Raw genomic sequence first — 72,089 nt, 5'->3', positions numbered from 1 at the left:
CCATGCTAGCTAAAGATAATATATTTCTAAACTTGGATTAATTCGAGATGCCCGTAATGGACTCTGTAATGTATTATACTCCCTCCGTCCCATTTTAGTTGTCATGTTGACTAACTTTGACCGTAAATAACTTTGGTTGTACTATATAGTAGTTGATGAAACTTATATGAACGAAAAATACATTAAAAACCCAATTCATTCATATATTTTATATCATGTGACATACATAACACAAACAAAGTTATTTACGGTCAAAGTTAGTCAACATGACAACTAAAGTGGGATGGATGGAGTACTTCTTATTCCGATTTTACGGACAATCGTTTCTTTATTTGTTTTGCTCTATCTTTAAACTTGTATTGTATCTTTTTGCTTCTCGATTTTGGTACCTGCTAACTCTGTCAGTGCATGCCTTCTTTCTAATATTAGGTAAGTCGGTGAGAATCCTCTGGATCCATAAATCGTCATAGCGAAGACCATATAGATATCGTGCCCGATGAAGCAAAAACAAACATCACACATGGATCACAAAAAATAATTTCTCCATATGTCTTTAACAAGTTTCGAACTGTAGGCCAATGTAGTCATTACGTGGGGTTACCACTAGTGTTTTACCCATTTGGTTGGCTCCGTTTTAATATATATAGACTTCCTTATTACGAGAACTTTTCTTTTTCAAAAATTGTGATAACTCCTGAACTATGTATTAAATCATATGTATTTAATGTGAATTCCTATGTGAAGTGTAATAAAAATGTATGTCATAGATGGATTTTTTTTTTTCAAAACTTTCAAAATAGCATTTTTTGATATTATCATGAATTTGTTCACATTTCCGTTTACGTGCGAACAAACGATTATATATTTAGCGAAATGTTGATAGAAAAACATACATCTTTTAACTATTTTTTTTTTTTTTATCAATTATGTATGTTATTGGTAAGTATGATGTATATCAGTACATCAACGTTTCAGAATAGATCCACTCTTTTTTTAAAACTGCCTATACGACTATGCCCAAAGATGGAAAAAATATAAATAAATGCAAAAGGTAGCAAAATTCCAAGCATTTTAAAGGCGATAGAAACGTCATTATACCGTGGAAGTGATGTAATTATAAGCCCCACGAATTTTAGTGGTGCTACCGTAGCTATCATCAAATCCTTGGTTAAGGAATTATATAGAAAAAAAGAACATAATAAATAAATTTAGAAAAAAAAGTTCCAAAAAGGTCAAATAAAGTGTCATTGGGACCAAAGTTGCCATGCGTGCGACCACCGTATGCATCCAAAACTTGATATACTGAAAAAGAAAACTCTATTAGTTCATGGTTCTTCCTTGCCTTCGTGGCCAGTTTTGGGAGAATGTGGTAGCCATAGACGGGACTTCACAAAGAGATAAAACGTGAAATGTTTCTACCCAGATTTATAATCATTTAACTATTTATTTATTTTGAGCATTAAGTCGGAATACGATATCAAGATGTTGAGTCTTAGATTTGCTGACCAGACTTGGTCGTTGACATGTGTCGTCACGAGTCTTCAGTGAGTTCAGTGACGCTCTTCAGCGGGTTGTATGCTGCCCAAATGGTTTTCATGGCGGGTAGAATTCAAACCAGATGAAGACAAAAGTCATATGGTGGTTCTTTCAACTGTAATTTGCCTTGTATGGCTAAGGTACAGTTGAGACCAATTCAAAGGTTCTCTCTTTCATACCCGATTTGGTAAAGAAGACAAAGGCTCTTGCATGCAAGTACTTCGAGCTAATGGAACGTCGACAACCACCATTGAGTCACTATCATTGTAAGGTTGTGTTGCCCTAATTCTCCTCTATAAAAGGCAACACAACCGCAACATAAAAAGTGTGTTAGTCACCTTTAAAAAGTGTGTGTCACTTTTCTTGTAATTGTATAAGTTTGTAGTGTGTCTAGACTTAGCAATTACTTTGTTTATTTGTATTCTTGTAAGTCAAGTTTGTAATATCGACCATGTATTCATCGTTTAATCAATGATACATATGATTATACTTGCATAGATTTGTTACATTTGAACTTGTTATTGTTCTTGTTGATTACCTTCTTATTTACTTTCTTGTCTAGCCTAATTATAATACAAGTTGTGCAAATCTGTGAACTGTCACAAAACAACTTCAGCGTATAATGGTGAAACTTTACACATAACTTATCAACGAAATATTGACTATGGGACTTAAATATTCAGAGTAAAAAAGCCCCAAGACATCTTATCAAATTTAAGACTTTGAGTAAAACCAGAAAGCTTATTAATTGCCCCAGATAAGCTATGTATGTTGTAAAGTAGAGCAATGAGTGTGTTTTGAGAAGGTGTCACACTTTGCCTCTTTCCTTCTATGTATATGGAATGGGATTCTCTCAAGTTTTCTCAACTTAACTAGTCAAGTTGGGATGATCTTGACCCTTGATTGAAAATCAAGAGACAAGACTAAATAATTATCATTGAATCTTGGCCCTTGATTTCCATCCAATGATCAAGATCTTCTCAATTTGACTAGTCAAGTTGCTGTGTTATATAGTGTTTGTTTAGGAAAAAAAAACTAGTAGAAGCACAAGCACTTGATGTACACTAACAACAAAATTCAATGAAACGTGTAGAGTAATTGCTACATGAGCATAATCTTTTTCCTCTTTCCACTTCTTTTTTATTTACAAAATTTCTTTTTATGATATATGATTACGTGTCTTGATATATTAGGGCGATCATAAGGTACCCAATTCACACTACAATTTTTAACTTACTTTTAACCAATCTAATCATGTAATGTTAATTTTATTTTTTACAACTCACCTCCTTATTTTTGTTGTCATCACCAACCCACACTACATGTCAACATTATATTTATCATTTTTATTTTATTTTTAAACTAACCTATGAAACATCAATTCATCATGACTTCTAAACCCATAAATTGAAACATCAATCCATCCCAACCCATATTGTTGGCGGCAATATTCCCTCATGGGTTGGATATAACTCATGTTCCAACTCACATCTAATATCAACGCCCTTAAATCTTTATATATTTTTTTTGAAAATCTTTAAGTCCAACAATCCAAACCAAAAAAATATTTATTCATCAATAGGAGAAAAATCTCTTCCGAGTTCTCTACCTTATCTTGAAAATTTCTTTCAAGTAGACAATCCAAACATTTTTTTTTTCTTTTATCGAAACATTTAGGGCGCATTTAGTTAGAGAAAATGTTTTTAAGTTTTTCATTTTTAGTTTTCTAGAAAATGAAAAGGTTTTTCATTTCTAAAAACCCTTGAAAATTTTGAAAACGCGTTTAAAATAAAAGATGGAGTTTTCATTTTTTCATTTTAGAAAACTAGAAAACATGTTCAAATTCACTTGTTTTCTAAATTTAGGTTTACAAAATGTTTAGAAAATAGAAAAGTGAAAACAAAAACTGAAGAAAATAGTTTTCTAATTTTAGTGCAAAAGTTGGAAAAGAGAATTTTCATTTTCTAAGAAACCTTTACAAAAAAATTTATAATTTGAACGCGTTTCCTGTTTTTCATGTTTTCTTAGAAAATAGAAAACAAAGAAGTTTTTTTGAACTAAACGCACCCTTAATTCTTTATAGTTCTTTTCTATAACTTTAGCTTGTTTCAAGTAGTCTAACTTTAGATTTCTTGATTGAACATGGATAAACTCATAAACCTTCCTCTCTAAACCCCAAAACTTACCTTAGCTTGTTTTTTTCGTTATCACTCCTTTTTCTTCCAATGGATTTTGTTTCGTATAGTTTAACATATGTTACACCCACAATCATCATATTCGTAAACTTGAGAATAACTTAATGTAAGTTACATTTTTCTTATACATCATTTTTCTTCTCCATAAAACCCAATGATTCACATCCTGATTTTTCTTACATATACATCTTTATTATTCCCCTGCTCCAAATCAACCATCTTTTCAAAATTTTGGACATCGCATAACTTCCTTTTTATTGTTTGGACATATCAATTGATAAAAATGATAATTGAGTATCCACGTTGTTCCGTAATGCTTTCGTACAAATTACTCTTGTTCCCTTTTATTTTCTTTTAATTTGTTCCTACAATGTCAATGTCTATTATTGTATTATCAAACACAAACACCATATTTTTCACAATGCTGATAATCTAAGATGGACTTCAAATACTAAAATAGTGATATTCTCACATAGGAAAGAATATTAGTATAACTTAAAGGTTCTCATGATTTTTTTTATTTCAAATAGTTCTCACATAAACTTTTTGATATTAGCATGAAATTTTATCTCTTTAAGTTTAAGTTGACCATTCCGTCAAAAGAATTAAGAATTTTTAGTATTTGGTATTTTTTATTATTAGAAAAAACGTTGACCTGTAATTAAAGTTATCATACATGTTTGTTATGCTTTTGTCAAGACAATCCAAACAAAACATCAAATCGTATGATGAAGACAACCAAAGATTCATATTCGAGACAAATATTAAAAGTCAGTAATACTTCCAATTGTTTGGAATCATATCAAAGACTTATAAAGTCAAAATTGATACGGGTGACTCAAGAACCTTCTATCAACAGTTGGAAAGTAAAATTTGGACTAAAATCTCCACAAAGTCACCAATTTTATTTGTTCTTCAAAAAGACATCCATATATATAGTCATCAAATTGAATGGTCAAAATCATCTCATAACATATCCCTCAATATCCCTAGTGGGTCACTTTGTTGTGTTGACTGTGTGTGTTAATCTTTTACTTAAAGAGTTAAAGAACACCACAAAGCTTCAACTTTCGAAATAAAGCAATGTCTTTAGAGTTGATTCATTTGACTCAGTTTTCTTAGGTTCATGTTTTGTGGAATATTGTGATAACATCTCAATCAGTTAACAACAAGTTATTCTTGAAGATACCATTAATGTTTAGTTTTTATCTTTTACTCTTTTAGTAATATTGGTTAAGGTTAATTAATTCGATTTTAAAGTTTGTCAATTAGAGTCGTTTTTAGTAACTTTTACGTACACTAGCTAGGAATATGATGATGAAGAAGATGTTGTGTTGATTGTTCACCGATATCTTTTAATTTCTCAATCATTTTTGGTACCAATATATTTTTCTAGTAAATATAAACTTCTTGAAATTGAAGGATTTTATTAAACACTACATGACACATACACATATACTCGTATGAAAGATGAAAGAAAGGTTTATATCGTGGATTCAATGGACTTGCAAGTTTTCTAGAATGTGAAATATTGTCATCATTAAGTTTGTATTTTTTTTCTAGCCAAACACAACGTTAACACGTTCTCTTCTATAACATTTTTAACATTAGTAATTTGATGTTGTAAAGGTTATTTAATTACAGCCCATGTTCATTCACCATCAATTACGTACTATAAATATACTTTTAGAGTTGCGGAGGGTTCATATCATTACCATCACTTGCTCTCCACATCTTGAGATTCTCAATCAATTCGATCAACCAAAACGACTTTTGTAAAAAGCAGCAACTTTATATAACTAATTGCTTGTGCAAAACTAAACTATATAAACACTATCTAATCTTAATGAATAACTTAAAATTCTGATATGCAAATTACCCATTTTACCTTTGTCCTTACCTGCCAAATCAATGTGTTTTAAATATATTTATGGGTAAGTCGTCAATGTCCAATTCAATACCTTTTTTACCCATTTTTAAAAAATCCTAAGTTAATCTAAAATTTATTTTTAAAAATGATTAGGTATAAACGTAATGGTAAGTAATTATAATTTCGATGCAAAAACTAGATGAGAAGTACATTACATGAAGTGATACTCACCTTATTTCTAAAAGGCTGAAATGTCAAGAAATAAAACAAAAAGAAAGGAATATCAAGAAGAAAACAAGCATTATTTGTGGATGTAAAGAAAACGGAATATAAATAAGCAAATATGTTTAATATCATCATCTTTGGCAGATAGGTTTTGAAAACAAAATATATTTGCTAAAAAGTCAAAACTCCAAAACCTTTTGGTCTACAAGTTAAATCTTGTTTTTAAGTAATTTGGGCCACATATACGAAGCCCAATAAGATAAAGAAATAAAGTATACAGTATACACAGTGATACGACATGAAAGTTAGCCCAAGCTCTTCAATATGGATCAAGTTACTTTTGGACATAAGTAGTAATGGGTCCAAGAGTCCATCATATAATGATTAAGGATAATGATAAATCAACCTAATTGGCATATCTAAAGATATGACTAATCATAAGATAATGACATGTGAAAAAATCAGGGGGCATAATTAGAAAAAAGAATTAATGAAATCCACATGTCAAATTCTTAAGGTTTTAGGTTGATTTTTTTGCATATGAGTTAAGTTGATTAATCATTTTCCAATGATTAAATGTACATGTAAAACCCAAGTTTGATTTGCATGATTGCATCTAATATAAATCACATCTAGGGTTAAAAGATATGGAAGGCGATTAATCGTATACAACCAAATATATTTCACATTTCACTACAATATAATATCCTAAAGAGAAATGCTAAAGATACAAATAAATTACAAACAAATATTTACAAACTATCTTGTTAAATGATATGAACCAATAAGAATAATTTGTTTTTCTCTTTCATGTTTCTCTCTCCATGTTTTATTGGTTATACATGAGTTTGTAAGTTTTTGTTTGTAATTTGTTAGTAACTCTAGCATATCTCTATACTAAAACTTGCTTGATGTATAGATCATCATCTAAAATAAATAAAAAGAATAAAAAATATACTTTCTTAACTTACGCAGTTAAGTTTTTTCTTATTAAAAGATAGAAGAGATAACTGACTAACATCCCTAATTTTGCTACGCCCATCTCAAAATCAAATCATGTTTACGTCCTAAATGGTTTGCTCTCTCCGTCTTAGTGGGCATAACGTAGCTAAAACCCTCTCATCAAAATTTAAATTTTACAGTATTCAAACCTTTACCAATCCAAAAAAAAAAAAAAAACTAAAACTTTCTAACCACTGGTTAGGACCCCCATTGGTACATAGTACGAAACTCAATTCCTTAAAAAGAAAAATGATGTGCTTGACCTTTTGAACATGATGATAACATGTTATCATCATACTCAGCATATCAACACCATTTTACTACATTACAACTAGTTAATCTATATCTACTTTTAGATTACACATAAATTGGACATCCGATGGCATGCAACACTTCAATTTAGATTTTTAGTGTAAAACGAGCATTTGATTTATACCAATAATAATAATAATAATAATAATAATAATAATAATAATAATAATAATAATAATAATAAAAAAAACAGAAGTTAAAATTAAATCATGTAACCCTCACTAAAATAAAGATGATTCCCAACGTAACATTGTATATTGTTTCATTTGGTGATTAAACCTTTTTTGAAATATTTATCTTATGAACAAATAAATATTCTAACGGAAGAAATTAATTAAAGATATACGTTAATTCGATAAAATAAAAATAAATAACTAGATTGTTATTTCATGCTCATATATATTATGTTTTTTTTCCCTTTTTTATTTTGATAAAAGTCTAACAACAGGTATAAATTAAAATTTTCTCTTGGAGTCTTAGCCCTTAATAATTATATCACAACATTATACGATTTTCTTTTTTCTGTATTTGTCATGCTCGACATGAGAGTGTTAGAGCCAAGAAGGCCATCGATCGATTACCCTACTTTTTTTAACTTGGGATTTGAACTTTTGATTAATAAAAATGAAACTCTACATAATTCATTAAGGAAAGTGATTAATCATTCTAAATGTTAGTCTGAAAATACTTTTAAAACCATATAAATGTGACAAGTGGATTTCAATTAATATCTTTTCTAATTTTATACCTTCATTTTTCACATATCACAATTATATGAATTAAAAATATTTTTAGGCTTAACATGAAAAAAATTAATCATTACCTTTTCATTAGCTATACCTATTTCTACTATCATAATTACATCAACCTATACCACTTGACATCGGCATCACCATCAATGGTACCATCATCGACAAAATTACACTTTAGCCTTATAATCATTAAAGCATAATTTAAAAATTATACTTTAGCCTAATTGTCACAATTAATTAAGTAATAATAAAAAAAAAGTTAAAAATAAAATAAGACGTCAAAGTATATCTTAATGGAGGCAAAGTATATCTTAATGGAATGGATGGATAGATTTCTTATGTTATATTAATTTATATCGGCTAAAGTCATGAATGAATTTCTTCTAGATTTTTTATTTATGTTTATAATAATTATATTATATTAAAGTTATAGTAAGTATATATATATTCAGAATCGGCTAAACATTGTTTTCCTAATTTAATTTTATCTATTTCACGTATATCTCTTAAAATTTAATGGATAGATTTCTTTTTCACAAAGGTATACAATTTTTTATGATTTATAAATGGGAAATTATAAATTGACAAACAAATTACAAACAAAATTATACAAACTCACTTGTCATATGAGATGTACCAATTAAACTAATTCCTTTTTTCTTTTTTATGTTTCTCTCTCCATGTTCTATTAGTCACACCTAAGTTTGTATAGTTTTGTTTGTAATTTGTTTATTGATGTAGTTATACTACATAATTGACGTAGTTATTACCATTTAGGTGGGGTGGTAGAGAGTCTTGCCTCTTGGAGTATAGACCAAGGTTCAATCTTTGACAATGGTGTAATTTAGTAGTGTATTATATTTGCCGTTGAAAAAAATAAATAAACATATTTGATGTATATCATATATTCATAAACTAAAATTTTATTGTTTGAATCAGTCGTAATCGTACATATTTTAATATCATGAATAATAATGTAACTATCTGTAATTGTATTTTTTACTTATATTATCAGTTAGTCCCGCACAACGTGCGAGTTTAATCTAGTTCTTATATAAAACAAACCACTCTTCTCATTTTTAACTTTCAGTGTTTATGATATCTAAACTACCTTTTTTTTTTAATTTATTATTTTTAATATACCCATAATAATCTTAATAAAATTATTTACAATATATATCTATCAACTCATAAAATAACTACAGTAATCTATTTACATCAATGATTTTTATATTAATAATCACACCGCTACTGCTACCGCCGCCACGTGACACCGCCAGCCGCCATCACCACCATCATCACCGCATTGTGCATCTCTCTTATTAGTAGCTAGTAAATCCACATGTTACATATATATATATATATATATAAAGGGAAAAGTGAGTATGTGGTTGTTTAGATGAGGAACCCCTCACATATAAATATTTTATTATTTGTTTGAATTTAAAATAAATACATGATCCCTCATGATTTTCATGATTATAAAAACAAAATGTGAAGGGTTCCCATCTAAACTTAGATGGGGACAACTCCAAACTCACTTTCCCATATATAAAAGTCAATTTTGTCTAATATGATTTTGTTAGTTAAATTTGTCTAGTAAGCAATAACTAGTATCCGAGAACACTAGTTGGTAATTTATCCATGGTTTTATTTCAAAACTTGTCTATTGTACAACGAGTCATATTAGACAAAATTTACTCATATAGATAACACATGGATTTACAACTTACAAGCCATATAAATTTCCTTTAACACAATACTAATTTGCCATTGGGGTATTAACCTAGTGGCTAGAGAATTTTTCACATTGTGGTTTCCTTCTAGGGGCTTAGGTTCAAATTCTGTCATATGAAAATGTATTGAGGGGACCTTAACAGTTGAATCGGCGTGGACATATTTGCGTAGGGGTATTAGCCATTCACCCGTTGTTTAAAAAAACATAATACTAATTTAGTTAAGCTGTCAACATAATCATATATACCCGAAATGAGTTTCTTTTTCCATATAAAACAAAACCTTGAGTTTTAAAGATTTCATTAATATCAATTAAATTAGATACCATATCTAAATGCTGAAATCTGCAATATATGCAATAAAAACATAAACCCGTAGCATGTGCATATAATGACTAAGCATTAATTTATGGGTCACTACTTAACTCAAGCCTAAAGATCGATGTGATATTGTGATGGGCTCATGTTCAAAATCCTATTTTTGTTTCGGTTTCTATTTCCCTATCATCATATTTAAAAAAAAAAACTAGTTAAAACTTACACATTGGTACTTACGCGTAAAAGTCAAAGTAAATGACTGTATAAGATCCGATTTTTCAGAGGTCTGAATTTTTAAATTATAAATATACAGTCGTTATAAATCTAGGAATAAATTTAATCTACAATATGAATCCACTCACATAAATATTTAGTTAACATTTTTGTTTAATGAATAAATGATTGGGCTAGCCTATGTTTTAATTTTATAAATTAAAAAATAAATATGTGAGTGTTTTACATCTAAGCTTAAGTGCCGAATAGTCTTATATTATCATCCCATATATGTATGTATATTATATATATATACTAAAAACCTATGTAAATTTACAAGTATTTTATGCGTGGATTGTACAAACTTTTAAAACACATAGTAATTTTAACCAAATTTTGTTTTAACCCTTTAAATTTAAACCAACTTTCATTTTAACCCTCTGAAATTTTTATTTTTTTACTTTACCCCACATCAAAGTTTTCGCTTTCATTTTCGTGACAATAAACTTTTAAATTCTCATGTTTTCATCGAACAACTTTCATACAGTCACAGTTTTACTTTTAAATATTTGGTTCTTGATTATTTTCATTTGTCTTTTTATACATTTAGCGTTTTCATTATACAATAACTTTTATCATCGTTACGTTTTACGTTCATGTTACATTTAAAACATTAATATAGTTATTGTTCATGTTTTTATACATCTAAATAATTCTTTACTTTATTTTTATTGTATTGCTACATGTTTAGTTGTTTTTTTAATGAAAGTTTTCATCTTTTAACTTGTATTCCACATCAAAATTTTTGTTTTCATTTTTATTAATACTAAACTTTTGGGTTCTCAGGTTTTAATCATACAACTTGTACACAGTTTTGGTTTTACTTGTAAAGATTTAGTTTTTATTATTTTCTTCCGTATTTATACATATATGTATATATAACGTTTTTAATATATAATAATTTTCATCATGTTTACGTCTTACATTCATGAAACATTTAAAACATTAATGTAGCAATTATTTGTGTTCTTATACGACTTATTATTCCTTTACAATATTCTTAATGTTATTGCTAGATAGTTAGTTGTAATTTTTAAAGTTTGGGTTCGAATATTTGACATAAATTTGCCAAAACTTTATTGTATACCCTCCGCTTCCTCAGGGCTCTCACTTTCTCACTCAACTCACTTAGACGCTCGCCAAAAACGTAGCCCGCAACAACGCACGGGGTCAACAACTAGTTATCTCTAGTTTTAATAATTAATAATGAACATGACCGGCTGGTCGAAAAGTTAAATATGCAGATATTTTAGTTTTTGGGTCGTCGATCAAGTCAAATTTGTTATACCTAGCTTAGGTTTTTTCTTTGGGGCTCTTCGTAAGATGGAAATTCTTTAGTGCCGACCAGGACTTTGCATGTAGATTCTTATATTTTATTTTAAAATTAAGAAACTATAGGCAAGGTTTCTTTTTATTAGCTCAAATCAATTCTATCTCATCTCTGTTTTCTAATCTATCGATTATCCATATTATATATCATATATATTACTCCGGGTGAAGGCCCGTGCGTTACACGGTCGGGCTTTACAGGTTGTTTTGTACGTTTGTAAGATTGTCTTATTTTGAGGTTTTTTATTGTTTAGTTCGAGTTTGATGTCTGTGCGATCACCATTAGTATATGACGGTTTAGAATGTGAAAGGTTAGCATTCACTCTACGTTTGGATGTTATTAATTGTTGAATGATCACCATTAATATATGACGGTTTAGAATGTGAAAGGTTAGCATTAACTCTAAGTTTGTATTCCTATAAGTACTGAGTTGGGTTGGTTTTTTTTTCGTAAACAGGTTCTTCAAAAATGTCAAGTTTACCTAAAAAGTTGTTTGTAAGGTTAAGTGGGGAAGTATATTTGATTAATGGGTCCGAAAGTTGGTATTTTGTGGTGGTTCATTATAGAGAGTTTAGAGCGTATGTGTGTTGGATGGACAGATGGTAAGAAGTCTGAGCATAATGTGGAGGAAGTGGTATTGTTGGATAATATTGAATGGATGGAAGAGTTAGTGCAAGTTGTACCGGATAATCTCTATTCTAGTAGTTTTTTTAGGGCTTTTGTACGTATATTCAGGAAAGAGTTGTTGTCTTAAAGGAAGATAAAATTACTGTGTTTGGTAGTTGATGCAGCTAAGAAGGCAAAGGTAGAAGAAGAGGTTGTTTCGGGTTCAGAGACGGTTGTTGATGATAATAGTAGTGGAAATTAATGATTTTGTTTTCAAACTTTTGGACGGTTGGTCTGGTGAACGCTCTGTTTTTGCACTCACCGGTTGTTGGAGGTCAAAAGGATCAAGACTTGTATAACTTTTAGCCACCAAAAACTTATTATTGTGACAACAACTGACCAAAGTAAAACTTACTTCCCTGCCGATAACAAAAAATCAAAGCAAGCCTTAAAGAAACAGTAAAATATGTTGAAACATTTGGGATGAAAACTGAAATGTGTCACACTAAAGGTGATTGTTTGGCATACTTGATTAAATTGCATTGAGTATCATGGATTTCTTAGTACTAATATATTGCAATACATATGCTGTTCCAAAAAAAAATACATATAGGGTAACATGAAAGATAAACATTAAAAACGAAAAAGCTAAAACAAATCATACCTCAAGCTTACGAATTGCTACCAATAGATTACAATACACTGAGCTCGTCATTTATAAATCGACAAATTAGAAATAATTATTAATCAACCTTGACTATACCTTGCTATATTCTGGAATTGACTTGGTAGCTTTGTAGATCTGCTCCCAATGAAAATTCAGCCATGATTAAGTGCTTTAATCAGCAAGGTCATGAGATGGTAACTGTGAAGCATAACATACTCGATCCATTATATATGGCTGGCCAGCCTCAAGCTGCACAAAACACACATCACATACTCGTTCTGTGTTTGTAAGACAAAACTTTATAGGCAGCAAGCTTCATAATCAAGCTTACTTAGCACCCTACTTGAAGCATGACTAAACCAAATGTAACTATTCTTTCCAGATGCCCAATAAATCATTTTGATCATCATATCACCAAATTAGTTCCATTTTAAACTATATTCTGCGTCGCGTTAACTACAAAGGATTCAATAGAAATGTCAACTTAATCATTCTTCTTAGCTCTAATATCAACTACACTAACAACGTCAAAATTTAACCAATGCTTAACCTAAACAAAACCCACATCAAGATTAAAGATTATTACCTGACCAAAATAATTCTTAGATTTACATTAGCTCCATTATCAAGCAACAATGCACCAACCTACAAATTACTCACAACCCATAAATCACTGAAATTTATGACAAAAAAGAAAGCTATGTAAAATATAAAATAGTGTAATTTAATTATCAGATATATACATATATTGAAAAAAGATAAAACTATATATATACACATCATTATGGCTTTAGGAGCTGCAAAATGAAGAAGTGAATTAAGCCCACCAAAAGTTGGATATTTAGCTAATCATTAATTACCATCAAGCAACAAAAGAACATCGAGCAAGAAGGAAAGCAGTTTCACCATCTGAAACAAAAGAACATATTTCACCAAATCTATCAACCTCACTTCAAGAAAGCTCGATATTGCACGACAAACCTGATAATCATGTCGATTATGCCCTGCAATTGGGGTGCAAACCAAACCAGCCTTTCTTTGAAAGCCGGTAAAGCAACTGCAACACGTCTTGGGACCCACAACCTCCAAAGCAACTCATCGAATATGATAGCTAGCTCGCCCTACATGTTCAATTCTCTTTCTTAATGATTTTCAAACTCTAAATCGATTAGTCTAAAGGAACAATTATCCGGAATCAGAAACAATAATTGCATCAAACTAAATCAATGGAGTGTGCGACTAATTAATAATATTAGAATCTTATTAGACATTTTAAGTTATATCATGATTGCCATATAATCATCTTAAAGAGCCTGAAGACAAACAATAACAGAAATAAACATCAATAAATAAAATAACAATAACAGGAATCAGGAAATTAAATGATAAATTGGTAACCAAGGTGTGTTTGAAAATTTTAATAAAAACCTAACCTTAATATTGTTTTTAGATATTCAGATTTATGATAAATTCAATCTTTATGTCCTGCAACAAAAATTCCAAAAAAGTGAATTAAAAGATGACGAATCAACGAATGAAAGGAGAGTAATTAAGAGAAACTGAAAAGAATCGAGAGAAATAAAAAAGAAAATGTTAGATATCAAATAGTTACAGAGGACGATTTGTATTTCTATTTGATCCATCATAATACCCTTTAAGCAGCGTGGTTTAGATCAGTGGTAAACACCCTGACCCCTAGAGACAACGGTCAAGGGTTCAAACTCATCCCACGCAAAGGCCGGAGGTCCTTTTCTATCATTTAGGTAGAAACTGGAAGCAGCCTCTCTACCTTGGTAGGGGTAAGGTCTGCTTACATCTTAGCCTCCCCCATACACCGTCGAGGTATTGGGGCTCAAAATCCGCGGAAGGCGGCACTGAGCAGTTACTTCTACTTCCATCATAATACCCTTTATTCATTATCCTTGAAACCATATGTTAAAATCAGTCGGCAAGAGAAAACGAAGATTACCTCAATAAATCAACAATAGATATAAAGAAAAAAAATCACAAATTAAAACTACAAAGATAAGCATAAGATCGAAGATAAAGAAAATACATACATACATTCATGATACAGTGGCATGAAAATGATGTAAACAAATCCTAATCAATAACGATATGAAGATTCACCTGCAATTAACATCAACCCAATTGTAAAACTAATCATAAAAAACACTAATTAAACTAATAGAAATCAACACTACACAAAATTATGTTTACAAATATGAAACTATCTAGTTAGTGAAATACGAATGCAAAAACCGAAGAGAGTGTGACAAGAAAACTAAAAGAAGATGGCGTTCATCAAGAAAATCATTAAATTCATATTACATTATTACCTCACTTAATGTTGCATCTTAACACATCTCCTTTGTCCTTCAAACGTCCCTTGGGCTTCCATTCTAAACCGGCTGGACTATGAACACCCAAAAGTTATAATTATTATATTAAGATGATTGAGTTTTATAATAAAACCATAAACAAATTTTGTTATTTAACAAATCGGCAGCCTGTTTCGATGAAGGAAAGAGAAGAGGAAAGGGTTTTTTGTAATTTTAATCAAGGGATTTTTGGTTTTTTTAAAAAAAAATCGGCAGCCTGTTTGGGTTGGGCACGACTAACACTTGAATGAATAGGCTTTGGGCCTTTAACAACACAATCAACGAATTATGAAATAAAGAAAACCATATCAAATAATTAACCCTTATACAACACCATGAACTAATTATGTGTACATATCAAATAATTAACCCTCATTAAGTACCCTAATAAGTACCATCAATGAAACGATAGAAATCGGCAAAATTTCCCACTCTCATGATAGAACTTTTAGATATATATAGATAGATAGTGAATTTGGAAAAAGGTTATCTAAAGTCAAACGAACTCTTAAATACGATTTGTATACATCCTACCACATATTCACATTTGATGTCTCATGGTGCATCTCAACTATTTCCATTGTTGGATAGGTCTTTATATGATTTGGCCTTTTTCCTTCTTTTAGGAAACCTTGGGAATACATATGGTTGATTATTTCTTAGGCCTCTCTCTATGCACACCTCTTCCACACTGTCAGATCAGTTTTTCTCTTTCTTCATCAATCTCTTTCACACTCACTCCCTATAATCCCTCTTTCACACCTCTTCCACAACTTTTATTTATTTTATTTTAAATTTATCCAAACAATAAATTAAACATTTTTATTAATAAAAAAATATTATATTGATTTTCACATAATATAATTAACCTTAAAACATTTGAAAACTTTCAAAACTAAATTAGAAATAAAATAATACTTTAAGGTCTAAACTGAAATTTATATAAATATATATAAATATATGTAAAACATGAGGGACTAATAATGTTAATATATAAAAATTTATCTCCTTCTTCTTTGTTCACCTGCACACACAGCCACAAATACAGCCATACAAAACATAAAAATCAAAAAAAAAAAAACCCGAAGAAGCTGGCTTACTTTCACATAAAAAATCAAATAAAAAAAGAAGAAAAATAAAAGGTTGCCCCACTTTCTCCTCGTCAACATGCTTCGACCAATCGAAACCTCACGAAGGAAGAAGTCGTCGATGAGGTCAGTCCCTATGTCTTCTTTGTCGAAGACCCGTCGACGAATTGGTCGATGACCCCTTCATTCCTTAGGGAGAGGCCTCATGTTGGAATGTCATATCTTTGAGCTACAACTTAGCTACTTGTACGGTTAATCAATATTGAAAAATTTTATAATAAAAACGGCACAAACAGTTCTAAGTTAGAAAAGTCCAAGTACCACGTTTTTTATAAAACTAAAAATCATAGCCGTGCAATGTATGGGGATAGATAACGACCACTTACTCAGACTTTCGATTGTCCAAAAATATTGGCATATGTAATGTGTTCGTTTTCTATTAGTGAAAAATTTATATATAAGGTTGATAAGTAACTTCAATACATCAAATAAAAACAACTAGTTTATATCCTTAAACACATCAAATATATAAAAGCTTTACAGTTTTCAAAAGTTGGACATCTTCTTTATCCTTTATAAGAGATTATAGATAACAATATCATATCGTTCAAAATAGCATGAAAAGACTAAGGTACGTACATATCGCTCAACATAATTCATATGCCTCGAACCGTAGTCCCCACAAAAATATATAATCATGTTAAGCTACATGATGTACGATTTAATCATTTCTGGGATGATTGAGCCCTGATTGTATGAATCTAAGACTAAGACGGCAAGACCGGCCTACTTGAGCTTTCTAACGGTAATATATAGTTATATACTCGTATATATGTTAATTACTAGACTACTAGTAAATCCTACTAGTCATGGGCTTAGCCTGTACAATTAAAGCCCAAAGAAATACGATCCAAGGAAAATCTAGGTGAATCATATAAGTTAACATCTCCAGGTAGAGGTGCAAGAAGCCATTAACCGATTTCGGTTAATAATTTTAATAACCGGTTTTGGTTATTTTTTGAAACAGTAATAACTGATTACGGTTAACTTGTACCGGTTAATAACCGGTTTTTAGATTTTAAAACTGGAACCTATCTAACCGATTTCGATTAATAATAACCGGTTAACCGATACCGGTTAACCTATTCGGTTTTTTTTAACATATTCCAAAGCCTAAGCGACGAACCCATATTGCAAAAAAATCTGTATTCCAAATAAACATCATTTTCTAAACACAACAAACTTCATCATCCCAAATCCCAAAAACAACAAAAAATTGATGTTAGATCGGATGAAATAAGAATTAATCTATATTTAGTATAGATATATTGAAAGCTTACGAAATCATCTGATGGTATGATCTTTCCGGTTATATATCAGTGTATGTATATAATATGACTGATATTGATATATATATATACATAGATATATATAATATGTGATTAACCGGTTATTATTTGGAAAATTAACCAGTTATAGGTTAATCGGTTAATAATCGGTTTTGGTTTTGAAAAGAGTAATCAGTTAGTAACCTATGGTTTCTGGTAACCTATAATCGATTTTTACTATTTCGGTTATTAACCGATTTCGGTTACCGGTTACAAATCGGTTCAGTTCGGTTAATCGGTTTTTTCTTGCACCTCTGTCTCCAGTATACGACTTTATTGAAAAGCATTACTTTGATGTTTGATACTCTATACATAATCATTTGCCAACCCGGCTACCATATAAAATATTGTTTTTTTCCCTTCTTTCTTTTTATTGTTTCTAAAAGGTAAGTTTACAAAACTCAAAAAGCAATAATTAAAATGTGCCTGAAAAAAATAGATAAATAGTTTAAACCATGTCATGAATCGACTTAATTATACATATGGACTTGAAAGAACCACATGGGAGAAAAGAGGGTGTACGTTAATTAACATACTTGTACGTATGTATATATAAAAGAACTATAATAATGTACAGGTGAAATTTTTCGTATGATTCTCTTTTGGTCATTCAAGCAGTCAAAGAAGTATGATAAGTTGTCATTCTCATAAATAAAACTAAGCCTAATTGATTATCTTTGAATGGGGCTATAAATAATTGTACTCTTTCTTAACTCAATTAATTACCTCTCCCTCCTCCTAGAGTTGGCCACATCTCCATTTACACCTATATATCAACTTAATGGCCCTCTTTAATCTCTACGTACCAATTATTAATATCAAGCACATGAACTATTACTACATTGCCTTACTAAATCAATCATATTTTTTAACAGTAACTTTATTTATAAATCAGAAAAGGATACCTACAAAGAAAGTCTTCTTTCCTCCATCACAATCACTATCTTGCAATTATATTTGCATCCATCTCCTTAGTCCTTCTTTCAATTCTATTAAAAACAATAACAACAAGAACACATACCTAGCTATCTTTCTAGTGCTCTCTATCAATATAACTTTGTTATGGATTATGTATATCATTCGAGCAACAATGAGACCACGTTGATCTCATCGAACAAGGAACCGAATAATCATGAAAACCTTGCTTCAAATCATGATCAAGAAGACGGACCTAATAACTTGTTTGGTCAATTTTCTTCCCCTTTCCTTGATGATATACTACAAAATCACCAACATCATCTTACTAGTGATCGGTGGAACACAAGGACGACAAATAGCCCCACAAATGATCCTCCAACGTCGCCTGCTTCTAAAACAAAACGTGTAAGGAAGAAAAGAAGTGCCGGAAAGAAAGACAGACATAGCAAGATTCATACGGCTCAAGGCCTCAGAGATCGAAGAATGAGGTTGTCCCTTCATATTGCTCGCAAGTTTTTTGGTCTTCAAGATATGTTAGGGTTTGACAAAGCAAGTAAAACTATTGAATGGCTCTTTTGCAAGTCCAAGAAAGCAATTGAAGAAGTCACGGAAAGTGTTAACAAATCACAAAACACTACTCGTAGCGTAAGTGGAGAGAATTTAGAGAAGTGTGATCAATCTCCTTTATCTGATTGTGAAGATGATTCGGGGATCGAGTTCAATGATGGTTCCAACAAAGGAAAGCAACCAAAGGTGGTTCAAGACGAGATCAAAGATAGTGGGACGTCGAGAAAGCTATCAGAAAGTGATATCTTGGCAAGGGAATCGAGGGACAAAGCAAGAGCTAGAGCAAGGGAGAGAACAAGAGGGAGAATGATGATCAACAACCTTGAAAAATTTAAACAAATATTTGGAGAAAACCCTAATAATAATAATGATGATGATTTTGATCAATTGCAATTAAGGTTTCCTACAAACCCTAATAATAATCACTACATAGAAGAATCATCAACTTCTCCCCTTGAGTATTCCAATACACATCATCACTACTTTGATCACACACAATTGGATAATATTAATGCTCAAAAAACCGAAGATTATTTGGGTTCAACTTCTGCTGCGAGTTCTTCAACGTATATTTCAGGATATAATGGTTACAACAATTATAAGAACTTTGCCAATCCACCTGCTGGTTGGTTAAATACTAGCAACACTTTTTTGGGATTTCTTGGAGGCTGGGATTCAGAGAATTTCGCCGAAAACTATGGACTCTTTTCAAATCTTGATCATCCCTCTACCGCTGATATTCATGGCCAAAACCTTAGCTCGGTCCTTATTCCCCCCTCTAATGTTGTGCATTACCAAACTGGAGACCAAAGAGATTAATTAATTAAACAAGGTTCTACACTGGAACGTTTGGTATAATGTATTCCGATACGTAAGTCAACTGATGGTTGGTTCTCAATATTGCGCTAAGTATTTTTTGTTTAAAGCATTCGATTTATGAGTGAGAAGAATAAATGGAACATCAAAATATATATGTATGTTTCACTTTTTTTCAAGCTGTTTTGTTGTTGATTTTAATAGACAAAATGGCTACTTTCAATCTTTATTTGTTTGTTATGTTGTAATAAGAAATTTTTTGAAGCATATATATATACTATTTTTGATTATATAGTAATGATAAAGGTAGCAAAGTATGAGCCTTCGTTTCTTTGGTCATATACTTCTTCTCAATTCTGCATGCGCTTGCTTCGATTTATTTTTCTTTGAACTGCTTCTTTCCATTAAATTAAACTAGCCAGTAGCGACTACACGATACAGAAAAATTACAAGATGAAGGTTTATGATCCAATCATGCCAATTGAATCTAGATGCACTCGTACTACTACTTTTATTAGATATGTAATTGGAAGTCAATTTGGGGTACGTACGTTCCTCAGAATAATTGAAGCATGCGGCATATAATTGTTTCTTTTTTTTTTTTTTTTTTTAACTTTCCAAATGATCCATAGGAAGGTTAATTTGAATAACAACGTCAAACCAAACCTTGAGTCGATCTTTTATGAAGTCTGAGCAATCTACCAACAAATGAGGTGATATATAATCCATGAATGAAGTCGGTATATATAGGGACCTTCCACAGTATGAGATTGATGATATAAGTTACCAATTTTTTACAGTCGTGTCGCAAAACATAAAGATGTGGCCTGCTTCAATTCATCAATTCCAAGTAAGATTTCTTTGAGACCGTGCCGTTTTTGCTTGTTAATTAGTAATGAATGTATATACATTTGATCTGTATATTTTATTATAATTATATATGATAAATGTTCAAGTTTTTTAAAATTTAACATGACTGCATTATAAGAATATAATTAACCTAGGTAGCTAGCAATAGAATAGATGCAAGATAGATAGATAGATACACCAACTAACTGCATGTACAGCCCATTGATGTGGAGTTTGAAACTAGTTCATCACTGTCTGACAATCATTAAACTCATATTGATTAATTGGCGTTATTGATCCATTGAACAACCTACTATACATACATATATATATATATATCTTTACTAAGCCTCAGGTTCACTGACTCTTTTTTGGGACAGTCATGATGGGAGTTTATTGTTCTTAATTGACTTTTATTATTGATCTGTTGGTATGTTACTGTTGACTATATATATGTTTTCTGGCAGTGTGTATATTATTATGTACATCATCAAATCGCTCAATCGTTTTTGTACTATGATTTTTATATGATACTCATCGAGGGCATAACATATTGTTGCGGTTTGATAAAACATTTAAGAATGCATATGACACCTTAAACATTGTAAATTAAAAAAATACATAGTTTAATGATAGTTTAAGGATTTATATTTATTCATTGGAGTGTCGAAAATAAAATTTTATGCCTCTTATACGATAAGCTAAGGATTTTACTATAGATAGATTAGCCTTGAACAAAAATTATGTGGTGTAAATTAAATTTTTTTTTTGGATATACCTACATATACGGGAGCATTGAGCTATATATACAGAGCGTATAAAATTAAGCAATACTAAAAGTACTGATGACTTATACGGGCGTATCACCCTAGCTTGGGTTTAATGAATTTGGCAAAATTGGTATATACGCCAGCCACGTATACGGAGAGTGGTACATGGCATTTGCTGATGTGAAATTTTCAGACGAGGTTCAATTTTTCATCCTTCTTTTGAATTTGATCTAAGGTAGTACGTGTGTTCTGTACATCGTCGTTACTTTGACTCTATATGTTAAAGATACAGTATAGGGGAACTTTTGTTAAGTGTACTTTGGAAATTCCATATATAGATGGTTAATTATATATGTGTGGTTAATTACTGGTTGGAAATATTTTAAAAGCCGGCCACCAAAGACCAGAGTGTTTTTAAAATTTTTCTTTAATTAATATATGAAGCTTTCTAATGATGCAATGAAATCATATTTGTGTATATAAACACCTTAATTCCTTTAATGAGTAAACTTTTATATGTTGTAAATCTATACAACTTTCTGGCAACTCCAGAATAGCTACAACGATTCCCACTTTTGCAAATCATCTAGCTAAAGTACTAATTGATATATGTCTTTTGTCACCATTGCAATTATATTGGGTTTGGTTGTTACAGGTCTTCCTATTTCGTCATAATTGTAAGGAATTAAAGACATGTGTATGAATTGTACTACATTTGTTTTGGACAAATTGATCAGTGATGAGAAGTAGTAGAGAAACCGTTCCGTGGTGTAGCCAGATAAGAAGCTTTATATTCTTAAAAAAGAACCATCAGGAAGATAAAATTCATATACAGGTATATATACTCTGCATACAACGAAAAAAATAATTAAAAAAACTAAGGAAATATAAAACACGCCCGGTGGGACTCGAACCCACAATCGCCTGATTAGAAGTCAGACGCCTTATCCATTAGGCCACGGGCGCTTGGATGTGACGTAAAAGATATACAAGTCTAATATCCTGAATCAATGATGAGGTTAATTTAATATCATTATTTAAAAATATCTGAATAACATACTCAAGTCGGATGTTCATGAAATTCATGATAGGGATTATAAATGTTTATTAGATTTTGTTTTAGGTAGATATGAAATCAAGGAATTGAGTTTTTTTTTTAAAACAGAATAAAGTGAATTGTTTGTGAAGGTTATTAATTATTACAGTATATGTTAATTGGTACATTAATCGTCACATCTACACAATACATGACCGAACAATATATGCATCTTTAAGGCATCCGGAATCATGATGTTTTGTGATTCTGTCAATTCGTCAATCTACACTTTTTGAAAAATAAAGGCTCGTTTTCAAAATTTTCAATGAAATTTGATGTAAAAGAATTAATTTGGGATTTCTCATGCTAACTTAACAAGACAAACAAAGTAAGAAAATCCAAATTCTTTTTTTTTTCTTAATCAAATTTCATTAAAACTAATCTTTGAAGTAAACGTGTTTTGAAATTCACCAAGAATTCATAAAACGGTGCTTCAATACTATTTAGTCTATAAAATCCATAATAAAATGTTACTTAATTGGGCTGAAACAATAAGGTACAAAATATACTTGGGCTGGTTTAATGTTTGGTTTTGAGCTACTCCCACAGTCCCACATAAGGACTCCCTTTTTATCTATATAGACTATAGGCTATAGCACACATAGCACCCGAAATCCACGGAATAGACCTACCTACATATGATAAATATTTTGTTTACCCATCAATATATGAAATTCATTTATTATGAGCTTTCTTTTTACAGCAGTGATTTTTATAGTTTATATCTTCTATTATACTAAAGCACAGTTATTTTAACAATTTATTAACCAATCATATCACTCGATTTTATAAAATTTTTAATTTTGACTTTTTTTGACTTTTTATTATCTAAATATCTATAGATTTTAATATAAATATAAATAAATGTCCCCCATCATGTCGACCATATACCTTTAAGATAACTACCTTAAGATTAATTATAAATTAATATTGTACTATATCGTCAAAATTATAAGTTTTTATGACTTAAATGTATGAAGATCTAATTTTGATAATATTGTAAACTCGTGTCCAGTGTTGGACACGGGTCTAAAATCTAGTATAGTACTATACTACTATACTGAACTATGAGAATCATGAAAGTTGAAAGTCCTTTTAATTATCATACATACTATTCCATCATGTTCTTAATTACTTAATTAAAAAAGTATTCCATACTTTTTGGGTAGTAAAATCATGAACATGAATATAGGATAAAGAATTAATGTAGGGAATGCTTTAGCAAATTAAAGTCCTCTAGTACTTCAACCTTTATGAAGACACGAGACTTTAAAAAGTGTATGACCTCTGGCTGAAAAAAGCAAAATTCACCTCGCTAGCTGTTAGTCGGCCAAGACTGGGCGAAATGGGACGATGTTGCTATTTGCTAGCGGGCTAGGCTTTCATTTGTTAGTCTATAGTAACTCATGTCGAACATTGATCAATGTAACTAACTTATAAATTAACTTATTCTGTAACTAACTTATGAACGTATTCATGCAATTAATCGAATGAGAATCGAAAATTTTGTTTAAAGCGCCAATCTCTTATAAATCACTAAATGTAGCGACCAAAAAGTCTTATAAAAAATGTCTAATCTTTATCGTTAATTTACATGGTCAAAGTCAAACAATTTGTGCTGCATACGAATTTTAATGGTTCCATACTTCCATCACTCTCTATCACTCTCTTAATTATACTTACCAATATCTGTGTACATATAATGAAAGTATTTCCTTCCTGTTTTATATATACGAGTATTTATTTTGTACTTCTAGCTTCTAGCTAATTTATTTTAGTAAAAACACTTCTGAATGTAAACAAAATAAAAATATATATAATGAAGGTATACATGGGGAGAAGTCACCGAGGTAGCTTAGTATACTGAGAAAGAGAAGATTGCTTGAGTATGAAAAAACGCGGATTACAAATTCCCACCTGTCCCTTTTGTACGGTTAGTCGGTGATCCCTCGTCCGTGCGCTACTTTTTTAATTTTATTGATGATTATTGTTGATGTTAATGTTAATGGTATTATCAATCATTTTTTATAGGCTAAATACATATTACGAGTAGTTCGGATTAATATACTTGTAGAAGATTAACTTAATGGATAAGTGCCTAGAAATGTAACTAAATATGGTCAAATATTTATTGTATGAATCAACTATCAATTTTGGATATTGTGTGGAAGTAATTTGGTAAAAGAGTCTAAAACATTAAAAAGTGACATGTTCCATCATTAGCCGTTAATACTTAAGTGCATGAAAATGTAACTAAGTATGGTCAAATGTCTATTGTAGGAACCAACTATCAGTTTTGGATATTGTATGGAAGTAACTTGGTAAAAGAGTCTAAAACATTAAAAAGTGACTTGTCCCATCATTAGCCGGTAAATACTCTATTTTCTTTTTAATTATTTCTGACGTGGAATATGTGAGCTGGTGGCGACTGAACCTGTAATCTCGTACTCTTGTATCTGATAACTATAAGAATCGGGTCTACTTGCTTTCTTTTACACAACTCAACAATTTTGAATTGCCTTCTATTCTGCCTCTCTCGTAGCAAATATACACAAGCAGCAATACAACTATACTTATCCTATGTATAATACCCCTAGCTTTATTCATCTTGCATTCTTGTACAATGAACCAAGTTATCACATTTTATTAACTGTTAGGAGTATTCAAGAGATGACACTTACTTTTAACAGTTTTTCCAAAGATACTTAGTATTTGCGGTCAAAGAATATATAAGGAATTGAATCTTGCATATTCCGACATAGAAAGCAATTGCAATAAAATTTAAAAAATGAAAAAATGAAAAATTAGGGTTTTTGGTTTTCCCCCTTTCTATATCTGCTACAAAACATGAATTACTTGTGGATAAATGAAGGACATACCTTGATATAGCAGTGGAAGAGTTAAATAGACATCGATCGAAGACGAATTTTGGATTTCGTATATATGTTGTATGTGTGGATTTGGTTTGGAATTGTCGTGTGTGTAAAAGTGTGTGTGTGTGTGTAAAAGTGTGTGAAATGAGAAACTGATCCAACGTTTGTTTTTATATGTAAGTTAGTTTTTGTTATTAAGTCAGCTCACATATTCCACGTCGAAAATAATTAAAAGAAAATAGAGTATTTACCGGCTAATGATGCAACAAGTCACTTTTTAATTAATGTTTTAGACTCTTTTACCAAGTTACTTCCATACAATATCCAAAACTGATAGTTAGTTCCTACAATAGAGATTTGGTCATACTTAGTTACATTTTGGGGCACTTATCCCATTAACTTAAACCTTGAACTATCTAATAAAAAAATAATAATAAATGAGTGGGACCCTCTGGTCTCATGCACTATCTTAGTATCCAGAGCATACATCATATAAAACTCATGTCCGGTAAAACATCATCCTCACACATTGATCACAAGATATATTTCTTCATTTCCTTTCGACAATATTTAAACCTGTAACCTTGCCGTCTTCGTTTATCTTATGGGTCCAAGTGGTCAAAATGGATCTATGATCAATTGGTCTTGAGCTATCGAATACGGAGCACTAGTTTGTAAATTTTCATGATCTTCAATCTCGATTAATCACTTTGACATGTGCTTAATATCCTAGAGTATGCTGTTCAAAAAAAATAATAAAAAAAAAAAATCCTTATCAACTCTAGCGCGCTATGACCTCAAAACCTTGATCGTGTAAAGACAGAAATGATCCATCTCAAAATACACGAATGGGATTTTTTTTATTCAATCATTCGAGATGACGAGTCTTTTTTATTATAAATGATGATATCACTTTTCTATATAATTTTCGAGTAACCTTAACATGCATGTATATGAGGATACAACAAGCGAAAAAGAGGATCATATTCATACGATCGAGTAATTAAATGGAGGTACATAAATCAAAACTTATATAATTAAGGAGTTGACGATCCATATAAAGAGGGTGTACATTCCTTCATTTTAAAGGGAGTCTTGTGGTGGCTCCTTCCCACTATCTCCAATAATTAATTACAATCCCACAAATTCCTCTCTAAATTAAATAAAACACCCCCTCCCAAACATTATAAATATCTAAAAAATAAGCATTGTATATATGACTAATTGACTATGAGTCTAAATTTCATAATCGAATGATAATAATTCTCTATACAAACATGCATGTTTTGAGTCATATTTTGTGTGATTATGTTTCTTTAAGATACGGACAACCATATCTTTAAAGTTAAACTTCATAACACTACAAACTCTTAATAATAAAGAAAAATGAAATATATATATAGATATATATGAATAGTATCTCAAACATTTTTCTATATCTATGGATTTGATCCAGGAAATTCAAGCTGTCAACCTTCAAAAACTCTAACTAAACACTCCCATATATTTCATCATCTTTTCTTTCTCTCTTTTGCTCCATGTTTCCTCTTCATACCTTCCACCACCATTATCATCATCATGGCCATGAAAATCCCTTTTCTCCTTCACCTCATTTTCTGGCTCATTCTCATCTTTCTTATCATCTTTCATGTCAAATCAAAATCCGCCACCATCTCACCTCTAATTCGTCAATCTAACCGTAAAACCTTAGCGTCAAACTTCGACTTCACTCCATTTCTAAAACACCACCATCACCACCACAAAGACATCTCACCCAAGCTAGGTGGAAGTTATATTGATCCACTCTATGGCGTTGAAAAACGACTCGTGCCAACCGGTCCAAACCCATTGCACCACTAATATATTGATATAGTAGTTTACATCGTGTGCAATGCATGCACCATGCATAATTGTGGTTTCTTTTTGTTTAATTGTGATAATTTTGTATTTGTATAAATGTATTGAACTATTTTCGATTTGTATGACATTATATATATGTTTGGTGAGAATGTATATATATATTCATTAGATTAGATTGCTAAGATCATGATTAAGTTAAACTTAAAATAAAGACTTTGAGTAGCTGTGACGGCACGGCAGAAAGGTCAAATGTTGCTAATATAGAACCATAATGATGTTAAAAATTAAGAAATTATAAGAAGCTAGATGGTTAGTGAAATAGTTCCATCAATGTGCAATGCACGTGACACACCATTTCATCTAATGTGGGGCAACTGCTCGATCATTTTTGTTTACGTTCCACTTAATTATTACAAGTTTTATAACTCCATACTCTACGAGTTCTTTTATTGATATTTCTTTTGTGTCATTTTTATAGTGATTATCCTGATATATTTGTTGGTACTAAATAATCGTCTACATTTTTAAATGTTCGATTCATCATTCATCTACTTATTATACGTTTAACTAGATTTTATTAATACATTTTGTCTGATCAAAATTATCTTAAAACTAAGAATAAAGTATACTTCATACAATTAAATAAAATTTCTAAAAATTTTCTGGCGTTTTAAAACGTGCCAACAAATAGTAACAAATATTTGACAATTCCCTGCTAGAGTCTGGAGATAGCTAGGCAGATCCGCAGATAGCAGTTGGCTAAAATTGGGCCGCCCTTATTTATCAGATTGGGCTTGTAGTTCGCGCGAGATTGGGCTTGTGCAATAGTTTAATCTGGGTATTGATGTTTGGTGGGTCATATATTTACCTAAATAAAATTCTGAATCATTCGTGTTTCTACTTTCTAGAGACAGAGGATCAATCCTATACGTAAAGAAAATTCTGAATCGGTCATGTGTCAACTTGAATCAAATGAAAAATTCCTTGTTTTTAATAATAGAATTCAAGTGTTCGATCATTACTTTTTGCAGGCTAGAGGTCACTATCGGCAAACAGCTTCTCTATTTTACACAGGATAAAACTGTCTACATCTCACCTTTTTCATGTAACGTTGAACATTGTATTGAGTCCCATAACTCATAGATCACGGTAGTGACTGTTACTTAATGTATATAATATGTGTTAAAATAGAAAGATTTTGAAGCGTTTGTATTTATACAAGTCTAAACTTATGTTTTACTATAATCTTGTAATTAATTTTAAGTATAGTGCTTACGCTATATGATCTGTAGCAGTCGTTTTTAGAAATATTAATTAAAAAGAATTTCAACAAAATAAACTCGAATTTGGATTCCAATTAATCGTGGCTAGGCAAGAAACATCAGTTTTGCGGATTGGGTTCATAACCTTATTGATGTTTTGTCTTGGTTCATTTCGGTTGTTCAAAAGTTTAGTGTATTACGAAGTGCTAGATTTGCACTTATTTACTGATCTTTATGTGCGTTTGGTTCATAGAATTTGATGGAATTGGATTTGAATTTCATTTCTTAATGCGTTTGGTTGTTCAAAGAAAAAAGAATCACATTCGTTAGGGATGGAATGTAATGTAAACATTCCATCATTTGATGAAATCTCCATTCTTACCGATGGAGGAAGGAATCTCATTCTTTCACACACTTAATTTGCAAAAAAATAAAAAACATTCCGTCAAATCCCATTCTTTCAAATTCCAATTCCTTTGATAGATTTCATTCATTCCAAAAACATTATGTGAACCAAACGCACCCTAGATTCTTAGAATGCTTCCATAATGTCTTCTTTTGTCTTTCCTTTCACTTAATAAATATCTTTCTTGCGTTCCAATAAAATGATAAAAAAAAAATTTTAACAGCAAATGATAATTTTAACTATTGTAAATTGTAACATCCTTAAATATTTAGAGAAGTTAAAAAGATTATGGAAGCAGATTTCAGTCATACAGATAAATCTTAGATATTTAGCTATTGTAAGTTGTAGCTATCATAAGATTATATTATTTCAAGTGCTATCACTTGAAATGAATAAAATGGAAAATAAATTGCTCAAGTGAAACAGGTTTCAGTCATATAGAGGGGACAAGATTTTATTCCAATTTTATGTTGTGCATTTGAGCTGTTTAGTTGGGGGGTTTATCCTCATGCAGAGGGGACAAGATTTTATCCCAATTTTATGTCGTGCATTTGAGCTGTTTAGTTGGGAGGTTTATCCTCATACAGAGGGGACAAGATTTTATCCCAATTTTATGTCGTGCATTTGAGCGGTTTAGTTGGGGGTTTACCCTCATACTAGGTATTGAGGGTGAATGGACTATTTAGCACGGACCCGGTTGTTGCGAGCAAATGATCCACACATTAAAAAAAAAAAAAAAAAGGAAAATAGTACTCCATATAAAAATTGTAGAAAAAAAGTCACTAATAGATAATTAGATAAAGAGTTAACAAAACTTTGTTAGAATTACGACTGATCTGAATCAAATGGCTAATTTGGACAAAATTGGAAATGTTCAATGAATATATAAGTCAATCGCATAATGCTAAATTTCATTAATATTTAAGACTTACCATGCATACATTTAGTTTCTCTATCTTCTCCATTTTTTTTTTTTAAAACGTTCAATTTTCTATTAACCACGAGAGAGCTACAGTAGCTTGTTTCTAAATCTTACTCCTATTTAAAGTCTAAAGCATTTATGTTTAAATTGGACATTTGACATAAGTTTTTAGTTCATATACTCTAGCTTATTTAACATGGTCAAGTTCTACTATTCTATGGACTCGATCACTCATGAATTATAGTCATGAACAAGGTGGATCTAATCAATGAGAACTAAAATGTTATAATCAAGATAATCGGGTCTTTTTGAGTTTTTCATATTTATAGTAGACTAGATTGAAATTTAACATGATGTATTAAACTTGGTAATAAACTTGGTAACATGATGTATTAATTTGCCTAGAATATATTACTACATACATGTATAAATTAATCCTAACGTATATTGTAATATTAGTTTGTGAACTCATGTGAATACACGAGTTGTTGATAGTGTCCGTCTGTGCACATGTGCCTTGTAGTCATATAGTGAATTAAAATCGGCAAAACTACTCTGAACGGTTAAGCGTACGACTCAAAACATTGAGCACCACCATCATTTTGTTGAAAGATATTATCGGGAAGTACAAAAACTTTTAGAAGCTAAAGTTAAACCCCCCAAAACCACAAGGACTATAAATGAAACATAATTCCACTAACTTTTTATCCCCTATCTTTAAATAGGAGAGTATCAGCCCAGTAAGCTATTTGACCTTCACCTCACTCATTTTTCATCTACCATACACCATTTGTTGTACAAATTATTAACCTGCATAATTAAATCTCAAACAAACACAAGAAGATCAAATTAGAAAATGGCAATGGTGTTTGTGATATCACTCCCATTGATATTATTTTCATTGATGCTTGGTGTTGGATGTTATATGATAGGAAGAGCAAGAGGAAGACAGGATATCAGAACTCATGCACAAGCCTTTGGAGTTCCTATTGCACCCCCTGATGCCATTCAAAATAACTCTTCATCTTGTGCTAAAGAAAAAGTTTCAAATATGGTATGACATTATTATACATATATAATTATGATGATTGTTGGACTTTATTGTAAAATGATGTCATATTGATATATTCATTTTATTGTGTTAATTAGTTCATCTATCATGAAATATTGATATATTCATTTGTTCTTTTGGTGTTCTTGTAAGTTGTTCATGCATAAAACTTCTTTTGTGGTCAGTTGTTTAGTGTGTGTATATATAGTTTGGTACTTTGGTCATTTGACATGGTTAAATGTGTAATACAATATTAAATTCTTGGCTATATTGTTACATTACAGCTTTGTTGGGTTTAAATAGCAAGACATATATTAGAGATGTGACTTGTTTTTAAAATGTTGCTAGATGGATAGGAAGAACGTTTGAAACTTGTTACATAATTGGACTAATTTGAAATGTTTTACTAATTCTGAAGCTAAAATGTAACTCTTAATTCTTAGATGAATATAACATTTTTGATTTATGTTCAGTAATTTTAAGCTAAAATGTAACTCTTAATTATAACTTGGAAAAATCAACTTTTAACCACCAACATTTATTGTTAAAATAAAAAACAGGGTCTTAATTGATTTTATTTTTTTTTTGGTCGTAACTCGTAAGTAACTAGATAATTTGATCCTGATCCACCACATACGTGTGGATTCGTAATATTGGGCCTGTAATATTGGGCCGTATACTTGTATAGTTGTATGCTGTATGCAAAGTAATATGGTATCGTCACAACTCACAACTCACAATTGGAGGGAGTTGAAGAAATTGTTAGCGTGTACAAATATAAATATATAGATTCATGAGAAACTTTTGTTTAGCAAGTAGGGTACTTTCGTAGGCAATTAAGTCGAAAACTCAATCATCCATTTTATACTAGTATAAACTAGCATTAATTATTATATTATGGTTAGCTTAAGACTCATTCAAGGATTATGATGAAATTCAATAATGGTATCTGCCTTGAAACAAAAAGAACACATTTTCATTAATTAGGTATACAATCAACTTGCATCATTTTTTTGGGATGACTTTGTAAGTCAAGATTACTAACTCACTCCATCATCAGCTATTTAATATCGATCTACCGAACTTATTGGTTTGTTACTAAATAATAATTGTTATGAAGCAAAAACTCAGTTTAATTTAATATTGGTTTTGAACAAATTAGATTCATTTGAAGGCTGTGAAGTGTGAACAAATTTAAATTTAACATTAGTTTTGCCAATGACTGTGTACGTGTGGCAAATAACTGGCAACATAATTACGTAACTACGTAAGCCAGCGTACGGCAACCAAAATGAGATGATCTCCCTTAAGATTGTTATCAAGAAAATATTTTTCATAAGTCCTGTTAAATTGGGAACTCGAGTGTAGTGGATCAAAGACTCATCGGTTCGAGCCCTTTTCTCACTCTCGGCGAAGTAGGAGTAGTACCAAAACCACTCGCCGGTGGAACATACGAGAAATTATCATGTTTCATTGCAACTTTCCAAGCTTTGATATGTTTGAACCCTTCGTTCTTGTGTCGTTTCGCCCACTCTTCCAAGCTTTGTGTCAAGATATAACCCTCATCGGCACCGCTAGCCCATTTATGTTTCTATAAATATATAGATACAAAACGTAAAACAATATACACTCACACACACACACACACACATATATATAAACATATATATATATAAACGTAAAACAACATATATATGTATAAACGTAAAACAACATAATATATATATATATATACATAAACGTAAAACAATATATATAGATAAAACCGTGACATATATTTATGTATAAAGGAAAGATAATAACCATCATATTGAAGATGCTGGTAAACTCGTTCAATACCGGTTGCATTTTCTTCCACTTTGTGTTGACTTGATGGTATGTTCTTGAATGATTTTCTTGTTCCCTATTGTAGTATTCATGAATCCTATTCCAAAAGAATTCGTATCTTTGTTGATCGGCGGTGGCGGGATCGGTAAAGATATGAAAATATGCTTGAGCCTTCAATTTTTCATCGTCGTGCTCTTGTGCTTGAGGTGACTTTTTTCGCCTTCGCACGACCAGGTGGAGGTGGCGCCTCCACCTCCTCCCTGCTAGAGGTGTCTCGCAGATCGTCATATGCCTCGTCGGGTTACACTTGCTCATTATCATCATCATTAAGAAAAGTGATCCTGGGTTGGGAACTAGGAAGTTGAAAGCGGACCGTGTCGATTTGCACGGGGAACTCCGAGGTTAACAATTGAGATAAGTCTTCACTAATCGTGCTTTGGTTTTGAGTTTGATTTTCATTTGAAGAACCGCCGAAATAGTATTGTGGTTCGACGGTTCTAGGAAGTTGAAATGGAAGTTAATTTCTTGGTGCTCGGTAATTTTTGGTTGATTTTTTAGTAGGAATCATTTTTAAGAATATATGTGAAAGAGATGAGATATATAGAGAGTAAGTAAAAATTTTGTAAGTGAAAATGAAAGTAAGATTACGTGGTATATATAGTAAATAAGGATAGGGGTAAGTTTTGTAAAAAAAAAAAAAAAACGGTCACTTTTGACCACATTTAAAAAAACACGCTCCCAACGTTCACATGTCAGGCTCCAACGTTCACTAGCATCGGCCAAAACATGCCGATGAAAGTTGCCAAAACTAACCGATTAAACTCGCCAAAAGTTGCCGATACAAGTGCTATAAGGTTGCCGATTTGCCAATACTTACCGATGTTTTTTGTCGATAAAACAAGCCGACTACACCTTATCTCTTAGAGTGGCCCAAACATCCTTTATTTTTTCTAGGTTCACTTTTTTGCTCATATGGTCTAAAGGAGAGATTGTGGAAATGGTCTAAGAGTAAGGTCGACTTCAACAAGTTTTGACGTTTGACCTATGCACAAAGTTGGTTATGTGTGATCGAACTTGAGAAGACTCGGTCACGCTATTATAGATAACTTGAAAATAAAAGTCAACAAAGCCGCAATGCAAGGGTTGACTCCAACATCTCCCATTGGCCTTTGTGGGGTTGATGATGTATTCTTTTTCTGTAGTTGTTACTCGATATGTTCTAAAAAAACAATAACTTATCTATTTTATCCCTTTTCTTAACGAAAATACAATGTCTTAACTAATGGTCCCAATCTTGCCTGCCTTTGGCTGTTATGAATATTTCAACACCTATTCCTTTAATTGATTATCTGATATAATTCATTGAAGTTAACATAGTTTATTTTCTTCATTTGTTGCAAACAAAATGTCAAAATGATAAAAATGGTCATAATTTAACTAAGCAATCACTTTACACATAAAATTACTAGACAAATACATTGACCAGTCCATGATTGTTCTATGTAGAATTTGAGTAAATTTACTACAAATTTTATCCCCTGAAAAATAGATATTAGTTAATTATCAGTATAGTTAACATTTATAATTTTAACAAAATATAGTATTAGTAACTTGGAAACCCATATATTATATTCTTTTTCAATTCACAAATTGTTTATAAGCATTAATTAATCCTACTATTTGAAGTTGAACATCTTTTTCTCTTCTACCTTCCAAAGTTATTAAATGCATGTTAGCCACCAACTATCTATATATACCCGATATATATCAACAAGACTTGGTATACATGTTTCTTAGTTTATTCTATCATATATCATATTATTAAGTAATAACATGGTACGTTTGATCCTCATGCATCCATCCAACAATCAACTAGGCGATCATGTCTTCACTATACCCATCGGAATCGGCCTATTTGTCATGGTGTCTGTTGTAGTCGCTCTATGTGCTAACCATGCAAGGCGAGGTTCGAGAAAAGAAGAAAGTAAAGGTAGTAGCATTAGCAGCAGTAGTACTAGTAATAGTAATATCGATAAATCATTTGGCTCAACCGAGGAAGATCATTTTCAAGAAAAGATCCCACCAAGATCCCCGTTAAGGTCTACTAAACAACTTATTAATACCATAAGTAATAAGGCGATAAACACGTTTGTAATGAATCATAAAAGAGGTGGTGGTGGTGATCGTGGTGATGATAAAGTTGTAGAGGAAGGATTTGGACAGGGTGGTTTGTGGCAAAAGGAAATTTTGATGGGTGTAAAGTGTCAACCACCGGAGTTTTCGGGTGTTATATATTATGATTATGATGGTCATCAAGTTCCCGAGTTTCCTCCAAGGTCACCAAGAGTTGTTCTGTCGCGTGATTTTACTTTTCCGGTGATTAAAAGTTCGGTTTAGGCTATATCCGGCCATTTTGATTCTAAAACATGTATATTTTTGTTTCTACACTTTATTGTATATGCAATTTGATATAAGGAAATTTCATAGTAGTATACTAGTATAATGGTCGGTACGCATTAAGTTTGACCAATTTTCTATAGTTACAAGTGAACTCATTAATATTGAGGAATAATAGTATGTACAAAAGAGTTTGCTAAACCTATAAATGAAGATACGATGGATAATTATATTAATCAAGTTTGCGTTTAAGTTGAGAAATCATAAACGGATCTTAGTTTACCATAACATGTTGGATTTGCGGGTTTCTTCACAAGGATCGTGAATTCCCATTCAATTTAAATGATAAGTTATCAAAAGAAGGGAAGGCGTCGGAGGGAGTGGGACTCGGTGAATGACCATCATTGGGGTGCTCGGTAGCACCTTTGCAACCTCTTCGGTGAAGCAATTCGGTGAATGGATTATTTGGTGAAGTAGTTTGACCCAGAGAGAAAGAGAGGGAAGGTGAGAGAGAAGAGATAGATTTGCCGGTAGTTTGCTTTTGAATTGATCAGGACACATTATAAATGGGTTCGTAGGTTTTTGGATCGAGAATTCTTGTTCAATTTGAACGATAAGTGATGAAGATATATATAAAAAATTTCATTAATTTATGTTGTGAAGATTGTTAAATAATGTATACATTGAATCTTTTGGATACGAGTTTTGGATATAAGAGGGGCAACACATATAATCGGTGTTCGTGACAGTATCCAACCTTTACCCATATATCTATATCTATACTCCTCTATAAAGCATATTGTTTTTTTTATTTTTGGAAATTAAGCATTTTTTTAGTATTCCTATAATACTCTTACACCCTTACTTTCTTTTTAATCATTACACGTTCTCCTCGACCTTCTATCACCATCCGCCGCCACCCTCCTTCTCCACCACCGCCTCCCTTTTATATTGTCCTCGCCTTCTAGCCGTTGCAACGCGCGGACTACACGAAAGTTGAACCCACAAAACAAAAATTTAGTAATCCTATACCTGAAAAACCAACCTAATTTACTATTCGATTGTATAAGGTTTTAAATTATCGTATTGAATTCAATTTTTAAAGTCGAAGCCTGACACACAGACAATTATATGCTATAATGTCTCAAATCGAATCGAAAATAAAAAATACTATGACAAATTTCATCTACAAAAAATTATTTAAAATTATGTTATTTATCTTTATATTATCTACATTTAAATTATAAATTTATTTATGTTTAATTTGAATTTATGAGGTTTTTTATTTATTTTGTTTAATTATTATTATTATTATTATTATTATTATTATTATTAGTCGTTACATCCATACGAGCAGGCAGTCACTAACGAGCGATTTACGAAGTCAGGGACCACATGGGAGGGAACACCTATCAATTTAACCGCTACAGAAGGCACGACGTTAAATTGAAGCTAAAATCTCGTCTGCTCAGACTCGAACGCTGATCTCCCAAGATCCAAACATCATTGTAGGACTTCAGGACGCGGCTGAGATTTTTAATTATTTTTAAATCATCGTTGATTCCTATTATATTTAGTACGAGACCAAATCATGTTTTATTTCAAAAATAAACAAATCCAAATTGTTAAATTACTATATAATTCTTCTGTCTTCGTCTTTCATTCTCATTCTCTTGGCCTTTGGCAATCTTTTTTTTTTTTATTATAATTCATATCAAAACTAGGATGAAAGAAAAAGAGATTCTATATTTCTCTTTCTTTTTTATTTTTACTCTGGTTGAAAAGTTTTAATGGGTTTTGACTATCCGATTTTGTTTGTTATTCGTGAGCATTAGAAAAGTTTTTCATCATCAAAATAATCTTAGATAGCCGGACATTAGTTTTTGCTCTATGTTAGAAAAAAAATTCAATCAAAAGATATCTTTTTTTAAAAAAAGAAATAACTTTTTATATATATAAAAAGTTACTTTATTTTTTATAAATGGCAAAAACTCACTTGACTTTATTTTTAAGCTAAGCACTTCCTATATCTCAAGGTAGTTCGAAATATAAATACAAATCCACCCCCAAAAATCCCACATCGTTTGTCCTCATTCAAATCAACAAAACCCACTTCAAGAACTCCCCCAATTTTTCAAATTTCCAACTTTTAAAAACCCTAAATTTTCAATTAAAAAAAATTCCGATTCTTTTCAAATCTTTACACAAATGTTTCAATCACAACACAGAGTAACAAGATCCCCATTATCAATAACCCCAAGAACCGACACCCACAAAAAACTAAACTTGACCCGACCCGTAACTGGGAAGGGCAAGGCAGTGGCTTTTTCCGACGACCCACCTCCGCCACCGCCGTTGGGGTTGTTGAATGAGGATGCGCCGCCGCCGGACGGTGGTGATATGAATGACTGGAGAATGTTTAAAGAAGCTGGTTTTTTAGATGAAGCTGTTATGGAAAAGAAAGATCATGAAGCATTGGTTGAAAAGATTGCCAGGCTTGAAAAAGAGGTGATTTTTATATAATTATTGTATGTATATATTTTGTGGGTGTTGTGTATTTTATGTTGGTTTTATGTAATTTAAAAAACCCATGTTTCAAAATTGAAGATTTTTGTGTTTATTTTGTTTGAATTGATGAAATAGTGCTAAGCAAGAAAGATTATATTAGGTTGGTTAATATATATTTGCCCTTCTAGCCATTTTAGAGAATTATATTTACACCGAGAATACGAAACCGGAATTAATATTTATGGTAGAAGCTGATCACAACTTAACATGATTAAGGGTTGAATTAAGCAACTAAACTGTTTGATAGAGATTATAGAAACAACTAAATGCTTACTGCTTATTCTCGATTACAAACTGTCAAGTTGTAAAGTACAGATGATGAAATTTATATAAAGGATTAGACTTGCCTTTAAAATTATATAAAATTTATGTAAAGTTCAGGTTACGAAAGTCAAATCGTATAAACAAGTAATTGGGATAGTAAAATGTCGCATCTAATTGTTTTGGTTGTTTGCAGCTATATGATTATCAGTATAATATGGGGCTCTTATTGATGGAGAATAAGAAGTTGACTGAAACCACCGAGAAGCTTAGAGAGGCGTTGGCTGAGAAACAAGAAATCATTAAACGTGAGGAGGCTGCTCATTTGATGGCTGTATCTGAAGTTGAAAAAAGAGCAGATAACTTGAGGAAAGCTTTAGAATACGAGAAACGTTGTCAGGCTGATGTAAGAAAATATCTCGCTTTTATCTCTAATTTAAGCCTCTTGTTGTGTTTATTCTGTTATTCTATACTCTGATTCACTTATTTATTGTGTTGAACGTAAATGCTTTGTTCTTTGCAGCTTGAGAAGGCGTTACGTGAAATTGATGAAGAAAATAAACAAATTAAACTTAGTTCGCAAACTAGTTTGGCTGATGCAAACACTTTAGTGGCGGAAATAGGGGATAAAGCTAGAGAGGTGGAAGAAAAGATGCGTCAAGCTGATGCAAAACTTGCCGAGGCAAACAAAAAAGGGCTGGAAGTGGAGAGGAGAATGCAAGAGCTAGAGACTCATGAAAGCTTGTTGCAGAGCGAACGCCAAACCTTTATTGCAGGGTACAGATGCTAAGTTTATTATAATAACTTGAGATATTATAAATAAGGGGTGTTTGGATGTGTTTTGGAACTGATTATTGCAGTTTGAAATAAAATTAGTCAAATTTTCGTTTTTGGATAACTCAATTGCGCTTCTCATTATATAGGTTTCAAATAAGTAGTTTTGGTTAATAATTTCTGTGACAAAGCTGATTATCGAGTTATATACTTCTTCCGAGGCTTCTATTTTTTAGTTTCACAAACTGTCTTAACCTTTTCACAGAATATAATAATATTTGTTTTTTTTATCTATTGAAGTTTATTACAGCTTATTACTTGATTATGATTTATTCAGTATCATAGAAACGGCGTTTAATGTACACTTCAAACATAATAACTCCACGTTCTTGTAGGCAAGAAGCATGGAAAGATACCTATTCCAAGCATAAAAAAGATCTGGTGGAGTGGGAAAACAAATTGCAAGATGGTGAAGAGAGGCTATGCGAAGGCCGTAGGATTATCAATATGAGGGAGGAAAAGATCAATGAAATTGAGAGATTGGTTAAACAGAAACAGAAAGAACTTGAGGAAGCACATAATAAGATCGACTCTAGCATTTTAGATTCAAAGAAGAAAGAAGACGATATAAACAAGAGATTAATGGAGTTAATTGCAAAAGAAGAAGTACGTTTCTGTCGTTTCTTTTCTGTTAAACTGTGCTATTCATAAGGCAATTGGTTTCATTTTTTCTTTCTTCTTCATTTGGTTGCAGCAAGCGGAGTCAGTTACAAAGAACCTTGAGATTAAGGAAAAGAAACTGCTTGATTTGACTCAGAAGTTGACCAAAAAGGAAAAAGTGAGTTCATACTTCATTGTCTGTTTTCATGTGTGATCACCGATGCGTAGGTGTTCGAATAATTTGACACAGTTGTGAATTTTTTTACGGTCTGTTGCTAGTCGATATTGATTGGTCAAACTAGGTCTGCCAGATTGAGCTTCAACCTTCTATTTAGAGTTGGCTGTTTGGACTGGTTGTGCGAGTTAAAGTAATTGTCAAATTTGGTCTGGCCGTGGACTTAGTTTGATTTTTGATTTTTGCTAATAGCTGGTGTTTCAAACACGGTAACCCAAATGATATTAATAATCCAATTTTCTGAATAACAATATGTAGGTGCTTTTAATGTATTATGCATTATTGTACACTTTGGTAACTTTCAACCCTTTTGACTCATTTGATCTGTTCCCTTTTAAGTTACCTTTTAGTTTTACCTGTTTGACTTAGTAGAGATAATACATAACCCTAGTGGACTTATTCAGACATAAATAGGTTGTAATATGATATTCATACTTAGTTTACATGTGCTGGATGTCAAGTATTATGTGTTTGTTGCAGGTGGAGATCCAGAAGCTTTTAGATGCGCATAAAGATGCCCTGGATTGTAAACGTCGTGAGTTTGATCTAGAAATGGAAGAAAAGAGGAAATCCATTGAAAATGAAATGAGAAACAAGGTGGAAGCCGTTGAGCACAGAATGGATGAAATAAATCACAAGGAGGAAAAATTAAGAAAGCAAGAGCAAGCTCTTGATAAGAAGTCGGAAAGATTCAGTGAAAAAGAAAAGGAGATTGACTTAAAGTCAAAGGCTCTGAAAGAAAAAGAAAAATCTTATCAAGCAGAGGCAAAAAGTTTGGAAACAGACAAAAAACAATTACTTGCCGAGATAGAAAGATGGGAAGATCTGAAAGCTAATGCTGAAAAAATCAGGGATGAGATCACTCAAAAGGAGCTACGTGTCCATGAAGATATTGAAAAGCTCAAAATTACAGAAGATGAAAGAACAAATTATTCTCGTTTACAGTTGGAGCTGAAAAATGAAATAGAAAAGTGCAGAGCTCAGAAGGAGTTGATTATGAAGGAAATTGATGATTTAAAGACAGATAGATTGAAATTTGAACAGGAATGGGAGGCTTTAGACGAGAAAAAATCTGTCATCACTAAAGAAATACGGGAATTTAGTGAAGAAAGAGAAAGCTGGGAAAAACAACGGGTTTTTGTAGAAGAGAAACTGGAAAAAATGAAAAGTTCTACAAAAGAGTACGTTGACAGGGAACTGAATGGTGTGCAGATAGAGAAAGAAACATTTGCTGCTACAATGAAGCATGAAGAATCCCTTTTAATTGAAAAATATGAAAACGAGCATCGACAATTTCTTCATGATTTTGAGCAAAGAAAGAGAGATCATGAGGTGGATTTGCAGAAGAAACGAACAGAATTAGAGCAAAATATGCAGGAAAAAGAGAGAGCATTTGAGGAGTTACGGGGAAAAGAACTTAGAGATATTGGTTACTTAAAGGAAGTTACCAGAAAAGATCTGGAAGAAGTGAAATTAGAAAGAAGTAGAATTGATAAAGTGAAGAACGAGATTGCTGTGAACAGTCAAAGATTAGAAGAAAATCAGCTCGAGTTGCGAAAAGACATCGACCTTCTTGGTGTTCTTAGCAAGAAGATAAATTCCCAAAGGGAAGAATTTACAAAGGAGAGAAATCGTTTTCTTGAATTTGTTGAGAAACTGAAGAATTGTGGAAACTGTGGGGAGGTCACGAGAAGCTACCAGCTTTCTGATCTTCATATACCGGGGGTTAAAGATGACTCTTCTCTTCCAAGGACTGTAAATGAAGTTAATGAAAAGTCAGAGAGCATCCTTGCGACCAATTTGAAATCTCCTAGCTCTGGGGGACTTGCATCGTGGCTCAAGAAAAGTGTGTCCACATTCAAGCTGACCCCACACAGGGAAATGGGCCATAAACATAATGATATCCCAGAATCATCCCTGCCCATTGACCTGTCAAATGTGCCAGCTGGTCCACGGGTTGATATTCATGCTCAAAAGGAACCGTCTGAGGTTGCAAAGAGTCAAACGTTGCCATTAGCTTCTGATGATCAGAGTTACATGGGAAGCAAGAATCTTGATGTTCCAGAAAGTTCTCAGCAATCAGAGATGAGAAGTAGCAGGCGAACATATGTAAGAAAACCAAAAGTAGGTGCTCGTAAAAGTCATACAGTTCTGGCAGTGTCTGAAGATGGTATTGTTAATGGCAATCCTGAAAGTCCCCAAGCTTCTAGCTACGCTGAGAAAAGAGCAGGCCCTGCTACAAGGAAACGAGCTCATGCCGAAACTTCTATTGTGAGTGGAAGTGAAATTGATGGTGGTGATAGTGAAGTCCAGTCTGTAAGTATAACAACAGTTGGGAGGAGGAAAAGGCGACAAACAGTTGCTCCGCCAGTGGAAACTCCTGGAGTAAGTCGATATAATCTCAGACGACCCAAGACGTAAGTTTCAAGCTTTTTCAATTTGAGCAGTGAGATGTTTGCGATTTGGATCTTTTTTGTTTTGAACTAAATAAATTACAAATTAATGTGAAAAGTCAGCGAAGAGGAGATTGATGAACATGAGCTTATTTTCGTTTTATTTTGAGGTTCGGTATGTGGAAAAAGCTTTGGATGCTAACTTCCTCTTTTACATAGTTGTTCCTCTTTAATGCATATTAATTTCACATCCCCACAAATTACACATATTTACAAGTTGTCCGCGATGTGAGCAGAACCCACAACCAATTGGTTGATGGGTTACTAGTAGGGAATACTTGAACAATCCCTTGGGAACTTCGTATATATGTTTATGGGCTTTAATAATATGATTAGCGTTGTAAATTGTAGTCAAGTAGCCGATACTTGAACAATAGAGGATTCTCATTTTTCTAAATAAGAACCCGTTCTTTTCATTTGTATCATGAACTGAGAAAATAGGTATTTTGGTTTGGAAATTACTAAAAAGCAAAAGTTTCAATTCTGTTTTGCATTTCAAAATTGCATCTATATGATATACCATGCTAATTCTTATTTAATCTATTCTGTATGATTACTTCTATATTCACCATCTTGTCCACTTATGTCGTCGCCCACAATTTCATTGTTTATGCTCTGCTCTAATGTGTGTTTGAAATGTTGGAAGCTATTGTTTTAAATTAAAACAATATGGATAGAGTTTTTTTTTTTTTCCTTTTGAATTAAAAGCATGAATTCATAGCGATAGCATATTACGACATTAATGATATTAGTTGGTGGGGTGGGGTGGGGTGGGGGGGTCTTTTCACATGTAACTCATAGTTCTTGCATCTAAATTTGATCAGTGGAGATGTCATTTCGCGGCCTCAAGCTTCTACCGGTAATAGAGGAAAGAACTTAAAGAAGGAAATTTCTGGTGCAAATGATGCAACACAAAAGCGTGAGATTGCTTCTGCCTTGGATACACAATTTGGTAGTGAGGATGGGAGTACGGCTCTGGTACATGTCTCAACGAGCAAAACAGTCGAGACTCAGATATTAGATACAACTGTAAGTGTATAGTATCTACGTCTTCCAACTCAAGTAATTTTGTGTGGTCTTGATATGCTGAATATTTGTGTTTCTTCCAGTTCAAAACACCAGGTGATGTTGCAGGCAGCAGTGCTGCCATCAAAGTTGTTAAAAATACGGAAATAGTTGAGGAAGTTACCGTTACCCCCGAGTCTCAGAAGTCTAACAATGAAGAATCAGATGACAACAGTGATAATCTTGATGATGAGAGTGAAGAAGATGACGGTAGTGATGGTGATGGAGACGCGCCACATCCTGGTGAAGTGTCCATTGGCAAGAAATTATGGACTTTCTTGTCGACGTGATCAGAGCATCATTTTTTTTATTCCTGGCAGAGTTTTGTATAATGTTGTTCCTGCTCTTTGTTTCAACATATCCATGTACTGTCATTTTAGACTGTAGAACAACTTCTGTTCATATTGATGTTGCAGGTTAGTATGTTTTGTAGCTTATGTTCAATTGTTTCTGTTTACATTCGGATCTCACTTATACATCGATTTAATAATATTCAGATTGTGAGTTCTTGAACCAATATTCAGATCTCACTTGTTACTGCATTTTTTAAATAATATTCCACTATAGTACGACTGTACGAGCATTTTTCAGTTTATCTTAAACCATCTGTTTCTTAGTTATTTGATTTCCTGTGATTTCTTAGTTTTTGTCTGCTCGACTGCATGGCTTCATTGCTCTATTAAATTTCTCTATATTTTCCACCTCGCTATTCTCTCACTTATATGGAGGCTGCTTTTCAGGATTTATTTAGTTATTTTTAGATTTTTTTATATTTCATTTAATTAATCTGTGGATTGATATAAATAATTAGCAAATAAACTAATTACTAGATTTTATACTACGATATTATCAATATTAGATGTTCATATATTTAAGTCATAAAAGCTTATAATGTTGAAGAAATATGGTTCTAAGTGTTATATTTTGCAAGTTGTTATACAATAATCATATGTTTGTCACTGTCATTATTAGCATCGACATATTGATGAAATTGTTTGCCGTAGTCATTTCATAAGCCACATGCTATATATAATAATTTCTCCATTATAGTTATTTTGAAACCAGTTGTACTCATAATGTCATATTATTATGAAAGATAATTAAGAATAAAAGATATAAACATATTTGTGATCTTGTGCTTGACATTCAAGTATATGTATTTAATCATGTTGCGTGTCCATGACATGCATAAGTTTATGTTCAGTCACTTATTCTATGATAATATGATAACAATTAGAATTGTTTTTATATTATTTGATAACAATTAGGACTCTTGATTTGAGTTATAACTGTAACTTTAAATATTAATATGCAAAACTAATATATAAAAAAGGAGAAAATTATGCACCTTTTTGATTGAGTAATAGAATGAATCTTGAATGGAGTTTATATTGATTTGGATTTAGGATTCAAGTAGCCCGCTGTTATAAATCATGTTTGGGATATGTATCTAGATTTCACATTGTATTTATATCAAATATTAAACTAAATATTAATATTTATAATTATAAAATTCTAATCTAATATTTGTTAATAAGTCATTAGGTTTTGAAATAATTTTTTGTAGAAAATATTTCATATGTTGAAAAAAAATTTATTTAATCAAATGATTGTAAATTTTAAAAAATTCTTTCAAGTTGATGGCTAAAAATAAATATAAATTAAGTATTCAGGGCTAAAAATGTAAATTATTGATGGAAAACAAAAAAATGTAAATTAATGAGACTGTTTCTACAAATCAATATAAATACTAATATAATAATATATTTAGATAATGATTATTAGGATTTTTTATTTGTAGTTTATCTAAATGGTGACATCATCAAAAGTCAAATTGATGAAATCGAACAATGTGATTGGTTAATAAGTAATTAGTTCAACTGTCTTATAGTATATATTAAGATTAAGATTAAGATTAGTGCTTATGAGTTATATATAAGCAAATATATATTTATGATGATATCCTTAACTCCAAACTTAGAGAATTTGATTATTTTATACGCATTAGAGAAGACGATTCTATAACTGGTAATTTAAACAGAAAAAATCTAATTCTGGTAAATTCAACTATTAAAAACAAATTTATATGTACATACAAGTTGGTTGGAAATCTAAACTACTTGTCTAGTTACTTTAGCGTGATAGATACAGTTCTCGTTGGGTTCATCCCGAGTCACACGAACAATCTCTTTTTTTCTTTTGAATTATTTTATCTTTTCGTTATATTGATACAATGCAAGAGGTCAAAAATAAGTTTGTTTTTGATGATGAAAAGAGTTTTTTTTTTTACCAGAATCAATCTATTTTTCTTATATATTTGGAAGATAATCATGTTTGCTACTTTAACAAAAAAAAATTTTACAAGGTCAAATCTAACACCACAAGGGGTCTAGACTATGTTGTCTTAACGAGGTCTACGCTAGAGTACCTTCGCACTAAAATACTTTGTAGTAGAAAAAACTCTCTATTAATCCGTCTGAATACATGACGATTAATAAAGCTAAAACCATTGCCACTGGTTAAGGAACAAGCCTCTATTGAAGGGATTCTTTATTACTGGACTATCAGCCCAATTATTACTTAAACAACTCTGAACATTTTTTGGGTATTTTATTTATGGGAAATGTTAAACATAGCCCCTAAGCTATGCATAAAAAGTTATTACACGCAAAAATGAGTTGCACGTTTCATATAACCTCTTATCAATGCTTATTACATGTACAAGCATCTACCAATATATATATAACAAGGTCCTAAGTTCATTCCTAAATAAATAGGAACCCTTGGATGAATTTCATATTTGATTTAGAACCGTTAGATCATATTTAATTATTTCATCTTTTATAAATGACAATATTAATACTTATACTTTATATGATTTGTTAAAATATACCCTCAATATTAAAAATAATATGAGCTAACATTCCTTAAATTGATATATACGTAAATATATAGAATTGCATATTAAATAAAATTAGCTAATTTAGGAATCTTCCTTAATTTTATACATACGTAAATCTATAAATCTATACATTAGGTAATCTTCCTAAATCTTCTATACACGTATATATATATATATAGGAGGGGTTATTTGAGAACTCTTAAAAAAAAAAAAACGCAAGAACTCCTATACACCCTTGGATCAAAAAAAATGGATGGACAAGATTAAAAATAAAAAAAACTCTTCTCAAAATTAGAGGGGTATTTCCGTCAGCTCCAAACAACTTCAAACCCTAAACCCTAAAGCGTATCGTGTACCCGCTCTATGGTTTAGGGTTTGAAGGTCGAGGGTTAGCCGAGGGCTTCAAACCCTAAACCTTAGAGTGGGAACCCTTATCTGTTTTAGGTTTTTAGGGTTTAGCATTTAAGGTTTAGATTTTACAGGGTTTTTAGAAAGTAGCTTCCCCTTCGGATTAGAAATTAAGCTGTAGGGTTTAGCATTTAGGGTTTTACAATGCGTCCTCATCTTTTTTGAACTTTATAAGTAACTTAATATAATACTATAATACTTTTAATGAAATTATTTGTAACATATATCAATCAACCCTTAAAATAACTATATTACTCCATTTTACATCAGTTATGTTATTTTTACATCAATAAGTTAATAACTACAACGCTATTGCCGCCACCGCCACCACTACCACCACCATCTATCGGCACTGCCACCACCACAGCCACAACCGCCGCCACATTCCCCACCAACCATCATTGTTGATGTCGCCACCACCACTATCAGCCATCGCCATCACACCGCCACATCATTTATTCTTAGATATATTTATATCCTTTTATTTATATCTTTTTGATGAACGAACTGATGTCTTAAATTAAATAAACTTTCAACTTAATAATAGTAATACATAAATCTAATTAACAAGTAATATATTTGATCAACTTAACACTTAAGATTTTCCAATCTTGAAAGCCCAAGTATTATTTAAATATACGAGCACGGTACCCACGCGTTGCGGCGGCTCAAGAGTGAAGACAATATAAAAGGGATAAGATGTGTGAATATAATGTAAATATTGAGGGTATTTTTGGGAGAAAAAATATGCTTAAAGTCTTAATTTCAATATGGTTTATAAGGAGGTATAAATAAATTGATTAAATAAATGAAACTTTGAATCCCGTTTTTAAAATATGACCTTAGAGATTTTCATTTGCAAATTTACAAAATTAATCTTTTGTAACTAATAAATTAGTATAATTTCCAAACATAATAATAATATGAAAATAATAATCTATATGTTAACAATAATCTTGTAAATTTCGGAATGTTACAAGCAGATAGTCACTACATTTAATTTTACAACGTCATTAAATCTCTCTTTCTTTATCAAAATTCAAACACCCCATCCTTGAAGTGATAAATGTACAATAGTTTTTGTTTACTAAGTCAACAAACAAACATATTTGATTGACTTAATAAATTAAGACATTTAAAATTAAGTCGTGACTTTTAATTAAGACATTAGCAAACACTAACTAATAGTACTTCCTTTTTAGATTGTGCTATAAAAAAAAGTTAGTTTGAAAAAGAGACAATTGTACTTAATGACCCCCCCCCCACCCCCCACCCCCCACAATGGAAAGAGTTATTATAAATTACCTAATTCATTATTAATGAACTAATTTACACCCTGAACCACCAAATTTAAATAACGCTAATGATTTTCAAAAAATATTGAATTTATTCTTAAATTAAATAGTTTAACATAACAGGGTATGGGAGGTATGATGTAGACAGGCCTTACAATAATGATTTTCAAAAAATATCGAATTTATTCTTAAATTAAACCTCACAATAAAGAGGTTTCAAGACAACGATAACGACAACGATACCCAATCCCGGCAAAAGCCGGGGTATGGGAGGTATGATGTAGACAGGCCTTACCCATACTCAAAGGTAGAGAGACTGCTTTTAGATCCACCGGAGTGGAAGGGACCTCCAACCCTTCAATATAGACGTTTCAAGCAATAGGGTTAAAGCGAATTCTTCCTTTGCTTCAATACAGTTAAGTAATCTAGTACATTATTTATGTAAGAGGAAGTTATTCAGGTAGGAGTAAAAGCGGTCAATCCAGAGATGGAAAAAGACCTATTATTGCACAAAGAGGAAGTAAATGCTCAGTAGCGGCCCTAAGAATTACAATGTCCAGGCCGAGTCGGAAAAAAAATGCCCCTAATTTAAAAAAACTATTATATTAATAAAGGAAGATTGTGATGACATAAGATTTTTTAAAATTTGTATTACCACACATCCCCTTAACTTAATTATGACATCATCATATTTTTCTATTTAAAATTCAAAATATATTTTTTTAATAGATTTATTTTTCAAATATGCATCATTAATATAGATTTTATTAAATGTTCATATTATTATTTAAGATTTTAATCACCTTATTTTTTCGTACAATAGGCCGAAACTATTCTTTTTTTCCCGATAACTTTTTTTTTGCGAACCGAATGTGTTTTAACGTGTGTCCACAACTATACAACTTTTGTTTCCATTTATTTTTGTTTTTCGACAACATATTGTAAAGCTACCGGATATCATTCGGTTTATTTACAAAACGTCTATCAGTTAACCCGGGTTGAAACCGGGTTGATTAGCTAGTTCAAATATATATAAACAATTTTGTTCATAATGATAACTAATGTTATAATAATAAAGCATGTACATAACAAAATCATCGTATTAACTAATTAAATAAAATCAAATATATATTTATCTATATATACATAATATAACATATATTATACATTATAATATATAATATATTAAAAAAAATTCAAATTTTATGCCCCGTTCAAAGTTATGCTCTGTCCGGGAATCGGGTTTGCCCCTCCTCTAGGCTTCCCCTGTAAACGCCTAATAACTGCAAATATTACTTCCTCATCAACAACATCATCATCTTCAAAAAGAGATACGTATATGAAAATTATAGAAAGGAATTAGTTTTTAAAAAATAAAAAAGGGAATAATATTCCACTGGCATCAATGCTACTGAATATGTTCAAATCTTCCACAAAGAGTTAATATTCACATTGGAGCATCAAGATATTTTAAGGTACTTTGAAATAGTTAATGATTACGGAAAAATTATATCAAGGTATCTTGATACTGCATCATATGCACTATGCAGCGACATTGTATAAACCAAGTCATATTATGAAGTTATCCTAATATTACAGGATTATGCGAATTCTCACATTTTTATGCAAATTCAAATCTAAAATTTTTAGTACTTGTTATTTTATTTTTTAACTGATCGAGCAATACATTTACCAAATAGTATTAGAAGTGTGCATGTCATATGTAATACGTTCCACTTGCTACTTTAATTTAAACTTTATCGGTTTAGCTTATAACTTGTTATCATGATGACTACATTAAAACAAAAAATACAACTTTATATTAAAATAAAACAATATATAAATAAATAAATATATATATATATATAAATGATCCGTACTGCAGACTTTACCTAAGGTTAGGAGGTACTGCCACTTTAAAAAGAGTTACAAATTAAACCTTTGAATTTGATAAACATACATAGTCTTCTTAAATTTTACATAACCCCCCTCTGAACTTTAAATAATCCTATCTGTTTTACCTAAGATAGGTACTGCATGTTTTTCCTAACCTTTATATATATATATATATATAGGGGTTGGGTATTGTAAAACAAGTATTAAAATAAAACAAGATCTTGACCCTTAGATCATGGTTAAATTGATGCACGAAGATTCACGAATCAATTGATGTACGATGATTTTTATGATGCACGGTGATTATCACTGTTGAAAAACTTATTGTTTTATATATTTTACATTAATACTTGTTTTATTTTACCTGTCAAATAGCTTATTTGGGCTACGCAACTATTTAAGGCCACCAAATTTTATTTGCATTTTGGGCTTTTAATTAGCTATTGTTTTTTTTTTTAAATATATGACAATGTATGTGTGAACGTTTGGTGTCCTGTATGTAAACATACTACTCCGCCGTGCCTACCTTTTCCTCTTTCTTTCTCTCTCACATTAAAACTCATATACAGATTTTTATGTACACAACTTATATCTATCTCTCCTCAAACATATACTTAGTTTATAGTTAAATTAACGGAGCAATGTAATTATCCATTTATTTAACCTTAATTTACACAATATCTCATTTTAAAGATTAGTACTTAATAGATTTGATTTTATTATTAATTTAATCTGCTAATATCTTTTAAGTTTTTATCTATTTATTTATTATTTTGATTAGTTTATTGATTTTTTTAAAAGGCTGACAAATGAATAAGTTGAAGGTGTAAAGAAGTAATTTATTAAAGATATTCACTTTAATAATATGAAATAGCTCTTTGATATTCAAATATATGTTTGCAAAGTTTGTAAATGTAGTATTTTGAGATATAGTTTATATAGAAATGCTGGTCTTTGATATGTATAATGTTGGTTGGTTAGTAGTTTATTTTTGACGTTTTAAGCCCGGATAAAGGAGGTGAGATTTTGCTAGAGACTTCTAAAATAGGCATCCGCAACTAATCCTGCTTTAGGCCACCGAAAAGATCGAGCCGACACTATATATATATATATATTTACTAGGTGAAACCCGTGCGTTGCACCGGTCTATATTGATTTTTAACTGATTTATCAATCATAAATGGCGTACAGTAAAACAATTTATAATTTCGATCTAGTGAATAGTTATATATATGAAATAAAATAAATGTCAACATAGATTACACAATAAAAAGGTACACAAAACTAAAAGTATCAAATCTTATTGTAAACTAAAAGTATCAAATCTTATTTACAATTGAAAAGCTACAATTTGATTAAACAAAGATTAAATAAACAATTGTAGAATATGACGATTTGTTAATGTAGATTCTTACACATTGGCTAATGGGCTAATGGCTCTAGAGAGTCTCTAATGCAGTAATGCGTACTGAAGTTGTAGCTAGTTGTAAATCTTTGTAAACAAATGCCACCAATGCTCCCTCCATTCTTTTTTTTTAAATCAATATCCTTCTTCTTCAAAAAATCATAAACGATAATAGACTTGTATCAAAAGCCACACCTGAAATGGACCCAGCAACAGCGCCCACAGGCAACCTGCTATTCATTTGTCAATACTATTAACTCAAACTCTACAGACGAGTTTTAAAAATCTTGAGAGATAACTTGGAACTTACATTAAGTGGCCAATGTTTACCTAAGGAGATTAAATTTGAGAATGTGACCACTAAAGAAGGCTTTTGTACTTATTAGTTCCTTCTATCATGCATGTTTTGATAGGTCCAACATGCTATATCGTGCTAGAATGGAAACCAGTGGTTCAAAAACCTACATAAAATGCTAACATCTACTTAGTTTAAAATGCATGTGATAAATCCATATAACATGGCAATTTCAGCCAATTACTTACATATGGGTTGACCTGGATTGTGCTTTATCTTAAATGGACTAAATAAACAAAACTATTTGTAAGTAGATTTTTTCTAAGAAATTTAAGTATACTTTTAATGAATATAATCCTCTAAATATTCTATTCTACAACTGGGATCACTATTGTAAACAATATTATGTTTATAACTTAGTTGATTTTCTCTAAACTATTTTTATCTTAATGGGTTCCCAACTCAGCCCACACGAACCCGGTTTGTTTTAGCCCATATTGAAGTTGACTTAGTTCAACTAAATCCCGTTCCCCAAACCCAAATAACATCTACATATAAGTAAATAAAAAGAAGACAAATATTATGCTTTGTACCTTTTTATTGATGGAAATGGCTTTCTCAGGCTTGGAATAGTCAACCCGAGGTCTTCCTATTTAGACACATTATGAAAATATGCATCTCCTTAATCAGCTTTCTTTTACGCTTCATTTTAATTAAGTATTTCTTGTAGAGCTTATCAAGCAACACTGCTGAAATGGCAGACATCAAAGACCTTTCACCAGCCAACACTGAATCTGCTAATACTGTTGCCAACAACCTCACATTTGACCTTGGTTTGCACCCTTAGATCCTAGTACGTTAAAGCAAGAAGATTAGGATGCTAGTTGGGTCCCACCTGCCATCCTATCTACCTACAAAAACTTAAAAATTTTCCTATTAGACATTATACCCATTCCGTTTGTTACATAAAAATCTGCATGATTTTTTTTAGTAACTCGCTTGTCTAGTCATTTTACTAAATGTCAAGTGATATACGAATTGAAGAACTAAACAGTCAAAACACTTTGTTAAATGCCAAATATTGCAATGAACTATTCATAAAATGGAGGTAAAATTTGAATCTTGGTAAGCCGTTTTTGTTTCTTGAAACTCCATGATACAGAAGGAGTATTATCAACCCAGTAAGCAACAATGTTTGACACAATACTTTAGTAAACCATGTGTTTAATCAAAGGTTGAAAATTGTTTCACGTACTTGATAACACGTAACGAATTCAAGATAAAGTAATTATCTACATATGAAGATCCATAGTAAACCATTATGAAGTTCAGGGTTTCACATTATAATTATTTGGTGACACTATATATAATAATTTTGACTCATGTACTTATCAATTGGACAACTCAGGTTTTTAAATTATCTCTAACGGTTCAAAAAAAATTTAAAAAAAGGTTATTATATAAACATAAGACAAATGGGTAAAACGGGTTGAAAGTTGTTAAAACAAACTTTTGATGCATAAAATAAGATTATCAATCAAAACTTATAGCATTTGCATCATATTTGGCACCACCAACTTTTTATATAGAGTATACTTTAAACAAAAAGCGGGATATCCAGCCCATACGACCCTCCCGCTTTGCCACCTCTAGTTGCAATGAAGCATTTTTAAAACAGAAGACGTGCATTTTAAATGAACTGCTTGTAAAATGGTGAGTACCTCAACAAAAGGCTTGTGGAATGCTGAGTATTAAAAATGAACAGCTTGCAATCGCTTTCATGAATCAAATTAGCAACCCAAGATCCCACATTCCCCAAGTCCTGCAAAAGCAAAAGTCGCTTCTTATCAACATGATAAAATTCTCAGATGATATTTTCTTTCTTTATGGTCATAAAGACAAAATCAGCAACATATATTAGATTGGTGAACCTTCCCGACAACAGTTAATAAACACAACTTGTAAAAATACCCGAAAAAAAGTAAGATGTAAATGCAGTAATTATAACTTGAGCTAGGGTAATTATAAGATATTGAAACCCATATATTTCAAGTCTGAAGACGTATGATAAAAAGACAACTTTAACTACCATGAGATGCTTTTCACAGTCCAAAGTGAACATATTCTACAACTGCATTATTTGGCTTATAAGGAATCAGATTCCTAGAAGTTATTTTTAATACAAAACAAATGGGATCTCCTTTTTTTCATATCCCTACTCCTAAATGTGATCTCCATATGAGGAAAGGTCACTCTATTGATCTTCCTAGAAGTAATTCCTAGAAGTAATTAAGCCATTACACAGGATTGTGAGTCTGCCATAACATCACGCTTAATGCCAAGGACTTGTTCATTAATAAGCGAATATTATCTTAAATATTATTTCATCAACAAAGCAACTATTTCCAGCTCACACGTAACTATAGATGAAATGATATCGATAATGAAGCAACAAAGTAATCATTCCCTTTACTGTTACAAACATAAAGTATAATACATTAAACAAAAAACAATAGATAACATAATTAAAATATAATACAATCACCCCCAAATCTTATACCAAAACCCACTAAAAGCCCATTCACGTAATAGACATACTCAATATATGAAGTATAAATTTATACAACACATTCATGTAATAGAACCCACCAAAAAACAATTACTAAATCTTATACAGGAACTAAAAAATTTCAATTATAAAAATCACGTAAAACCACATACATCGATCCCTGCAAAATATATATAAATACTCATGATTTATATATCTACAAAACTCATACCGAAATCCCATAGACTGTCTAAAAAAACAAAAATAGTTACCCACCTACCCTTATCAACATGATTGATTAAACTAAAATACAGTGAAAAGATAAAATAAAAAATTCGTCATTTATATTTTGAAAAAACCATTTTAATCAATTATGATTTATATTTTCAAAACCCATTTCAAAACCGCTACATACATATAACAATTTACCAGATTTCTATTCACAAACATTCAAAAAAAGATTGATTAAACTAAAATACAATTAAAGGATCGTAAATTGTTACCTGGAATAGTTGTTGATTTCGTGATGTATAAAAAAACCATGCGTCTTTGATATGATATTTATATATATATAATATATATATATATATATGGGATATAGGGAGATTTAGACATTATTTTAAAACCCTAAATTTCTAAAGTTTAGGGATTTGAGAAAAAATAGAGAATAGGAAAGGATTTGGGGGATTAAACATTTGGAGGGAAATGAATAAATTTGACAAGAGGAAAGAAGATAAAGGTTGTAACCGATGGGATCTGGCTGTGTTTAAAGAAAAGAGCCATCTGAATGATGTTTATTAATAATGAGTTTAACAATTTTAAACAAAACCTTCCATGGTTTAGCGGTTAAAGACGCGTAGCTTCAGACTGAAGGTTGCGGGTTCGAAACCCAGAACCAATCTTTTTTATTATAAAGGGTATATATGGCTTTGGATACTTATGTGGACCCTACACGTCAGCACGTAAAATGCTGATGTGGCTGCTGACGTGACGTTTAAATCGTTCTGTTAACGCCACATTAGAAAAATCTGACATGACGAGCTCAAAGAGCGTCACCCGAACGCTTTCTGATAGCCTTTTATATATAGAGATAGAGATTCAATAGTTTAAAGCATAAAAGAAAATCTAAACAATAACAACAACTCCAATTATTCATTTCGATAAATATACTATTAGTTTGTTGTGTATTTTTCTTCGATAAATATACTATTAGTTTGTTGTGTATTTTTCTTTTTAAACGCTAATTGTCTTTTTATATATTTCAATTATAAAAAAGAAAACCTTGGTTATTTTTATGAAGACTTATGTTTCTAGTTTGGAGAACATGAATTCCATACCAAGACTTAAGCGTTAAGACCCAAATACTTATTGATTGTCGGTACATGATTGTATATATAAATATATAATAATAAGAAGAAATTATATATCTAACGATAAATTCGAAGATCATGTATATATCACCTTTTTAAGCTGAGTGGTTACTGTCATAGGAAATTTAATGTGTTTGAGGGTGTTGTTGGATATGTGGAGGTAGGGTGGGCTACGCTACTTGTGTGATACTTCACTATCCTACTACCCTCTATCCCTCCCCAACCCATCTTATCTATCTAAATCATTTGCCTTTATCATAATTTCCTTCCATCAACCATTCGTAACCGTTCATCCTTTCACTTATACTTTTTTTTCTACATCAACATCACCTTTTCATTTCTTTTACCTTCTATATTTCCCCTTAACCATTCATTTATCATTTAGTCCCCACCATTATTTAATTAAAAACACAATACCCTACAATCTTTCACTCTATATCCAATCAAAATAAAAAAAAATAAGAAAAAATATATATAAATAAAAAAATACCCCACATTTTGTCTTTTTACCTAGGTGATCACAATCACCTTCTTCCCTTCACCTACACTCATCACCTACACCCCTTAACCATTCACCCTTTTCACCTTTTACCCTTCATCTACATCTATCATCTACCTTTACAAATGGTCTAACAGGGTATTTGTAATTGAGTTATTATTATTATTTGATTATTATGTTTGTATAATGCAGATATTGAAAAAAAGTGTTGATCAAAATAACTGATTACTTGCGTTTTCATGAAGGGAAAACGCAATTTTGAAAAAGCATGTTAGGACATACTTTTTCAAAACGCAGCTTTTAAATGTATAATTTATTTACATAGACAATATCAAACATCCTTTGAACTATCCATGTTTTTTATTTATTTTTATTCTTCCCCTTATTCTAGAATCAAAATGATTAAACGGGTTAAATAGTAATTAAATATTTTACTAGTAACTATTGATATTTCACCTCTCATATGTCCAGCAGTCCAGTGTCAAAGACTTGGAGTTGTTTACAATTTACAATGTTTATAAAACTTTATATTTTAATTTATTTTTATGTATCTATTTAGTTTTAAAAATTTTTGACGATCTCAGACTGATGTAATTTAGTTATGTAGTTTAAGTTACTTTTGTTGGTATCATACAAACTGTTTGGTGACCCAGGATGAAAAGCTTGGCTTGGCTACCGTATATTTGTATACTAGTGTATTTTTATATAAAAATATTTGCTTGTTTTTTGATATTTTTTTTAACAACGAGTTATTAGTTAACATCCGAGACATCTAATTGGGCAGTATGCGAATTTCAAACCACAGATTTCTGAGATGAAACCCATGACTCACCCTGCCCACCCCCAAGAATCCACTCCTATACATGTAAGAAGTGAGATTCAAACCCTAATGGACTTTTCTCAAGATCTAAGACCTTGTCAATGAGCTACCAAATCATTGGCAATCATTTTTTCCTTTTAAGAAGCTAAAGTCACGTTTGGTTCACATAATATGATGAAACTTGATGGAATTGAATTTCATTCTTTAGTGTGTTTGATATTTAAAGATAGAGGAATCTTATTCCGTGTTGGATGTAAATATTTCATTATTTGATCGAATCTACATTCCTTGGGGATAGTGGAAGAATTTTCATTTCTTCCATTATTTGAATTTTCAAAAGTAAAAAACATTCCGCCAAATTCTCATTCTTTCAAATTCCAATTCCTTTAATAGATTTCGTTTTTTTCAAAATTCTGTGACCAAATGCGCTCGAAGAAGTTTTATGTTTCAAAAGAATCGCACAAAGCGGATCTTGAAAACGAGACCAAACCGGTCGGTTAATTATAAACTATCAATCTTTTGATTGATCAATTATTCGAGATAAATACTTGACCGACCCGAGCTTTTAAATGACCAAATCAAAATTACATGGACCAAGGAATCAAGGATCGGTCTAGGGACCTCTATGTTATATATGTATGTGTGTGCTTTTGTGAGTGCATCAATGCATGTGTCTAATTACGAACCAAGTTTAATGGGAGATAGAGTATACAAAAGCTATTGATTGTAAATACCTGCAAATAGGGACTACTTTTTGTAATTCAGATTGTAAATATTCAAGTGGTCCTAAAACCATATATATGTTATAATTAACCACTAGTTTAAACCTTAGTGATCAGAGGTATCTTTTAAATCCATTATGTGAGTTTCAAAGATGAGTTTACCCAATGTCTCAAGTTTGAGTCTTGGGTTCCCATCTCAAAGGAATTTTTCATAAGGAGGGGGTTGGAGACCCAGAAAATCTCTGGTTAAAAATTGTCTCCAACATGTTTTAATGGAAACTCACTTAAAATATATATATATATATATATATATAGGGAAAAGGGAATATAAGGTTGTCCGACACCTAAGCTTAGGTGTAACCCCTCACATACTAATATTTTATTATTTTTGTTTAATGAATAAATGCATGGGCCCCATGATTTTTATGAATTAAAAAAATAATATGTGAGTGTTCCACACCTAAGCTTAGATACCCGACAACCTTATATTCTCATCCTCATATATATATATATATATGGGAAAGATAATTTGAGACCAACTAAAAAAAGTCCCAAAAAGGACCATTGATTTTCGTAACTTACACACCACCATCATCATCTACTACGATATACAAGAGTTTTTTGTAAAAACACTAAGCCTTTCCAGCGACGGGCCCACAGAAAAATCATGTGTAAGTAACTTACACATGTGTATAATGGTGTACAAAAATCAATGGTCCTAGTTGGTCCTAAAATAAGAGGTGGTCTCAAAATATCTCACCCATATATATATATATATATATATATTATATAATTCCCATGGACTATTTACTACAACATGTACATGTGGTCCAATTCATACAATGATTATTATTGGTTTCAATGCTTCATAAAGTTGACACCATTATTTTCCGTTATTGTATTAATAATAGTTTATAACTTCAACCATATGATTAATGCTTATATATAACTTATTTAAAAGATTATAATGTGTTAGATATATGTGTGAAAAAATAACTTGTTTTTTTTATTTAACTTTCTCATGATAAGCAAATTAAAGTTTTTAAACATTTCAGTTTTGTTACACACAAAAGATTGGCGACGTAACTTGTTGTTTTCTATTTCCATATAATAACCTACTATGTTTACTCATTAAAAAAAAATAAAGTTAGATTAAAATTAAGGAGTGAGGTTATTCAAATAAAGAAAGACTTCGACGTCACATTTTCATGTACGAAGTCTCTTAAAAATGGTGGAGTGGAGTTACTTTTGTAAATGAGGGCAACCCTGCTACATTGTGTGTAATTGTTTGGAAAAAAATAAAATAAGAAAAAGGGTGAAAAAATGGCTTAGAAAAATGGGAAAAGAGGGTAATAGATGGAGGGCACAACCAAATTTGGTCGTGAAGGCAAAAGGCAATATTCATATCGACTCGGGACAGTGTAAAGGGCGCTAGGGGGCTACTAGGGGATGACTCAAAGTTTAATCCCTATTTCAATCAACATTACTAAAACCAACAATAATAAAAATCTTAACTTAACAGACATCATATCAACATTGTCGCTTTTATGATGATAACCTAATCGTGTGAGACATTATAAAATTACGAGTTTCAGTGTTATCCACTTCCAAAATTATCCACAAGTTTATTAACCATATTATTACGCAATTTAGTCATATCATCCAGTTCGCTGTAAAATCGATTGGTGAAATCGGATTGGACACCTTATATGTCAATACCATCATCCATAGTTTGAACACTAGCTGATGCTCTAAAGGGGGCAAGTAACTAGAGTAGTTTTTATATTTTATTTATATGTCAAAAATAGATTGAAATGAATTGAAACATACACTATTTCGAAAAAGTTTTTGTAAAACGCAAACCGATTTGAATTTCCCATTTCCATTAAAATTACGGATGTGATGTACTTTTGGATATATTAGAGTTCCTCCCAAGTGTCAGTCATCTTTGTACCCTTTTTTCTTGATTCATTTTCTGTGATTGCAGTTCAATTACTTCTGCTTCACAAGTATTACTATTACCTAAGCAACCATATGCATGGTACAACTGTCTAAGTACATGGTACAACCAGTCAATGGACATGAAGTTGTGATATGTACTTACATTTTTATATGCCCCGACGGAATCAAACTTTGTTATTAATAGACATTAAATTGCTACAAATGAATGAGCAAAATGTCTCCACATTTTAAATCTAGCTTGTTGAGTATATTCAACTACCCTTTGTACTGCACCTTTCACGATGTTTAAAGATAGGGTAACTTAATTTTTAGGATAACGAACGATATGTAAATTTTTATTTATCATAATGGTTTAAAAAATGCACATGTATAAAACTTAATTATACATTTTATATCTAAAGTCTATTTTATGTATATTATTAAAAATGTATAAATATATAATGCATCTTAACCAAAATCTTAAGGGTGTATTTAACAAAACCTTAAACGCCTCTATATATGATTTGAAAAAACTATAAATGATCACCTCTATTTTTGTATGACACAATAGTCGGTAATTATATAAATTATTGTTTATCTTATTGTATGATTTGATTTCATGGCCGTCTTGTTATACAAAGTTCTTCTTTGGCAGAAACATTTAATAAAAACTGAAAAGTTCCAAATGCATCCCTTTTGTCTTGCATGCATTTCCATGCTCTTTCATTTCCATATATATAACTACGTATAGTTGTATGCTAGATTTTAGACCCGTGTCTAAGATATTATCAATATTAAATCTTCATACTTTTAAGTTATAGAAGCTTATAATTTTGAAGAAATACGGTTATAAGTGTTATATTTGTAGTACAATAATCATATATTTGTCACTATAATGATTAGCCTAGACATATTGATAGAATTGTTTGTCGTAGTCATTCCACAAGCCACATGCTATATATAATAATTTCTCCATTATAGAATATTTTGAAACCAGTTATACTCATAATGTGATATTATTATGAAAGATAATTAAGAATTAAAATATAAACATATTTGTGATCTTATACTTGACATTCAAGTATATGTATTTAATCATGATGCGCACCCATAACACGCATAGGTTTATTTTCAATCACTTGTTCTATGATAATATGATAACAATTAGGATTGTTTTTATATCCTTTGATAACAATTAGAACTCTTGATTTAAGTGACAACTGTAACATTAAACATTAATATGTAAAACTAATATATAAAAAAGAGAAAATTATGTACCTTTTTTTTTATTGAGAGATAAAATGAATATTGAATGTAATTTATATTGATTTGGATTTAGGATTCAAGTAACCCTTTGTTGTAAATCGTGTTTGGGATATGTATTTAGAGTTCACATTGTATTTATATCAAATATTATACTAAATATTAATATTTATAATTATAAAAATCTAATATATTATTTGTTAATAAGCCGTTAGGTTTTAAAATAATTTTTTGTAGAAAATATTTCATATGTTAAATTTTTTTTTTAATTTAATTAAATGATTATAAATTTTAAAACATTCTCTCAAGTTGATGGCTAAAAATAAATATAAATTAAGTATTCAGGTCTAAAAAGTGTAAATTATTGATGGAAAATAAAAAAGTGTAAATTAATGAGACTTTTTCTACAAATTAATATAAATACTAATATAATAATATATTTGGATAATGATTATTATGATTTTTAATTTTTAGTTTATTTAAATGATGACATCATCAAAAGTCAATTTGATGAAATTGAGCGATGTGATTGGTTAATAAGTCATTAGTTCAATTGTCTTATAGTATATATTAAGATTAAGATAGATGTATAAAAAAAATGATTGCGCATTAATAGATTGTAATAATAGAAAATCAATTATAATTTAAATACCTAAACTAGCTTGTAAGTATAATGAATCAGTGTCAAACATATAGATTTTTTGATGAAGTTAGTATAAGGTTTTCTAGAATTATAGATATGGGCTTTTTACTTCAATATAATGATGCACTGCACGATTGAAGCAGGCTAGCTATTTTTTCGAAAATTCGGTCGATACATGATATCAGAAAAACTTCACCGTATAATAATGAAGTCTTGCGCGTACCCTCAGTGCCGGCTTAAGCTTTTCGGGGGCCTTAAGCGAGATTAATTTTGAGGGCCTAATTGATTAAGATACAAATTAAACTAAATACAAAAACTAAAAAAAAAAAGAGTTTATTTTATATATATACTAGGCTTCCATGTGAAAAGAACGTAAAGAAATAAAATTTTGCACCATCTTTATGAGAAAGTCTTTCATATAATCAAAGATTTATCAGTAACTCGTTGTTGGAAATCTTTTCTGAGAGAAAAAATCAATGGTCAGACTTTTTTAATTTCTTAATAGTTAGGTTTTTTTTTCTTTTTTCGTTGAAGGTTGTAACTTCATTTGTGTGATGTCTTCTTTTTTTTCTTCTAAAGGTCTGTCATTAGGCCATGATGTTTATTTGCCTATTTGTTTTAGTGAGCATTCTTGTTACTTTGTATAGTAATAACTAATAACATCTAACACATAAGTTCAAAGTAATACATTAAGGCCAAAATATAAAAATTGAGGACTTTGTATTTTTGGGGCCTTAGGCCAATGCCTAACCTCATAGTAAATTAAAGTCGGCACTGCGTACCCTAGACAACAAGATGTTGATTTAGGCCGTTACAAGTATTCGAAAGAAAAACCCCAAGAATTGTCATCCCTAAGGATCAAACTCGATCAAGACCCCGGGTAAAATCTGAAAGTACCTTTAACCAGTTGAACTAATGATCATTGACGCTGACTAGCTATTGATTTCAAAATGTGTGATTTTCCTAATAATTAATCTGAATTTATGAATTATATGAGGATGGTTTCGGAGATTAAAATAATACTCATCACACCAGAGAAAAATTTCTCTTGTATAAAAACAGGCCCGGTGACAATTATTTTCTTGATCAAGAAGTTTGAAACGCTACGTAGAGAAGTAATCTTAACCTCGTGGATGCGACTAGAACTTTTCGTCTTTTCTCATGTACGTAGCCCGCGTAAATTATAGATAAAGAATGAAATAAATTTTTTATGGCCGGCCATATAAATGAATATGTGCAAATGTAAATAAATTAATAGTTAAAATGAAAATAAAAATAGATTAAAAATGTAATATAAAGGGAATATTTAATTTTATGTGATAAAATAATAAAATGATAATAAACAATATAAAAATAATTAGAATTACAAATAAGAAACAATATACGAAGACGACAAATACCACTAATGAACAAGTAAATGAGTGATATGGCTTTATCAATCTTGATCCATACGACTTTTTTCCTTGATTTTATGATGTTGAATGGTCATACATGTGATTAAATGAGATATTTATGGAATTTTACTATTTAATTAAAATTTTTTTGAACGACATTCTATTATATTCCTATTCCTAAATTACACGTATGCCTTGAAACCAGGATTCTCGAAAATCCCCTATTAATTCACTTTCACAAATGTGAGAAGTTGGACTCAATCGAACCCAGATGGATTCTCCCAAAGTCAAAGATGTTATCAAATATACAAAATTATTATTATGTAAAAAAATTCTCGTAGTTCTCAACAAATATTGAGTCCTCACAATAACTTACATTACTTATCCTTTAATTTTGATATTCCAATTGGGGTAATCCTCAATATCTGGTGGAGTCATAAAGATGCGATATAACTTCATTCAAATTAAGGATGACAACGTGCAGGGTATAGGGCGGGCCTAACCAATCCTAGATCCGATTAAAGTTCACCGTATCAAACCTGGACTCGGACTCCACAGATCCACGTTAAATTTACTCTCGAGTAACGGATATTCCTACAGGTAATTGCAGATCCGTTATTATTATTATTATTATTATTATTATAATTAAAAGCAACCTTTTAAATGAAGTTGGTAGGGAGCCTAGAAAACTTTATTATTATTATTATTGATAAAAAAAAAAGCATTGAATTCAATACTCCTTTGATCATCATATATATATTACTATAACTAGGTTTAGCCCCGTTCGTTGCACGAGATAACATAAATTTCTATCAAATAATTCAATAAATGTTCAATATAAAAAAACTATCATCGAAGAACGAAGATATTTTTTTATGTAATGAAGTAAAATATCAAATGACAAAGTAATAAACATTATTAGAAGGAAAAATTATAAACCTCAAGATAAATCTTCACTTTTTTTCATCCTCCATCACCCCTTCCACAAGGAATGAATATTTCACCATACTCTCACTATCTATGTAGGAATTAATCTTGACTCAGTCATATTATCTAGTTTGAGTTGGTTTTATTTAAGTTAGTATTTGAGTTGGTTTAGTGTTACTTCAAATAAATGGTATAAAGTCATGGGGTTGACCGAATTATTATATGCAATTGAGAATATGGACATTATGGGTCATACCCATGACCAATTCCTTAGGTAAAGTTGGTAATTTATTTCCTTATTTTTAGGATCACATGAGATGTAGTTTTGCCTATTTAAGGCTTATTCAGTCTGTAACATCCCGAATTCGTTTATTCATTTCGTTGACTTTGACCGTTAGTCAAAGTTGACTTATCGTTAGGTGGCCTTATATTTTAGGCGAATAATTATGGTGTTAATTATTATGTGTTTACGTGGATAAATATGGATAGGTGTCCATTTATGGTGATTAAATGTGTTGATAAATGTTTACCATTGATGCTTGTTAAGGCGGTATGTATTTCCGATAGTGTTAAATCAATATTGATGTCGTTAAATTAGATTACTTGAGGTTATTAATTAAATAATAAGATTTGAAGGGTGTTGGGTGTAAAATTAGTAAAACTAGTCATTCCGTCATTCCTTTGTAATGAAGTTATATATATATATATATATATAATAAAAAAAAGGGTTAGTCGAGTTTTGCGTAGTCGTCGAACGAAATTAAAAAAAGGGGGTTTTGAGCTATTGTTTCCTGGAGTCGTGCGCAGCAAAGAGAATCAAAATTAAATCCATTCTAGACGTGTGCGTGTGTGTATGATCTTGGGTCTTGTGCGTCAAACAGAGATAGGGGAGGAAAAAACGTTGATTTCAACATAAAGGTATTGTTGTCTTTTGCCTTTCCGAAAATTGCTATATAATTGTATATATATGTCTTTTGTTGTTATTTTGATTTTGCACTAGAAAGTTTGGGAATGAAAATTGTCCTTCTGCTCTAGTTATTATATCCCACGTAACAAATATTATTAAATTAGTGTATATCATAAAATATATGTTTTTCAGGCGTCGAACGTAGTGACTAATAAATAAAAAAAAAGAGATAATCTTGATGTTTTCAATTGTGTTCCAAAAAAAGTATACAATTTATTCATGTATCGTAGGGATCAACAAAAGATATATATAAAAAAAAAAAATAAAAGTGTCTGCAACTTGTTTTGTACGGTTTACAAGAGAATAAAAGGAATTGTTGGTTTCTTAATTTTTGTGGTGTAGTCACATTCTAAAGCTAGTAATGTTGTTAGTATTGTTTGTGGTGTTGGGACACTTGCATGGGTGTCAAATGGTGGGGTAAAAGACATTGTTTTATTTAGAAATATAAAAGGAATGGAGATTGGTATTTCTTTTTTTGCTTCTGGTCGTGGGGTAAGGAAAGGCAAGACAAATCAATTGTATCATGCTTATTTGACTAATAGTAATAATAAAGGAGTTTGCTTTTTCAAGACTAACACAAGACAATTGTATCATGCATATGTGGGGTGAGGGATATATGAGGGAGGTTGACCGGGGTATTATTCATGCATGTTTATGTAGTAATGAGATGTTTATTGCATGATTTATTTTTGTAGCTTGTCATATGAGTAGTGAATATTTTGTGTGGACTTGTTGACATAGAACACTAGACATGATTTAAGTTGCCATGTCACGTGCACGATAAGGGCCCTAGTGTTGATGAGTAGATTTGGTTGCAACCTATTTGTGTAGATAAGTCTCGAGCATTTGGTTGCAACCTATTTAGGCTAGTTGTGCTGCATTGATCATTTGGGGGCACCGTACATGTTTCTCGTCTGACCCAATTAGCGTTGGTAGAGTAATTCCGGGTGAAGTGATTGACCACCAGTGTGGTAACGGGTTACTCATGGATTTGGTTATGCATATCCATAACGACAATGATGGACCCCGTAAGGCTTACCCATCTACTCGGGTGTGAGGTTTTCTATTTGGTCATGTGGCCGCCTCACACAGCTTATTTGTGCAGATCTTATTTGGCATAACCTTTGCGTTGATTGTGTTGTTTGTGCAGTTAAGTAGCTAGTGTTGACATGGAGGATTGCTAGACACATTATAGGATTTGATATACCTATTACGCAGATTTTGTGTTGATATTGTTGTAGTGCCTTTATGTATGCATGAGTTGTTTTATAATTGATTTAATTGGCAATCCTTTTCATTAAACTAACTTGTTATCTTACTCAGCTTTAATAGCTGACACTTGTTTTTGTGAAAATGTGTTGTGCTCTCAGGTTAGGCAGTAATTGGCGACTTGGTAGCATGCTTGTGAGATGAGTAGCTTTTATTGGAGCTTATGGATGTTGGCTATAGTTACCCATAGTTGCATTTATTTAAGTAGACCTATTTATTTAGCCGTTTGGCCGTTACTTTGTTGGTTTGATTGTGGGTTTCATTTGGTTTATTACGATGATACTTGTTGATAACACATTTTGAGACATTTATTATGTTTTATTGATTCTGTTAGGAATCAAATGAGATTTTTTAAATGTTGCTTCCTCAATTTGTTAACGGTGTTATGTTCAAAGCTAAAATTTTTTTTGAAATCCACATTTTTATAAAGAAGGGTGTTACACAGTCATTGAATGAGAAATAAGTTTCACCTTTGTTTTCTATATATTTGTACGTATTTACTCTCTTTTCATATTAACATACATAATATACATACTGAGTGAGGTTAAGAGTGATAAAAACCAAAAAAAAAGATAAAACTAAAAAGGTGAGAGGGTGAGAAAGAAACCAGATTTACACTACCATCACCACTTTGCTACCCACCCCTTTGGTACCTATAGGGAGGGTGGTGTTCCAACTGGTCACCGGTCGATCACCACCTTGCCTCCTTACGTATTACGTCCACCCTCAAAGAATTAAACATAGAGTATATAAAAACATAAATTCAACTTAAATTAAGACAATATTTTTTTATGTTCCAAGTAATCTAAAGTTTATATTTTTGCAATATATTTATGTTGGAAAATATAAATTAAAAAAATTTACATCTCAAAAGATATTATATTAAAAAAAATTAAGAATCATTATTATTTTTTAATAAGAATTAAAAAGATCTTTAAAATATGGAAACTTTTTTATAAATTTGGAATATGTCATTAATATATATTTTAGGTAAGAAACTATTACCATAAATCTCTTTTATATATATGTTAAGTGTCATCTAATTATATAAATAATATTTTTAATAGTTTTTTGTGGGATTTTAGACCGAATATCTATCATGTTTTTCAAAATATAAACAAAAATCTCATTAGATCAAGTGGTTTATGTTTCACATAAAAAACTTAAGGTTGTGGGTTCTAATCATGTTTATGACTTTTTAATATGCTATTTATTCATAATTAATACAAGCTATGATGATGATTTGTCAAGTATGTATAGGTGTTAGCTTACGTGTTAACGTTTAAGAGACTAACGACGTGAGATCGCCACGTAGGAAAAAGATGATGTGACGAGCTCTGAGATATGTCACATCATCAAATTGAGATAGAGAATTTTATATATATATATATATATAATGATAGTTACAAACTTACAAGTTACAACACGTATAAATAATGGGAATTTATAAAAGTATCACATATTTTGATTAATTTATTAAAGCAATCTGTTACATAACTTGTACGTTATTGTAGTATCGAAATTTATCACAAGAATTTATTAAAGATGGCAAGGGACTTGTTAACAAACAAAGGCAGAAGGAGGCCCTCCAACAAGGTCCACATGATCATATGTACCATCCTTGCCTGCAAACCTAACCTAACCAAATGGTCCATGGTGAGGACCAGACCACCGTCAGCCATATTCCAAACCCACATGCACCAACATGCAGGCTTTCAGTCCTTAAGCCCTTTTCATTGCATTTACTATCATTGAACATACACATACTCAAAAAATAGGACATATATACGCAATTTTAACAATCATCTAGCTATTCAATTTAACTCAAAACAAGATTAGGATCATTTTGATTACACAAGTATTACATCAAAAGTATTTTTACCTAATTTGACACCCTTGACCGCGGAAATAACATCACAACGGCACTTCATTTACACTCCTTTACACCAAACGGACGAACACTAGCAGCCAGTTTATCAACAGGAAAGCACAAGTTTGAGTTGTTCCATGCCCCGAACCGCCTTCCCATTTTAACATAGAATTCTCGAGGGAATTTGAGGTCACCGGTGAAGTCGTTTCCATGGAGATAGATAGCACTCAAGTTAGACAACTCAGCTAGTTTCGGTGAAAGATTTCCTGAGAGTTTATTGTCGTTTAAGCCCAAAAACCGCAAGTTTTTCAGGTTAAGGATTGACTCGGGAATCAAACCGGACAACCCCATGTTTGAAAGATCCAAAACCATGAGGTTAAAAAGGTTTTGCAAATTAAAGTTCATAAGGTCACCACTAATGAGATTGTTTGATAAGATCAACTCTTCTAATGAACTCATTTCTTGATTTACAAAATTCAACTCACCAGAAATCTTGTTGTCACTAAGATCCAAAAGAGTTAAATTCTTCAAATTACTAATCTCACTTGGTATTTCCCCTACTAATTGATTCTTACTCAAGTCAAACTTCAAGAGAGAAGTCAACCCTCCAAAAGACATAGGCAAACTCCCTGACAATGAGTTTCTACTCAAATCCATAATCAACAATTCACTCAAATAACCATAACTTTCTGGGATTTTGCCTGTAAACTTATTACCAGACAAAACCAACCTCTTCAAATGAGTTAGATTACCAATGCTGCCTGGTAAACTGCCCGATAGCCCGTTATCTATCAAAACAAGTGATTGGAGCTTCTTCAGGTTACCAAATGTGGCTGGGATTTGAGCAGTTAAGCCGGGGTTTGCACGGAACTCTAGGGACTCGAGGGTGTTTGAAAACGAGTCCCAGTTAGCAGATTCAACCGATATCGGGCCATGGCTAGGTGAGATGATACAGTTGAAGAATGATAAAGATTTCAAGTGTTGAAGTTGAAACAAATGAGGTCTAAATTCAAGATTTGGAGCACATGGAAGAGAATTATCATGAATTTGTCCAATGCTCAAGTCTGTCACATACCAGAATCCATCAAAAATGTCGCATGAAATACCCTGTAGAAAGAAGACAAGTAGACAGTATTATTATTAGTCTTCAAAATGACAAATAAATAAAATAAAAATGTTGACTTCTTTTTTACTCATAATGTAAAAGTTTTTTTCAACATATTATGCAATAATGAAACTAATCAACTCATGTTGAGATAAAATTAGTATGATTGTAGGTCCAACAAACAAAAAAGGTAAGTAAAAAAGGTTTATCATACAAGCACCAACTCATGAAAGAAAACTTTGGCTTTGAGTCTTTAATTTCAACTTTTGTCAACCTTCAAGTGTTCTTAGTTAAATGAAAAATAAAAATTCTCACCAATTGTTAAACATACATATCTAGATACATACAAACAACATTAGATTGAGTAGGGGGGACACGCATTCTAAAACAATAATAACTTATAATCTAGCTAATGACTAGTACAAAACTTCAAATAACTAAAGAATACGTACAAGATTACAATTAATGTTTGGTAACTTATTCTTTTTTTCTTTTACCTATCAATACTAACAGCTAACAGATATTGAGAAGCATAATAATATAGTTAATGACACATTGACAAGTACAAAGTTTCAAACAAAAAAGAAAAGAAAAAGAAGAATCCTACCGACAGAATTAGATTTATATATAGATAAGTTTCTTTTCTGCTATAACATCTTACAATTATTTGGTTATTAGTCTAGCTATATTGAGTGAAAAAAATACCTGAATAGGAGTCCAACCACAAGGGTCAGGATAAAGATCTGACCCATTCCACCAATTACCAACAAACCCTTGAATAGCAGAGTATAAAGCTTCTTGCTCTGTTTTCACCATTGGAGCTCCTGCTAAATCTTCATTTGTTTCTCCATTAATACACATTCCACACAATCCCACCATTATCAACATCAAAATCACAAAATACTGATCATTTTTAAAACTCAAATCCATCACTATTTCTTAGTCTTACACCCACAAAATGAGCTTAAAAAACAGAGGATTTAGTACTTAATTTTTCAAGAAACTAAAACTTATCAAGAAATTTGTGAATGTTTTTCTGGGTTTAGTGAGTTGATAGATATGAAAGACAACCCATGTTTTATATACGAAAAGATGTTTCACCAAGGTGAGATTAAAAGAGTTAAAAGTCAGAAGAAAAAACAGAGCTTTTGTTTAAAGAAAGTGAAAAAACAGAGCACATGATGATAAAATAATGTATATAATGAAAGGAAATCCAAATGCGATTTATCTCAATTTAGCAACAATGTTGAAAAACCAAGTTAGTTTTGCAACTAGAAAAAGTCCAAAATGGTAAATAAATGTTATACAAATTAGGGAAAAATGGGAGAAAAAACACACAAGAGAAGCTGAAACAGGGAGCTCTCATTTCCATGTTGTTTTATAGCAAGGCTAAGGTAGAAAGAAAAAAAACAGAGTAGAGTGGCAGAGCAGAAAGATGAAACAGCTAAAAACATAAAAATAATGCACAAATATCAATGTGTTTGCTATAAATGTATAGATTATATGAAACAATAGGGGGTCTAGAGAGGGTGGATGTGTTTAGCTTTTTGGAGATGGGTAATTATGGGGTTTCATTGATTTAGATTTATGAAGAAAGAAAGATGGCGATGTGAGTTTTGGATTTATGGATGGTTGGAAGAGATTAAATAGTGGTTAAAAGGGTCTATTGAAATTTTTTTCAGAGAAAGGATGGGGGACCAATATATGCATGTTGTTATGTGTAGGATGTATATGTATGCATGCAAATAAAACAAAGAGTGTAAATGATATAATTTTTTAGTCTTTAGTGATGTTTATATTTGTATCTTTTTCCTGAGTTTGTATCTTGTGACATGGTTTTTTGGAATTTCATAAATCATAGAGTAACTTACCAAAAAAACAAAACATGGTTTGGATCACAGGATCAATGTTAAATACCTTAGCTTCTGGAGAAAGAAGTTATTAGTTTGATTTTTAACTCATATAAAAGTTGGATGATCTTTTCTACCATTTATGTAGAAAATGAAAGCAGACTCTCTGCTTAAGTATTGCCTACGTCTTAACCTCTCTTTATACATTGTATAGGTATTGAGATTCAAAAATCCACGATACTGTCTTTACACAGAGTAACTTACAAGCGTGTGTGTTCATGGTTAGGAGGAAATGATTTATAACATGACTAACTTATAAAAATGCTTTATTGATCAAGATAAATTTGATTTAAAAAAGTATGCAACTTTTTCAAACGTTGCTAAGCATAACGTACTCTCATTTGACAATCACAAAAAGGTTTGATACTTTAGAAACTAACATGAATATTTAGATTTAAAAAGAATACTTGAGATAGTTAACTAGTAATAACATGTGAATGTACAAGTCGTATGTAGCTTGATTGGTGATTAGTTGAATGTATTTGTGACAAATAGCACAAGATTGTGCAAATCTCTCATCCTCAAACCACAATCGCGAAAATGTCTAGTGGCAGACTTACAGAGCTATACGCATAGGCAGAACTACATAGAGTCTAGGGGTAGCCTGGGCTACGAGTCTGCTAGATCCATGTGGTGTAATTTTTTTGAAAAACAATGTATTATTTATTGGTGCTATGGGTCAAACAAATATGGCATACCCGTCAATGTAACTAATTCTAAACTTTTGAAAGATTATCTTAATAATAAAATTCATAAAAACATACTTATGCAATTAAATGATAAATCGAAACTACCAAAGTGCCAAAAATTCTTGAAAGTATTAAAAATAGCAAAAAATCTTAAAAAATCGTTAAAAAATCGTAAAAATTTAGTCGGTATCGTTATTTTAAATCGATATAAGGCTAACCATAAAAAAATTTGTACTACTCGTCCCTCTTAATCATGGGTCCGCCACTGGGTATACGTAAGCCAAAAGTGATCGTGGCTACCCTATAATGTCTATACTATATTTCTAGTGTTATTTTATGAATTAGCGTAGTTCAAAGTTACTTGGTTACCTAACAAAACATACACTTAGTATCTCAAATGCTCATTTAGCTCAATTTAAAGCTACTGGTTTATTTTATACCCTTATGTTATCTTGTGAAGTGTTCGATCACTCAGGACATAAAATTCTGACTTCGTCATTGTATATGTCCTCACATTATGAGTATGCAGCCGATCATGGGCGGTTCGAATTTTCAACATTTTATCATAAATAAATAAAGTCGGAATATAGTCATAACTCATAATTAGTCATAAGTCATGAAAATGTTCTTGTTTTCATTCAT

At 31.3% G+C, this 72,089-nt stretch overlaps 4 protein-coding genes, 2 long non-coding RNA genes and 1 other non-coding gene across 11 annotated transcripts; 3 read left to right on the top strand and 4 right to left on the bottom strand.

Moving 5' to 3' along the window:
* Positions 1-13,807: 13,807 nt before the first annotated feature.
* On the bottom strand, positions 13,808-14,473 carry LOC122595001. Its single transcript, XR_006323175.1, has 3 exons — positions 14,435-14,473; positions 14,256-14,307; positions 13,808-13,943 (listed from the first exon to the last, which is right to left on the bottom strand). It is a non-coding gene; the product is annotated as an uncharacterized LOC122595001 (long non-coding RNA).
* Positions 14,474-18,736: 4,263 nt separating this feature from the next.
* Positions 18,737-20,101, top strand: LOC122598273 (transcription factor TCP12-like). Its single transcript, XM_043770871.1, has one exon. It carries the CDS (start codon positions 18,742-18,744, stop codon positions 19,981-19,983), a length of 1,242 nt encoding a protein of 413 aa, XP_043626806.1. The 5' UTR covers positions 18,737-18,741; the 3' UTR covers positions 19,984-20,101.
* Positions 20,102-22,492: 2,391 nt separating this feature from the next.
* TRNAR-UCU lies at positions 22,493-22,565 on the bottom strand. Its single transcript has one exon. It is a non-coding gene; the product is annotated as a tRNA-Arg (tRNA).
* A 12,133-nt stretch (positions 22,566-34,698) lies between these two features.
* On the top strand, positions 34,699-35,494 carry LOC122598492. Its single transcript, XM_043771086.1, has one exon. The coding sequence runs from the start codon at positions 34,730-34,732 to the stop codon at positions 35,291-35,293; it is 564 nt and encodes a 187-aa protein (XP_043627021.1). The 5' UTR covers positions 34,699-34,729; the 3' UTR covers positions 35,294-35,494.
* Positions 35,495-37,368: 1,874 nt separating this feature from the next.
* On the top strand, positions 37,369-43,826 carry LOC122595419 (protein CROWDED NUCLEI 2-like). Its single transcript, XM_043767773.1, has 8 exons — positions 37,369-37,801; positions 38,319-38,528; positions 38,646-38,899; positions 39,292-39,562; positions 39,651-39,734; positions 40,272-42,208; positions 43,069-43,273; positions 43,354-43,826. The coding sequence occupies exons 1-8, from the start codon at positions 37,502-37,504 to the stop codon at positions 43,597-43,599; spliced, it is 3,507 nt and encodes a 1,168-aa protein (XP_043623708.1). The 5' UTR covers positions 37,369-37,501; the 3' UTR covers positions 43,600-43,826.
* A 7,297-nt stretch (positions 43,827-51,123) lies between these two features.
* On the bottom strand, positions 51,124-54,606 carry LOC122598457. Of its 5 annotated transcripts, none has more exons than XR_006323625.1 (4): positions 54,562-54,606; positions 53,232-53,332; positions 52,104-52,421; positions 51,124-51,445 (listed from the first exon to the last, which is right to left on the bottom strand). It is a non-coding gene; the product is annotated as an uncharacterized LOC122598457 (long non-coding RNA). The 5 variants fall into 5 exon arrangements; XR_006323624.1 differs by lacking the exon at positions 54,562-54,606 and adding an exon at positions 53,519-53,551; XR_006323622.1 differs by lacking the exon at positions 54,562-54,606 and adding an exon at positions 53,482-53,544 and having other exon boundaries at positions 52,104-52,430.
* A 13,031-nt stretch (positions 54,607-67,637) lies between these two features.
* LOC122595946 (piriformospora indica-insensitive protein 2) lies at positions 67,638-70,448 on the bottom strand. The gene is made up of 2 exons (XM_043768428.1): positions 69,554-70,448; positions 67,638-68,850 (listed from the first exon to the last, which is right to left on the bottom strand). The coding sequence occupies exons 1-2, from the start codon at positions 69,776-69,778 to the stop codon at positions 67,801-67,803; spliced, it is 1,275 nt and encodes a 424-aa protein (XP_043624363.1). The 5' UTR covers positions 69,779-70,448; the 3' UTR covers positions 67,638-67,800.
* Positions 70,449-72,089: the final 1,641 nt, after the last annotated feature.

This window comes from Erigeron canadensis, chromosome 4, assembly GCF_010389155.1.
Source record: "Erigeron canadensis isolate Cc75 chromosome 4, C_canadensis_v1, whole genome shotgun sequence".
Classification (NCBI taxonomy): Eukaryota; Viridiplantae; Streptophyta; class Magnoliopsida; order Asterales; family Asteraceae; genus Erigeron; species Erigeron canadensis.
This window is presented reverse-complemented; position numbering and strand designations above follow the sequence as displayed.

Coding starts and splice junctions, on each gene's coding strand:
- LOC122598492 (XM_043771086.1), top strand. CDS start 34,730: ATGGTACGTTTGATCCTCATGCATCCATCCAACAATCAACTAGGCGAT.
- LOC122598273 (XM_043770871.1), top strand. CDS start 18,742: ATGGATTATGTATATCATTCGAGCAACAATGAGACCACGTTGATCTCA.
- LOC122595946 (XM_043768428.1), bottom strand. CDS start 69,778: ATGGATTTGAGTTTTAAAAATGATCAGTATTTTGTGATTTTGATGTTG. Junction 68,851..69,553: donor GTGGTTGGACTCCTATTCAG/GTATTTTTTTCA, acceptor TTCTTTCTACAG/GGTATTTCATGCGACATTTT.
- LOC122595419 (XM_043767773.1), top strand. CDS start 37,502: ATGTTTCAATCACAACACAGAGTAACAAGATCCCCATTATCAATAACC. Junction 39,735..40,271: donor AGTTGACCAAAAAGGAAAAA/GTGAGTTCATAC, acceptor TGTTTGTTGCAG/GTGGAGATCCAGAAGCTTTT. Junction 42,209..43,068: donor AATCTCAGACGACCCAAGAC/GTAAGTTTCAAG, acceptor AAATTTGATCAG/TGGAGATGTCATTTCGCGGC.